We start from the raw sequence: 66,704 nt of genomic DNA, 5'->3' as shown, positions 1-66,704 counted from the left end.
CAAGTGGCCGTACTGATAAGAATTATTTGTGGCTTTACGAAACGGTGGTTATTTTCAGCTAGCAGCCAAGATGGTGATTCTTTGTTTCTGTAAATCCCCTTATTCTTCCTGTTCAAACTGAAAAGTCGTATTTTCTAAATGGAATATGTAGTTACAGTCTGAAAAAAGCATCTGAAAAATCCAGTCACAATCTTCAAAAAATACCTGTATTTTTTCATAGCAGGACAGCTAACAAGTATAATTTAGGTCAGGATAACAGCACAGAGTTTAAAAACAAAGCCTTTTCCAGTGTCACCTCTCTCACCTAATTAAAACCAGCGAGCTTTGAAGCAAAATAGCTATAAATCAATTGCTTGCTTCCTTTTGGCTTTTTTCTTGTAAGCCATCCCAATAACTTTATGTTACAGGGTTGCAAACAAATGTCACATGTAAATGAACATCTGCTTATGGCTACCTGATGAGCCCAAATTATAAGAATAGTATAGACAGAGATAGTTATTTGGAAGCTACAATGTTTGAGATCATAAGGGCTGTGCAGCATTATAGTTTGTCACACACTTCAGTGTGTTTTGCAATGCTTGCAGCGGGAAACATGGTCAGGAAGCGAGAACCTCACATTTTGGAAGTTGTTGCAACAGCATTTCAGTCGATTCCTTGGTCATATGCTACCCTGCATATGGGATTTTAAGAAGAGAAACCAAAAGGTCTGTTGCAACATGTTGCCGAGCTGTACTGTGCAATTCTAACCATGCCTGCTCAGAAGTAAGTCTGGGTGAATTCAGTGGTAGGGTGTATTCCCCAGAAAGGCGGGTTAGGATTTCAGCTGTACAGTGGCATAGCTTGGGGGGTGCAGGGGGGGCCGGCCGCACCGGGTGCAACATCTGGGGGTTAGGGTTAGGGGGCGCAAATCCACGGGTTAGGGGGCGCAAATTACTTGCCTTGCCCCGGGTACTGACAACCCACGCTACGCCACTGCAGCTGTAGTCTTTCAAAGCATAACTGAGTTCCCATTTTCACAATCAGTTCCCAGTGTAGTAGACTAGCTAGCTGTTGGTTGGTTGGTTGGTTGGTTGGCTGGCTGGCTGGCTGGCTGGCTGGCTGGCTGGCTGGCTTGCTTGTTTTGTGGGGCAGACATGTAAAAGCAAGTGTGATCAAACCACAAAAGTTAGCAGGGCGAGAACTGCAGTTCTTATGGCTGCCCTCCAGAAGACTTTCCCATTAAGCTTTTCTACACAAATTTAAATCATTTGTGTCATTCAGTTTTCAGCATGATACACAGTGAAAGTGAAAATAAGCAAATACTTTATCAAAATCAAACAACAAATTTTGGGAAGGTCAGGGGAACACAAAAACCTTTCGGGATCACAGAATCACAAGTAGGGGCCTGTAGAAGTGATCAGCAATTAAAAATAATATTACAAAAAGAAAAACGGAGACAGTCGTGAAAATGGGCTTGATGTTAGAAAATAGGTCGCAAGTTAGAAACGATTTACTTTCCCATCAAGCTACTATATTTTCTTTTGTCCTGAGAAGTATTACAAGGTTCAACTGCCTTGCATTAGAAGTACGCCAGCAGTTTATGCAGTATACTTTCAACAGACTCTTCAATTCTTTCAAGCATAAATATAGACAGCAAATACAGCAAATAAATATGAAGGACTTTTATGGCTTTGGTAGCAGGTTTTATATATATATATATATAATGAAGGTTGCCCTTCAGTAACCTGGAAGTAAGCTCAGTGAATATGGATTACCCATTCAAAATGCAACTTGCATTTATTCTTATATGCTCTGTTGGTTGCCTGCTGACCAGCTGAGATGAGAGTTGATGGAATTTGATGGAGGGCTGCCTATTCGTGCCTCGCATGGGGAGCAAATACTGTCCTTCTGGCCTATTTGCAAATCAGATTAATTAACAATTCCTCCTGTTTCTCCCATTAGATGACAGGGCAAGCATAAGCAATAAAGTGGGGCTGAAAAATAGCTGGCCAGACCAGGGTTCTCTAATTCTCATCAAAACGCTTCAGTGGTTATTGTGCCACCTAAGTGTTTTTCTTGTAACAACACTCACTGCGAAGAAAACATGCTATCACTCAAGTCTGATGGTGTTGGCAGTGCCTCTTAAGTTCATATTTCTTGTGATTCCTCACTCACAAAAGCACAAAATACACAAACAGAACAAGAAAACCAACACATGTGAACACAGCTACCACTATAGAAGTATAGAGAGGGGAAGGCTGTGATGTAAATTTAATATACATTGGTACCACCGGTTGTGGATGGGATCTGTTTTGGAGGTCCGGTCAGATCCCGAGGTTTCTTCAACCTGAGGACATGCAGAAGCAATCTACCGCTTCTGCGCACACGGCGAAACCTGGTAAAATACCTCTAGGTTTGCCACATACGCATCCCAAAGTTTACGTAACCAGAGGGTTTTTTTCCATGATTTTATTGTTTTTATATTTTTGATGGGTTCCCCCCTCCCCCCAAAAAAGTGGTGTATAAATTTTATGAAATAGGTGTTATAAAATAATATTTCACAGGTGCAGTCATGCAGACACAGTGTTTGTAACAGTGTGGCGCTGAATTCCATCCTACATTTCATCAGTCCAATTGCATGTGCTGTTTATTCCTTGGTACATATCCAGATGTAGAATAATAGTGACCTTTGTGGGGAAAGGAAATGGTCCCCCTCAAATATTAATTAAATGCAGCACATACTCCTTATGTTTAGATAATTTATAGTATCCCCTCAAGAGACTATACTCTTCTATGAGATGTGGATTTCTCTGCAGTGAAAACATTTGCCACCTGAATGAGAAGGCACATTTGCAACTAGAGCATACAACATAGTGTTTTTTTTTTGTATTAAAAACCTTTTAACCCAAATACATACCTTTCCCTAGACTGATAAACATGGCTGTAGGTTAAAAGGAGGGCTCTTCATGAGCTTCCCAAAGGATAGCAAGTACTGCATATGGATTGAAAAGTAGAGTATGAGCAAAGAAATTCATAAAGACTTGCAGAAAATATGTTTCTTTCCTTGCAGACTTGCAGAAAATATGTTTCTTTTTCAAGTACTGCATATGGATTGAAAAGTAGAGTATGAGCAAAGAAATTCATAAAGACTTGCAGAAAATATGTTTCTTTCCTCTTTGCAATAGACCGTCTGTCTACATTGCAGGAAAAAAGATTTGCAGCTTATATATTGTATGTCTTGTTACAAACTTCACTGCGGTAGCATATCCCCAAAGTGCGGATGACAATAATTTGTATAATATTCTTTAACTTCTATAAATTATGTGTTTATGCACACTCATAGGTTATGATGGTGCTAGAGAAGTATGCTGTTATTTGCTGAATGCTTGCTTTGTGTTTTATTAGCTAAAACGAAGGCTTCAACGTCTATGTTCATGCAGTGTAATAGTGAGAATGAGTGGGCCTCTTAAGTATGGCCTATGTGCTGTTTTTCATCAAAGCCTTTTCTTTACTTAAGAATATTTCTGAGGTCTGCCTCATGGCAGAATCCACCACCTGGTTTCTGCAACTTGGACAAAGCCCCTTAAAGGTGGTTATATGTTTGGAAACACCCACTAAAAATAGTTGTGATTCAAGGACCCGCCACCCGCTTGAGGATAAGAAAGACACATGCACACAGTATATTAGGTTAATGGGCTAATAAAGGTCACAACTTTATTGATTACAGCATGTGAGAGGTATTGGCTTAGGCATTGGATAAAACAACAGAGCGTGACTCCACCCCCTCAGAGAGGGGTGAGTCTATCAAGGGTTAACCACCAGTGGGAGGAGCCTGTTGATGCAAATACAACTGAAAGCTCCCCCTGATGTCACCGGGGGTCGTGCCATGGCCCTAGCCACCAGCAAGGGTGTTGGACAGGATCCACGACCACCGGATTTCTTTACCGGAATACCCATAAAGTGGAGGGGTAGGTGATGGCCACACCCTGCCCTCCAATACAAAAACATATCCCAATGCCTAACCACCAATACCAAAAGTTGTGATGATTTGCTATGAGGTAGGCAAAAAACCAAGTGGCCGGTGCCAATTTGCCAGTTGGGTAAAAATTCCTACCAGACCCCTTGGCCAACCAAGGTGACCAACCGCAGGTCCATAGTCATGTCAAGAACCAAGCACTGAACTAAAGGGAGGGTGGGTGGGTGTTCTGACAAAAGCCAGCAGTGCAATGGATGGGGAGCGCTGCTGTGGCTGTGCTTGAGTGGCGAAACCCCGCCCCCAAGCCTCCACCTGATTGGTTGGCCACCCGGGGGCATGGCGCGGCAGCCAGGACGGCTGGGCAGGGGCCGAAACGCCCCTGCCAACGCGGGAAACGGGTCCCCCTCACAACTCCTCCCCTCTGCAAGGAAGAGAGGCTATGTGACAACTTAAGTCAGTTTGGCTCCTGTGTCCATTAACAAGGGAGAGCTTCACCTGCATTTATCTTTTGCGCATGGCAAAAGCAGAGAGGGCAGAAATAAAGCTGGAAGAGGATTAATAGCAGTGATAGATCAGGACTTCATAGCTCATTGGCATCAGAATAAGTCACGATACATATACAAATTGGCCTGATACACTATACACATATGCACACACGTTTGTGCGCACACACACACACACACACCAGACTAGGGATTGTTTTGCTCAGAAATTTTGTTTTACTCTAGCATGCATACTGCTTAGGAATGAGGGGACCCTGCAGTTTATTATTGCCTCCTGTCATCCCACCATCATTTTTTTGTCCACTTAGGCCAGCTCAGGAATAGGAATGTGCTTTCTGGGCAACACTGATTCATCTAGGACTCCCCCATACTTGTCGGCTAGCTGTACTCGCATTCTTATCTGCAGCTGCCACTGCCTGTATATGAGCCAGCAAGTGGGTTGTTAGTGCTGCTGTGAGTGGTGGAGGCATGCAATATCACAACTTAATTTTCCTTAAGAGCACAAAAGTGGGCCCTGGAGCACACAACTGGAAACTACTGCCTTAAGAGATGTCTTCTTGTGCTGACAACAAAAGGACTTTCTCACAAGTTATGCAGTTAAAGCAGCATCTACATGACCATCGCCTAACATGCAGGTTTCTTTTCAAAACAGGATGCTGTTACTAAATCACTGCAGCTACAGCCAGGAACCCAACACAACTACATTTGCGCCATAGTGCAGTTAGTTTTTTTCACAGCCGGCCTCACTGTAACTTCCATTTTGTCAGCAGAATGCAAGAGATCAGCCGTTGGAAATGGCATGCTGTAGCAAGAATACAAGTGCCTGACATTTCTCCCCCCTCACACACCCTTGTTTTTTCCTCACCAAGCCTGCGCATTGACCCAAAGTTACCCACTGAGCTCCGTGGCTGGTAGTCCAAGCGGGAGATAACCAGAGCATGCACCACCCTGGCAAGGCAGTCTGCAGGCAGATAGGGTCTCAGCCTGCCTACCAGATGGAACTGGTAAACAGCTGCCCTGGACACAGAATTGACCTGTGCCTCCATGGACAGCTGTGAGTCCAGAATGACTCCCAGGCTGCGCACCTGGTCCTTCAGGGCCACAGTTACCCCATTCAGGACCAGGGAGTCCTCCACACCTGCCCGCCTCCTGTCCCCCAAGAACAGTACTTCTGTCTTGTCAGGATTCAACCTCAATCTGTTAGCCGCCATCCATCCTCCAACCGCCTCCAGACACTCACACAGGACTTTCACCGCCTTCACTGGTTCTGATTTGAAAGAGAGGTAGAGCTGGGTATCATCTGCATATTGATGGACACCCAGCCCATTAATACTTTCCTGGGCCACCAGCCAGGAGCTGCTGACAGCATCCTGACACCCCCTCAATCCTGTTAAGAAGATGATGCCTCTGTGGTCCCAAATACCACTTGTTGAGGGTCAGTCACAAGGACAACTCATGTGCTGCTTGTGGCATCTGGCTGGCCACTGTGAGAACACAATGCAAAGCGAGATGGGCCTTTGGTCTGATGATCTTATGAAATGTCTGGTTATCAATACACTGGCCACAGCATCTAACTTCAGATGTTCATCGCTGTAGGTAGGGTGGGAGAGTTTGAAGATAAAGCAGAAGACATGGTTTGAAAATGTTGAGAACAGAGATAATGAAGGAGGCATAGCCACTGTTTCCTACTGATGTTTTTCCCCAGTGCGCCCCAGCCTAGCAGTTGAAGGCACAGTCGAATGGAAAATTCACACGGCTGTGAATAAAGCTGAAGTGTGTGGTGGGGGAGATGTTTGCCAAAACAATGAGGACTGAGAGTGTTCAATTGACATATAATGCTGACTGTTACGGGGAGAAAAACAGAAACGTGGGTTAGAGAAGGAAAAGAGGAGGGCGGAGGAAGAAGACACACAGAAACAAAAAGTGTAGAAACTAGGGCACATCATGTTTCACACTGAGAAGCTATTTTAAAACGTACCCAGGCACAGCACAATGAGCTGCCCATATACATCAGTGGAGAAATACAATGTTTTAATGTAGCGGGGGTAGAATACAGCACTCTCCACAGCAACCCAAACTCCTGAAATGGAGAATCTTCATCCACCTCAAACAAGCCAATGATTACTGAGCATTCTCACAGGGCATAGAATAATGGCAGGGGGAAGGGGGAAGAAAGAATGAAACCCTGACAGCACTTCTCGCTGCAACATTCTGTTACAGGGCCCCATGAGCTTTAAAAGCAGAGTGGCATAGAATTGCCTTACATTCAAGAGTCTCAGAAAGAGAATCTGCAACTTCCAACTAATCCCAAGCCACTCCAGTAACCCCCTCATCTAAAAGGCCTGGTGTAGGGTACAAATGAATATATAGAGACTGTGGAGGTTACGTTCTGGGGAAAGTGCACAAAGCCAAAACACACTGGGTGCAACGGCATGTGGGATTGCCTTAGTCCCCACCCCCAAGATGCCCTCCCCCTTTATAACCCCCTCCCAAGTGTGCAAAGCTGAATGCGCCCAAGTTATGGCACATTAAGTCATGGGTCTACTACAGTATAGTGATTTCAAACTGTTGCTAGACAATAGTTAGCAAGCAGCCCTTGGTTTCCCTTGGTTCTTAAGGTGGCTTGGTTTCTCAAGGATCATTTTCAGGTGGTGATACCGAGGCGAAGCTAGTTAGACACAGGGCAATTGGCGATCTGTGTCCCTCGGGGTTTAAGGTTCTCACCTATGATGCTTTTAGGTCAACAACATGACAACAGCTCTGTTTCTTCTTTTATCCAGATATCCTGAAAGGGTGCCTCAAGGTGATAAATGGGCTGAATGAGGACTCATAAATTTATGGCAGGGCCTTTACAGATGCCTCCAGAGCTTGCCTCTCCTGCAGGGGATGACTTGCTGATGCCCGAGGTGCCTTCTTCCGGAAGGAAGCATCTTCGGTGGCGGCAATCCAGGAGCAGGGCAAAGAGAAGCAGGGATGATGCTTCCACTTCCTTGCAGGTACAGTATATCTGAAGGAGCGTCTCCACCCCCATCGTTCTATCCGGACACTGAGGTCCAGAGCTGAGGGCCTTCTGGCTGTTCCCTCACTGCGAGAAGCCAAGTTACAGGGAACCAGGCAGAGGGCCTTCTCGGTAGTCGTACCTGCCCTGTGGAACTCCTTCCCACCAGATGTCAACTACCAGACTTTTAGAAGACATCTGAAGGCAGCCCTGTTTAGGGAAGCTCTTAATGTTTGATGCATTACCGTATTTTGTTGGAAGCCGCCCAGAGTGGCTGGGGAAGCCCAGCCAGATGGGTGGGATACAAATATATTATTATTATTATTATTATTATTATTATTATTATTATTATTATTAACCAGACAAGACAGAAGTTTCCCATAATCAGGAAGATGGACTAGGGATTCAACTTGCTTTGGGTGGGGAGGCAGTGAATTCCTAGGGGGTGCCAGTGGCCAGGTGTCTTTGCATTGTTCAAGCTGGTGTGATAGTTGTGCCCGTTCCCGAGGTCTGGCTCAACTAGAACAAAACATGCTCTAGCACCATCTAGACTGGATTCGTGCAATGTACTTTCCAGTGATGTTAGCAGCCGATTACCCCATGGGCTCACAGAACACCTGCCCTGCAATGCCTGCACCAATTACCAGTTTCTTCCCGGGAATAATTTGAAGTGTTTTTGTACATTGTAAAGCCCTACCTGGCTCAAGTACAGGGTGTTGCCTCCTATATCAACTTGCCCACTTATTCATATCTTGCAGGGATGCCCTTTTTGGTATCCTGCCAGCTGTGGAAAAGTACAGTTGCTTGGGACAAGAAATACAGCCTTCCTGGTGGTTTTACCAGTATTATAATCAGGCCATACCTCAGGAGGCAAAGATGGCTCCATCTTTTGAGTGTTTGACAAAAGGTTGCCAGAACAAAGTTTATACAAGGCAGAGTTATTGACAGTGGAAAACTATTTGTGATGTGTTGTGCTTCTTCCCGCTGAGTTTGGTGATATTTTTATTTGCAGTTTTACATGTGAGCTAACATGTAATTCATGCATCTTAGAAAGGTGGGAGTATGTAGTTTTTTTAAATAAAAAAATCTATTAAATAAATGTTTAGATTAAATAAGAGGCACAAATAAGGTAGTGCAATTTCTTAAGCATCTCAACAAGGCTCAACTTTAAAGCATGGGTAGGCAAACTAAGGCCCAGGGGCCGAATCCGGCCCAATCGCCTTCTAAATTTGGACAATCCAGGAATCAGTGTGTTTTTATATGAATAGAATGTGTCCTTTTATTTAAAATGCATCTCTGGGTTTTTTGTGGGGCATAGGAATTCGTTCATTATTTTTTTTTCAAAATATAGTCTGCCCCCCCCCCCAAGGTCTGAGGGACAGTGGACCAACCCCCTGCTGAAAAATTTTGCTGACCCTTGCTTTAAAGAGTCATGGCGAGTGGCTCAGCATAAAATGTTGAAAAATTGACTTCTGTAAAATATTGAAGCTGCTCAGCTGTTCGTATTGGGTTATAGCCAATAAAGTAACCACAAATGACTTCAGCTCCTGAAGTAGAATTTCCCCTTCCCATGTGTCCTGCATGCACACACACACAAATATGCTCCACGGGTTCCCCTTAAACTTCCAGAACAGATGGGGGGTATATGAGGGGGAAGGGGAGGAAGTGATTGCCCAAGTGGAAGTTATTCTGCTTACGCAATGCCTTTGTTGGATAGCACTGTTGAAAGACTTGTTTTGCCCGTGCATGAGAAACAAGAGTCAGCCTCTTCTTGTTTCTTTGAAATTATGTGATGTTACTTAAAACATAAGGATGCTCTGTGGAAATGTAGCTTGTCACAGACTTTAAACACAATCTGGAGACAGCAAGTGCAGATGGCCAATAGAAGAAAGGAACACAAAAGAGAGACAGACATTAGCTTTACAATTAGAGTAGAGGGGGGAACCCAAAGTAATAGACAAGAACGCAGAAAAATTTGAGAGTACAGATGTCATGACATTTATTAAGAGGCATGCTACAACTAGAGTTGTTAGAAAAAGAGTTAAGTATAGATACTCAAGTAATAATCAAATACACAAAACTTAAAAAGGAATGGAGCATCCGGCAGTGTACAGAAGTTCAAATTAACCATGCACTACGCAGTTAGAAAATAGGTTTCTTTAATATTTCAACTTCTTTGCATTTATAACATCAAGTCATCTCAACAACATGAAATCCTTTCCCCCCTCCAATTGCCACAAGCTGCTTAACAAATGAAAGCTGGTACTGTTGCTTATCAAAATATACAAGATAAATGATGTTGTTTTTTTTAAATATAAAAACCATTTTATACTTGTTCCCAAAAACCTTTTTTTTTTTTGACAGGTAAAAAATGTTGTTATAAATATTTACAGCATTTTCTTGTGTTAGATGAATATTTTTTACAAACTTAAAAAGGGATTTGTGAAGACATGAAAAGGGAATGTTTTGACTCTTGTAACTGCGCACCGTTCTTTCTCTTAACACAGCACTCTCTTTCCATCAGCCTCTTGCCTTATGCCATTACATTTGGTTCGCTTTTCTATTTCTTTTCTTTTTTCTTTTTTTAAAAAATCTAATTTCCCATTAAGTAGTCCATTCACCAATAACATTCATATAAAAGGCCACTTTACACCGAGTCTTTCAGGAAAAAAAAATCGCTTGAGAAAGAGAGAGAACTGGCAAGATGTCTCAGTAAAACCAGAGCAGACAATCTTTGGTCATTGCAATGAGGTGACAAATCTGATACAACAATTTGCTTGGTCAGCAACTGTATTTTGAGACTGGGATGAGTTGTTTTCAGGAACAGGAGAATGAATTTGGAAAACAGCAAAAAAACATCGTCAAAGAGAGATGAATCTAAGTACATCGCTGGTTAGACTTTTCACTATCATTCCTAATACTGCACATAGATCCAAGAATTGAAAATTCTACCAAAGCATGCACTCTTCATTTATAACTGAGGATTTCTGGATACAAGGATCCTCAATATTTAATAATGTCCCAGTTGCAAGATACTGTGACAACGACGAGCCACATGCCTAGAGTTGAACATGAATTCCTGTGTGGTGCAGCCTGATTCATGTTATAATGGTATAAAGCAAAGGGATACTAAACCCAAATGAAACAGTTAGCAATTGACTGCACATATGGATAGTTCATGGGTCATTTGGTGTTTTTTTTTTACTATATAAATACACATTTTCTTGAAAACAATAGTATTTATTCTAAAGACTGAAAGAGATAGCAAAAAAATTACACAAGACTACTGAAGGCACATAAACTTTGGTCCCATATTGTTTTCTTCTTCGTAAAAACCCTGAAATTAAATCTTCGACGTTTTAAATTTCTTCAAATAATTCCTAATTGTTAAGATTTGATTTAAAAATTAAGAACAGTCTCATATACCACAGACAGATAATTGCAAAGACAATTAGGAGTTAGTTTGCTTCAAGAAAATCTCTGTGCGACCTGAACAGTTTTCAGCACAACTGTTTTAAATCTGACAGTTTTGTTCAGAGTTACCAGTCCACAAAAAAAAGTCAAGGCAAATAAAAATGGCTTTAATACAGTAAACTACTCAGCCCCTCTCCTTTGAAAATAGCAGTACATACTATATATAACAGGATGAAGACTGAAAGAGCACATCTCAGGTTTGTCATTCCCAGAAAAAAAGCCCATATCCGGCTGTCTCTCTCTTGGTCATAGTAAAAAGTGTAGCAGTTAGATAGGCTCGTTCACTGTAAAATTCACACGCTCTGCTTTATTTTATAGCAACAAGCTTCCACTGCACAATCTCTCCGTCTGGGAAAAAGAGGTGTCACGCGGACAACTCAAGGCTACATTTGGAGATAGATATAGGCACGACGAGCCCTCAATAAATTCTCCAAGCACAGTAACCGTGCAACTGGTGGGAGACACGAAAGGCAACCAAGTTTGGGGGCAAGGCTTAAAATGAACGTGTCTTTGAAGTTCTGTAACTTGCAAAAAGTGTCTGGATGGGCTTAGTTGATTCAACGGTGCAATCAAAAATTTCATTAGAGTATTAAAAGCCCCTCTCCCCAGATTATCGTGGGGCTAAAAAGCAAAGACTGCAAACATGAAGCCTTGTAACTATGCACTCTGGCCTTCCTGAGCCAGTTTTTCCTTCCAGTTTGTATCCAAAAGCTAGCAGCAGTTTGTCTTTCGGTTGTGAAAGCTATAATGGCTTAGCCTCTAGAAGAATCATAGGCAACTGTAGGTGACTAATCAGTTAAGTAACTTAAAATACCATTTTTAAATCTGGCCTCTCAACACCAAGGAGATTTAGGGCTTGTTTATTTTATAAACCACATTGGCTCCTGTGGTGTTACATATCCCTTAATTTGATTTGTTAGCATTTCTTTTTTACAATGAACGAAACTGCAAATCTTCCAATTGAGAAAAATATTTCCTTTGCCCAAAATGCTAAAAGGGAACCTTTGCTGAGGTTGCATATTGAGCAAAAATATTTAAATGTTATTAAAAGCCAGCATTCTTCAAAGACTTCATTGGCCAAAGCCCTACCCTAAACACATATCCCATACTCTACAGGTGACAGAAATGTCTGGCACGCAGGTGACACAAACAGAATTCACTTTGAAAGCAAGGGCCACTCGCAGCTTAAAATCACAACCGCTTTAGGGCGAGAGAAAATTCAGTTGATAATAGGAATGCTAGCAAAGGTCCAAGTAAGTCTGGAAAAGTAAGTTCCTCTGCACGAAACTTCTTGTGAAATATTTTTTCACAAAGGGATGCTAACAACATCCTCTTGAACACCTTAATCTTGCAGGACATTCACTGTAGATCTGCTAAATGGTGACAGAACAGATGCTAGCGTTCTGCAGCAAAAGAATAAAGGGGTCAGAAAGTGAGAAAGTGTCGCCTTTGTGGGACTAAGTTTCTTTTGCTTTGATGGGGAGGGGGGAAATCAAGCTTAGCTATTGCTGCAAATGGAATTACTGTTTTAAATGCAAACAAAGTGTGTACTGTACTGCCATTTCTCGTATTTGCACCTCATGGAGAAACAATTTCAAAAAGGAAATCAACCACCCAATCATTGAACACACATGCACTACAACCAAGATGATCAATACAGAATATAACATAATTATGACAAGACCACACAGAATATGTTGAGTATATCCAAAATAAAATAAAATAAAATAAAGGTTTGCCAGCATATAAACCGTACACCCTACAACTCAAAGTAGTCGAGAAATGACTACTTACAACGACACGTTGGCTAGAAAGGGCATTTTCTAGGGACTAAGTGAAGCTGTCTTTCGTGTTAGGATTAACCATTTACTTCTCTGTTAAGCATTATGAAGGTACGTTTTGTTTTTAGATTAGTTAAGTCAATAAATTAAATGCTTGCAATGTGTATTAGCATACATATAGGAAACTTCACACAGCACACATGTGTGCACACACACACACACACAAACACACACACACACTCCCCACCCTTGATATTATACATGCTAATGCTCATTCTCAGAACTTGTTTTTCCCCTACTTCAGGTACATTCATCAACTGCAATAACGTCCCCTTTGTAGCAGCATTAAACACATGGTGACCAAGATTAAAAGGTAACTTAGCAAATTATTCTAAAGAGGAGCCATATTGATTGGGGATATAAATCCAAAAAGCTATTTAATTTACACACCTAAATGGGCTGTCATCTTGAACATGCTTACTTGAAGTCATGGTTCCATGGAATGAAGGAGACCCATTTAGGCTGGAATTTGGGACCAATTAAACTGCATTGCTAAAACAAAAGAGGATATTGGTATTCTAGGTGTTTTAAAATGCTATTTTCAAACAGCTGCAAAGCAGTGGTGGACTTTGAATATGGGATCAGTTATTACTGGACGTTAGTCTAGCGTTACACACACTCTTATCGGGTGACAAAATGAACACATTCATTTAATGTCCAAAGGTGATTTATCAGCCAGCTGACACAAATATAGCTATATAAGGTTGCAAAAATGTCTCACTGACTATCCTTTCATCCTACAGTGATGTTATCAAGAAGCTGACATCTCAAAGATAAGTTACCAAGTTACCATTTTAAAAGAAGCTTTCAAACTAGATCTAAAGCTATGGAATTCTTTTTGCTGACCAAGAGCCAGTCTTCACAGAGCAATTTGACTTGCTAAAAAAATCCAAAAGCAGAATGAGAGCTACAAATCATTACACTCCATTTCACTTAAGTCTCTGTGTCCATTTTCAACACAATTTAAGGATTAATAACCCTTATACTTGAGAGGAATACCTTACAAAACAATGAAAAATTTCAGTAGACGTAACATCTTGAGACACCTCTAAAAACATTGTATTACAATCATAGAAATAATTTGTGTATGCCTAGATTTCACAAAAAATAGTTAAGATTGCATCTCATCTTGCTCTCCAAAGAGGAGTGAACATTCAGTATTGAAGTTGTGATATTTATGGAGGAAAGCCAGTCCACATTTAGTACAGCAAGCAAGTACTGTTGGGTGAAAAGGAATCCTGAGGCAAAATATTCTCAAAGAGCCAATGGCTCTACAGGTTACATATCATGCAGAAACTGGAGAACATTCTTTAAAACCCAACAGTGGTGTCACTCAACTGCAACCTCCAAAATATTGTGAGGCCTATAAGGATGTGCATTGAGTTATCTTTAGTCCCCCACCACCACCCCTGTACCAAAGCACCAAAAATCTGATTTGACTATTACTTATTAAAACATTTTTTTTTTAAATCACCAAGCGTTTAAAAACTAGGACAAAGGAAAAAAATCTCACCAAGCCACAATACAGTTTAAAGATACTTCAGATAAAACTCTAACTATTGTATCATTATAAGCACATAATAAGGCACGTAAGAAATTAAGTAAATACACAGTAATTCTGATTTAAGTATTAGAGATTATAGTGGTACAAAAAACCCTTGAGGTTTAATTTTATATTTTTAAACAAGACCTTACCAAAAATAACCTTTCTAAAAATTTGTCAAACCATATGACAGACCTGAATTTTTTTCCTTATGAGTGTAAACATTTTTTTTTTCTGAAAGAAATGTACAAAACTTGAAATCAGGACATATTTCTTCTTTCATTTTCTCCAAAATCTTATTACACAGCATTTCATAGTAATAAAAATTAGTGGTCTCTTACACCATGATTCAATACCTAGTTTAAAAATTCACTATGATCGCATAAAATAATTTACCTGTGTCACTTACACAATTTATTTGAAAAAAATTACTTTGCTCCATGGAAAAGAAGGCACTGCCTTTCCTCCAATATGTTCAACAGGTACTGATTAAAATTATTAGCTAAGGGGGGTCAAATAAATCCCCCACAAAACACTCTATGTGCTTAAAATAATCCACTAGATCTATTTGAAAACATTATTTTGTTAAGATAGTTTAACGGGACGCAGAAATGTTGTGTAACATTGTTTTGGAATAAAAACCAAAAAAATATGCCTCTGAAATCATTAAAAACAAAAGAGGGGCTTCTACTGAAAATGTTGCGCTATTAAATACTACAGAAGAAAATTTCGTGGAGGACTGTTAGCCATTTAAACAGAAGAAGATATGAAAAATCATCCCTTGATTCATTTACTGTGTAAAGTAATACACATGAGCCACACAAGTTTAATGGTTTAAGGACGCAGCGTTGGTTTTGGCTACTCCAGTCTCTTGTCTGAATTTTACTGGTAATTGTGGGTAGTCTTAAAAAGCAAAAGATCACAGAAGTGTCAGATTGTAGATTTGGAGAAGGAAACTCTGAGGTGATGGTTCTCTCCAAGGTCATGATTATGAAGCTCAATAAGAGCCTGGATTGCTTCTTCCACAGAGCCCAACTGGATGAGAGCCATTTTGCGGTCTTTTCTAAAAGTGAAAAGGAAAGTGTCAATCCCAACCACATCTTAAAGACTTCTTCACTTCCCAAAATCTAAGTGTCAGGATAATGTCAGGCTCCGGGGACCCAGCTTCCTCCTCCCCTTTGGCCGTAGATAAGCAGGACAAAGCGAAGAGTCCCTTACCATTTAAAGATCACAGCAAAAGAACAAAGCATTGATTCTCGGAATAAAGGTGTTCCCAATTAAGGATTCCACCCACTTCCCTCCTAGTTACTTCCACCTTGCAAACGGATCTCGCAGCCACCATGCTTTTTGTATAGCCACCTTATCAGGCACGTCCAACTCCCAAGAGAATGCGATCTACAGTGGCACCTCTGGTTGCGAACGGGATCCATTCCAGAGGCCCATTTGCAACCTGAAAGGAACGCCACCCGCGTCTGTGCATGCTGCAATTCGCCGCTTCTGCGCATGTGCGTGACGCCCGCCATTTTGCGCATCTGCACATGCGCGAGCGGCAAAACCCGGAAGTAACCCTTTCCGGTACTTCCGGGTCGCTGTGGGACACAACCTGAAAACACTCAACCTGAAGCAAACGTAACATGAGGTATGACTGTATTCACAGTATAAAAATACTGGCTGTGATCTACCCATGGTCATTGCCAGGCAAAGTTGTTGTGCTTTTTTTTGGGGGGGGGGGAGCCAAAGTTTTTGAGCTGCTTCTTTTTTTTAGGGCAGGCAAACCTGTTAAGCTTCTTTTTTTGTGGGCGGGGCGATCGCTAATGATCATGCGATCGACCATGGACATCTCGCGATCGACCGGTAGATCGCAATTGACCTGTTGGACATGCCTGCCCCATGCCTGACCTTGGACTGATATGCTGGATACTATCCAGCAAGAGAGAGTCTGTTAGCTCTCTCTCTTCCAGTTCTTCTTCACTTTGCTGTTCACACCCCAGTTCATTCCAACTTTTGTCTTCAGAACTATGCCCCTCTGCAAACCACTGTTCCAAATCTATACTGCTCCTGGGCAGCTTCAGGATCCTGGTCAGGAGCAGGGGGAGGGGGATGTTCCCACCATTCCTCATCAGAGCAGCACTCCTCAGCTTGATCTCTGACAGATAATCAGTGAAACAGAACCACAAGACAATTCCAAACACACAGTATGATATGGTACAATCTGTAGGCATTTAATGCATGGTCTTTTATTTGGCCTTCATCTCAAGAGATGAACACCAAGAAGCTCAGCCGCTAGCTGGTTAAGTCTCCCTTCCTTCCACACATCCGTTTTCCAAAGCCTTGCTTAGTGCAAGATTATGCTGAACCAAAGACTTCCAGCTATAGCTTCTGCAGCTTTCTTTACAGGAAATTATGTGTAAGAGAAAGGACCTATTTAAGTGGTGCAAGTTCATATAATTACATCCTCACCCCACCCCAGATTAAGTCCCAGTATTGAATTCCATGTTCCATCTGTATTTTCCATCTGTATGAATGCAATGGATGAATTCCTTGCTTTAAAAAAACTTAATTTACAGTGGATACTTACGGGAAGAATTTGAAGGCTTTCACAATACATCCAGTACCAGCAAAAAGATTCTTCAGGTCATCTACTGTGACAGAAGGTCTGTAATAGATTAAATCCCTCGTGTTAGCTAAATATCCAGGTCTCGACGACAACAACAACAAAAACCACCACATTTTTTTATTTATGTCAAAATAAACTGGTTAGCTTTTAAGGTGTGTTGCTGTAACTTACTACCATGGCTACCTGTCCAGAAACAGAGCTCAACAACACCCCCCTTTTGGCTTTTTCCCAATTCACAGACAATCTGGGTTTCTTATATTTTAGTGGCATCACAAATAAAGGGTAAGCAACCAACCTTTCTGGGCTCTTATCCCCTCTTACGTGCAAATTTATCTGGCAGAATTTGTAATATTTTGTTTAACTTCAATGCCTCTGAATGATGTAACCTTCTTAGCTCTGACAGGTTGTAGGGCTGTCTTTTTATTATGTACTATTGTGGAAGAATGTGGGCTTGCTGTTTTTACTTTTTTCAGTGTTGAATATTTTCTTTAACCTTGCTTATGCCATTAATATCCCACCCACTCCAGGGTGATTCGTAACTAAATAATACTCAGAGCAGAGTCACTGAAATAAATAGACAGACATAACTTAATTCCATTGTTTACAATGGAACTAACTCTGACTATGACTAATGTAGGGTATCACCCAGTATTAGGAATCTAAAATTCCCTTGAGCAATTGATCAGACATAATCCAGCACCAGTTTAGATCAGAGATTGAAAACCAATCAGAGATTGAAAACCAATGCTATATAGAGAATTATGTAATAATAATAATAATAATAATAATAATAATAATAATAATAATAGTGATTTATTTATACCCCGCCCAGCTGGCTGGGTTCCCCCAGCCACTCTGGGCGGCTCCCAACCAAATATTAAAAACACAATACAACATGTTTTAGACTACTTCAGAATTCTGCTGTTCTTGATGGCTGTACATAAATGTTAGAGATGCTCTTAAAATCCATGGAATTATTGCACAAGAAACTCCACCCAGGATGCAGACATTCTGAAGCAACTCTTCAGCATCTGCTGATGCAAGCTGCTGCTGCTGGAACAAAAGAATTTATTTCGAGCCCATGAGCAAATGGCTTCTCTGTATATAGGCCATGGCCTACAAGTTGGCTTGTTTTATTTGTCATGTAAACAAAACCCGTAAGTCATGCAGCAGACTGTTGCAGAACACAAGTGGTTTAGAGGAGCTGTCATACAACTCAGATGTGTCATGCTCTTTCTTGCCTCTCAAATCCAGTTGTTCATGTCCAGGGCCAGCCCTGCCATTGGGCAAGGGATTTCAGGTGTCATGGAAGGGCAGCAAATTGTTCTCCGCTTAAATTAATTATTGTTATATGATTGCAGAGGAGAAAAAGTCACTTGGGCTAGCCCTGTTCACATTTAGATACTTACGGAATGTTGGATAGGTGCAGAGTGGCAGATGGTGGAAAGATATTTTGGAAGTTCTTTGAGCCGGGTTTCTTGAAGCGATGCAAAGGGCTATTACTATAGTCCTTAGTCAAACCCTGATCCTCTTGTCCCTCACGAGGAAGCTGTACTGTCTGGTGCTTTGAGAGTGTGACACGCAGCACCTTCCCGTATAGTTTTTGTCCATTTAAGTGATTCATGGCTAGAAAAAGAAAGAGAACAGATGGAAAGCTACTCCACTGAATGTGTGCTTCCAAAATGCTTGCCCCAGTTATCAAATAAGTGAGGAGTAGACACACTTCAACTCAGCTTTATTCTCAGTCACAGTTGCACATTTCAAGAGTTCTGATTTGCAGAGAGCTGCTGAAAGCACAGAATATTGCTACTCCAGCACATCTTTTATTTTCAGTCAAGCGTGTTTCCTACTACAACTGAATACCTCTTTCAAATTAATCGTGGACACTTAAAATAATGGATCTAATCCCTTTGGTCCCTTCCGCTTGCAAAAGGGCTTTTGATTCACAGCAGACCCCCTTAACGGAAGGTGGAGGAGAGACTCATTTCGCCCTGAAAACCTGCTCAACAAGTTTGGGGGAACCCCCAGAATACAGGAGAAGGTGACACAGAGGAACCAGCAAAAATCCCCTCCCCCTCCCATTAATGAAGACTCCAAAAGCAGTAGGCGCTCTTCAATCGGACCTGTGCAAACTGTAACATGACACTGTTATTACCTAGTTGGGCTTGGGTTGCATCTGCCATCTGAACTAAGGCATTTTCCTTCTTATTAAACATGATTTTTACACGGTGGACATCACCATAAACACCTGCAAAAGCAAAACAAGTATTTTTCAACATACCTTATGCACCAATCTCATTCAAGTTATTGGCTACTATTTAACCAAGTAGATCCAATGGAACGAATGACCAAGACTAAGTTAGTTCTATTAATTTCAGTATCTGTATTCCTAGTAAAACTTAATTGAATGCAACCCTTTATATGCAACACTGGAGTATCACATCCACGTCATGCTAAGGATCATTTCAAAGAGAGCATTTAAAACAACAACCAGGAAGCTGGTGAAGCTTGTTAGAAATAAAGCCAGACATTGCGCAAATATGATGAGTGTACTAAATACATACATCTTCCACATGAATGCATAGATCCAGAGTTTGTTTTATTCTAAGCTCAATTATTCCATCCTGAAGTAATCATTTACTTGGCCCAGTACATATATGTTTAAGAAGCACATAATGTGCATCTGATTATCAGTATTTGCAATGAATACAGCTGAGACTGCAGCAAAAACTAGCAAACAGTTAAATAATCGCCACATGTAGACAACTCCGCAGAATTTAAAACTAACACAGTTTGAAAAATCAGTCCCTCAGCTAATATCTTTCTTATTTTAATCTAGTGTTGTACACAAACCAACTTACCAAACAGAATAAAGAGTCCATCTGGTGTGATTGCCTGCAAAAAAATCACAAGGCAATATTTTTTAACCAAGCATAATGTATTAAAAAGAAAAGGTGTGTCAATTATTTTAGGATTGCCAGAGAACCTTAACAGGTAGCAAGTGCATGAATAGATACGTGAAATACAGTATTAGGTAGACCAAAGTGCTATTATAAAGTAAAATTACTTCAAACATCCCCTGCCCCAGAATGTTCTAAATACACACACACACACATCATGAAAAGTTATTTCAGTTATATTTTTCATTGATAATACTGGTTATTATCCAATCTCTAGTTTAGATTTTGGGTTAAGTGCCATAAGCTTAACTGCAAACTATGTTTATGTTATATATTTTAACAGTATATATGAGGCTTACATCAGGATTGAGATTGCTAACAAGCAAAACGAAATTTCCGGGCATTCCAGTCATTCCTGGGATAGCCATTCGCCCAGTCATAGCAGAGGTGGTGATTGCAAGAGGACCAAGTGCACTGGGAACAGCTGAGACGGAGAGACCTGGAAAAGTCAAAACAGATCTATAGAAATATTTCAGAAGATGCACATGGCAGTTCAGTTTTTATCTCTCATTTTAAAGCACAAACTCAGAGCGAAACATTCTATAATAAATGCTTTATAAACAAGCAAAGGCCTGCCATTTATTCCTCCTCACCTGGTTAAAATGCCACAAATAAATCTTTGCAGCCTATCTTGATAAGACAAACCAAAACTGTACCATCCCATTCTTACGGATTTTCCATTTCTTGATGAGTTAAGATTTATTTCAGTACATTGGGAGTTTTGAGTTCTCATACTTTCAGCTAGTTGTTAAATACAGGTACAAAAAGAACAGCCCCACTACAATGATTCACTTTAACATGGCAAAAAAACATTTTCCTGTCCAAAGATGGATGAATTCCCAAATGCCCCAAGCTCTCTAACTAAAATTAAGCGCAGAAAAGTATAAAAGACACTGCTTTCTGACAGTACCATGGCCTACATACACAAAGGCGTGCTAGGTCCTTTGTCTACTCCAGTGCCCATTTGAATTAATTTGTTTAAAGAAAAACAAACAGACAGACCAATAACAGACAGGGTTTACGCATACAGAAAAGGACTTGCCTGCCTGAGGAAACCCAATGGCAGGAGCAAAACCAGCAGCCCCCGCATATGGTGAGGAGATGATACCTGGAGTGCCTAAAAAAGAGAAATTAAATTAGGGTGCAAGTGATTAACTGCTAGAGAAAACGGAAAGCAATTTCAATTCCTCTAAAGCTTGCTAAATTAACCTGGCACTTATTTCAGTGGTTGGATACACACATTCAGTGCTTTTAGTCACTTTAGAGCAGGCATCCCCAAACTCGGCCCTCCAGCTGTTTTGGGACTACAATTCCCATCATCCCTTACTGGTCGTGTTAGCTAGGGATGATGGGAGTTGTAGTCCCAAAACATCTGGAGGGCCGAATTGGGGGGGTGCCTGCTTGAGAGCCTACATGTCTCTGTGCTGGTTGCTCCTACTTCAAGACGATACAGCAATCATGGGATCAACAGCAGCTGTGAAATTTACACAACTCAGCTCACAAAGTGTGGCTGCAATCCTACACTCACTTACCTATGAGCAAGTGTATTTTATTATTAATCTATATACCACCTTTCATCTGAAGATCACAAGAGTGGTTTACTCTTGTTGGAGTGTTTACTCCTGAGTAGATGTGTATAAGGTTGCGCCGCAAAGATCCAAAATCTAGCGCAAGAATCAGCTTTGCCCTTTGTCTTATTATTTTTTTAAGTTTCATGACTTTATTTATTGCATATTCATATACTGTCTGACTGTAAGAAACAAACCAAAACCCAAAGCTGTTTACAAAAAGAACAATGAAATTATCCGTAAAAACAGTTAGGAACAAAATATAATTAAAATCAACAATGCACTAAAAATAAGCTTAACAGGTGGTAGTGTTCCTTTTTGTCATATAGCAGTCCAAATTATGCTGTTCCTCTTCTGTGGCAGATTTGAAATTGTGATGAGGGAAGGAAAGAAAAATCTGACTAGTATATATTTTCAGCCAAATCATAATAGTTTCCCCAGCTCTCACTACTTAGGGCAAAATCCAACAGCTAAATAACTTCGAATGTTTAGGTCGAACTATTGCTCTAAATTGAGGCATAATATAAAAAAGCTAGACAATAAATATTTGGAATTTATAATATGCAGAGATAGTCCTGATCAGAGAAACTCAAGCTACATTTCCTGAAGTATACTCACACACTTGAACTGTGCTACGTAACCTAATTAGATGCAAATTGCTACATAAACAGCTGTAAATTGTCCTTCCAATCTAAACAGACTCAGCAGCTTCCTTCACCCCTTATCTTTAGTGACAATAGGGCAGTTACACAAATACAGCAAAAACACCATATATTAAACACCTATAATACATGGATTGGTACCATTCCTACTATTGGCAATATAGGTATTAATCATTTATTCACAATTCCGATTCCCATTGTAATTCATTATACATGCAACCAGCAACAATGCACTTATTCAGTCAGACACAACCTGCGTGAATACTGATACCAAACACAGAAATACAATACCCACCATTTTTACCTAGATTAGCAAGAATTCTAGTATGCAAATACTGGTGGGCTGCCTTTCAATTTGTGGTGAAAAGCTGTCTATAAATATTGGAAATCTTGGATTAAATCTGTTGATGTTGCCAATGATGTTGTCCACCCGCCCCCCTGGAACTGCTTATATTATTAGCTATTAGTTTTAAGGATTGTATTTTATTGCTATACATTCTCTGTTGTACTATATGATGCTGGTAACCGCTCTAAGTTCCTTTGTTTAATGAAGGACAGTCTAGAAAATTGGTACATAAAATAAACACACACAGAGAAATGAAGCGTTCTTACCAAAGGCAGCAGCCATAGTGGGATCAAGGGAAGGCTGTCCATCACCTGAAGGAAGGTCTAAACGAGTAAAGTCTCTGCTTTTATCATTGTTGTATTTTACATTAAGGCTTGTTAGCTTGGAGAAATCAATACGAAGAGTGCAGCAAGCATTGTAGATATTCTGACCGTCTAGAGCCTGTAAAGATGATAGAAGAGCTGACTTGAGTTTATGAAGTCCTAATCTTTTACAATACTGATATATGCCAGATAATCCTTTTAGCAATCTTGAACATGCTTTGCGTCGAGCAGAAGGGGCAAGCAGCTAGTGAACATTTCTTGTGTCATTCCTCCATGTTTTTCCAAGTCCATTCTCTAATATTCACTACGGTCTTAAAGAACGGCATCGTTCATACAGTTCCTTACAATATTACCGCCGCATGCCATCAAGGTAAGCAGCAGACACATCCAAATGCCGTAAGCATTTTGTTTTATTATCTGCATTGGTCAAGCTTATGGTGTATCATTAATGCTTTTCCAATTAGAGTACCTGTAAGTTATGGTTGTCAGTCATACTTTATGACAGTTGCAAAGGATGACTGTTCTGTAATTTCTTAACATACAAAGAAGAGATTTTTACAACTATGCCCATCCAACCCCAACATTAACTATCTGGGCCCTTTATGCAACATCTTTTGGGTGGACAAGGTAATATTCATTCATTCAGCCTTCATTGGCATAGTTTACACAGTAAAATCATTTTTTTAAAAACAAAAAGCACTCATTATCTATAAAACATTAGTAATCCAGACATAAAGGTAAAGGTAAAGGTACCCCTGCCCGTACGGGCCAGTCTTGACAGACTCTGGGGTTGTGCGCCCATCTCACTTAAGAGGCCAGGGGCCAGCGCTGTCCGGAGATACTTCCGGGTCACGTGGCCAGCGTGACATCGCTGCTCTGGCGAGCCAGAGCCGCACACGGAAACGCCGTTTACCTTCCCGCTGGTAAGCGGTCCCTATTTATCTACTTGCACCCGGAGGTGCTTTCGAACTGCTAGGTTGGCAGGCGCTGGGACCGAGCAGCGGGAGCGCACCCCACCGCAGGGATTCGAACCGCCGACCTTTCGATCGGCAAGTCCTAGGCGCTGAGGCTTTAACCCACAGCGCCACCTGCGTCCCGAATCCAGACATACTGAACACATAAAACATATAAAAGATTCAGTATCCACCATTAAATAAAGTAGTTTTAAATTTGACTTTATATATCTTGACTAAATATCTAGAAACAAAGCCTGCTGTGACAGGTTTGTGTAGATAATCACTGCACCGGTATGTGCCACAAATGTATATCGGTATGGACCTCCTGTAGCAACTCCAAATGGGATACTAGTGACACAAAACACTGGAAAATTAAGATGCATGTTAAAATCAAAGTCATACGCAGCAAATTGTTAACATGGTCAAAATCCAAAACTTATCAGGTGCATAGTTTTGCACTTACCATTTTGGCATAATGTGCATTCATTGGATCAGCATATTGAAGCAAGGCCTGGAACTGATTGTTTTTTGTGAAAGTGATAATCTTCAAGACTGTCCCAAACTTGGAGAAGATCTGAGTAAAAATGCAGGCAGCCAATTCACACCTCGATACTTTCCAGAAAAGTTTTGAGAAGCAAACTTCATGTGTACCCAACCCCCAGCAAAATAATCAACGTTACTTTTTAACCACGCGGACAGAGATGTTTTTCTGTCATGAGAACCACATGTAAATATAACAAAATCATTAAGTGAAATCTAGTGAAATAACTAGATAGCTGTGCCTTATACTAGGTGAAATTGTTCGGTTATATTACTACTCTTGCTGCAGAGTGAAGCAAACTCCACTCAATCATTTAATTGTTCTATAGGGAATGATTGCTTACATACATACAGCTAGAGCACAACAGAATTGTTATGAATATTTAAATGAATACATAAGTAAGCCCTATTAAAAAAGATAAAGGTAAAGGACCCCTGACAGTTAAGTCCAGTAGCGAATAACTCTGGGGTTGTGGCGCTCACCTTGTTTTACTGGCCAAGGGAGCCGGCGTTTGTCCGCAGACAGTTTTTCGGGGTCATGTGGCCAGCATGACTAAGCCGCTTCTGGTGAACCAGAGCAGCGCATAGAAACGCCGTTTACCTTCCCGCCAGAGCGGTACCTATTTATCTACTTGCACTTGACATGCTTTCGAACTGCTAGGTTGGCAGGAGAAGGGACCGAGCAACAGGAGCTCACCCCATTGCAGGGATTCGAACCGCAGACCTTCCGATCGGCAAGCCTTAGTCTCAGTGGTTTAGAGCACAGCGCCAATTGCGTCCCTATTAATCTTGAGTTAAATATATAATTCCAGGTTCAGAACTTCCCTTTTAGCCAGACCTATCGTCACAGTCTAGCAAAAACACTTGACATGAAGAAACAGGTTTCTCCAGGGCAATTGAGGGGAACAATCTGTACCCATACGCATCTGTGGCTATTTTGGAGGGAGTGTATGAGAGAGAAACAGGCTGCACTCTGAATCATAGCTGCAAACTTTCCCCTTTTTTAAAGGGAAATTCCTTTATTCCGAGTAGGATTCCTCGCAAGAAAAGGGAAAAGTTGACAGCTATGCTCTGACTGCTTGCACGTGACCAGATAACTGGTGCTATTAGCTCCAATCGCTATAGGCATATACTCTCTTTAGCAAATAACCATCACCAGATGCCCTCCCCTTGTCAGAAAATAGATGACCAGCCCAACACTATGAAAGATCAGCCCTGGAGAGGAAGTAGTGAAGGAATAAGCATCTGACAATTTGTTTTTCATTACCAAATACAACAATGTAAAAAAAAAGTACTGACTTTTCCATGTATAAGACTAGGTTTTTTTCTTTTAAAATTATGCCCAAAAGAGGGAGTCGTCTTATACATGGATAGTGCATAGTGCAAATTTCTTAAATTTGAGTCCCCCAAAAGAGGGTCTTATACACAGGAAAATACGGTAATTGGTATTTTTAAAAAAAGTCTTTTACCTGATACAGCACTTCTAGAGTTACAGGGTAGAAGAGATTCTCAACTATAATTCGAAGAACAGAACTCTGACCAGGAGGTAGTCCGCCTTCAGTCGCGAGAGCACCTGTAAGGGCCAAGCCTCCGGACTGCACCGCATTCACTGCTTGCAATGCAGCTTGCGCTCTCTAAGGAGGGGGTGGAAAGAAAGGATGGAAATGTTTTGTGTTAAGTTGTGGGTGAACATATCAGATGACACAGCGATTCTTCAAACAGCTCTTATTTATTCAGAGGCCAGAACAGAACTGAACTGAAGGGTTCAGCCAGCCTGCTTATATAAAGCTCCAGTACAACGTAACTGTAACAACTTTCTGTAACTATCCAATCACTGAACGTCACTTTCGATCCCTTATTTGCATATGTGGACCTGAACTATCTACAGTATCCCCTTGCTGGCCCAGGGTGAGAACTTCAGTACATAACATTTTGTGTATTGTACATGCCATTGTTAGCTTGCACACACGTTATTTAAAGAGTTACAAGCTATAAGGATCTATGTGCCCCCAAAGCGTAACCTTACACTTTCTCTCCACTGCACCCAGTGTGCAAATTGTTCATCGATGGCAGGGGTTGGCAAGGTTTACCTCACCTGGGCCTGTTCACTCCAGCGGAGAGCCCTCCATGGACTGGATTGCATGTGCACATGAGCGCACGCACCCGCAATTTACGGTGCCTGCACAGACGTGATTTACGGCGCCTGCGCAATTTTCGGCACCATGAAAGCGAGTCCCCACACCACACCGGTTTAGCACAGCATGTGGGGACTTGCCAAGTGGGCGGCTCAATTGAGGGGCAGCTCATGGGATGGTTAAACGACCCCCATGGGCTGCTTGTGGCCCATAGGCCTTAGGTTGCCTACCCCTGATGTACAGCACATACTAGTGAAGGTTAGAAGTTTCCCATTCTGTATTCAGTGCTTCTGAAACACCAAGCTGTAGGGCTTGCAAAGCCAGCTCGTTTTCAGGAATTTAGAGTGTGTCAGGTGTCTGGCACCTGTCAAAAGTCCTTTGCACAGCACTCGAAGTGCCAAAAAACCAGGTGCAGTCAAGAGAAAATCAGAGCGGGGGGGGGGGGGCAGAAAAGCTTCCCCGCCCCTGCTGTTGACTGTCTTGTGTAAAAATCTTTACTACGTAATTGTTCTTATATATGCAATTGTTTTTAATGTTTTTACTGTTTTTATAGCATATTGTAAATTGCTTCGGAGTGCGTCACGGGGAACGATTTAATAAACGGAATAAATATTATGAGTGAGCAAAACCTTGCCTTTGCAACATTTCACTCCTTCAAAAGATGTTTCATTTCCAGGTGTTTCCCCATCCCAGTGTACACACCCCCTTGCGGATTTTTCCAATGGAAAAGTTGAGAAGTCCTCATGGGGTGGAGAAAACCTCTCCTACCACAGTTCCCGCAACCCTCTGACCTTCACATATGTAGTCAGCACACCATCAGACTTTATCTATTAGCTGTACTGTCCAGCCTAGTAACAAAACACGAAAGTTTTTAAACAGCTAACTAAAAGTAGCTGAAGTTCAACTTCCTTTGTTCCAAATCAAAGCACTGGCCTGCTTTCAGGAAAGTGAACTGAAGGCTTATAAAAACAGGATATTTCAGTGGCTTGAAAATCATTTACATACTAATAGTTCTAATGAATACTATGGATTCCACCCCGCCCCCCCAAAAAGTACCATACTCACAGCCTGATGGGGTAGATTGTCAGTCTTAAGTTCTCGGTGATTGGAATACTGAATATAAACAGGCTGGCTGCGGAGGTGAGGAGTAACAGGAGTGTAGTAGTTCACCATAGTAACGGCAGCTTCTTCTGAAGCCATTTCTAGGAAAGCCTGCAATTAACACAAACAGAGGAACGTTATGATTGTAAATCCACTTTCACTTGAAAACAAACAAACAAACAAAAAACGGTGCACAGACTGCTGCTTTTATATTTGCTATGTACTTTAAAAATACATCTATTTACAAAAGAAAACATTGCATTTTTTATTTATTTTTACTTCAAGTAGTTCCTTATTTTTATTACGTAAAGGTGCCTTATTTCACAAATTGGAGATAGACAGGCATTTATCAATGTGTGACCCAATATAAGTTTTTTCAGAGTGCATTCCCCAAACACCCAATACCATCATAACTGCTAAAGACATTGCAAGAAACAAATAAAAATATTTTTGTTTAAATAACACAAGTTTTCTATATTTCTAGTGATTTCCCCCCAAAAGCTTTTTTTTTTAACTTCACAATTATACAGTGACCAGCTTCAGATGTGATGAAAAACCATCTTTTTCTGCAACCAGGCCTTTGGCTGAATAGCATCCTATGTTCTTTCAAATGTGTTTGTGGGAGGGGGTGGGGTGGGTTATTGGTTTGTTTTGTTCTTGCTTTTATTATGCATTTTGTGCTTTTATCTTGTATTTTTTATGCTGTGAACTGCCCTAAGATCTACAGTTGAAGGGCAGTACAGTATACAAATTTAATAATAAGAATAAGAATATTCCTCTACAAGAGCGCGCCTCAGAATTGCACGTTCCCTTCTTCTACCTCTTTTTTTACACCGAGAAGAAGGGATTGAAAGCTTCCACTTCTGATATTAAAGCCAGGTCCAAATTTTGAGACATGTGTTTTGTTTAGAACTATGGTCTGAGAGCAAAGCTACGATACAAAATTACACTTTCGTGGTTCATGCAGATGAAGATTGAGGACACCTGCTAGTGACCTGTGCTCTTGGACTGCAAATGGCAGGCAGCTCCCTGAAGGGCTGGAGAGATACTGCAGAGAACTTCTTTGTAGCCCAGGAATCATGGTCAATAGCCTTTTGGGGGCTGGGTGTGGGCTAGGCGATAATCTGAGTAACTTCCTGGTTTCAGGCACATGCTTGGTTTATTTTAGAGGCAAAACTATTGTGAGACAATTGGGAGATTTGAATTGCTCAACTCTTAACTATTCCACTGGATACTAGCCAAATAGCATACGCTACATGAACTACTTTTTCTTCTATTTTGGGTATTTACTGCAAAGTATATACATACCTGGCTCTTGCCCTTCAACATCAAGAGATTGGTTACTTTGCCAAAAGGTAGACCTAGAGAAATTATTTCCGCTTCAGTGACGTCATTTGGAATTTTACGAAGATGAAGGACTCGAGAAGGGGAGCAGGGAGATCTGTCTCCTTTAAATTTTTTGTTGTCATTCCCATTAGCTAAGATATAAAGAAACACTTCAGATTAAAATGTATACTTTAGCATTGCTAAAAATTTTGCTTGCTGTGCAGGTCACAACATCAAACCACCTGTGCTAAGCAATAACAAGCTTTTTGTTTCCTTATGACATCTGTGTTTGTTCACTAATCTCTAGCTCTAATCACAGGAAGTTCTAATTCTGTTTTAGATAAAGTCTGTACGGGTTTATTCCAGTCACAGAACTTGGGAATTTTTCTTTTGGCTCACTAGTCACTCTAGGAAATCATGATAACTAATTCTACAGCAACCAAAAGGGCTTCAGCAGCTGGGCCTGTTATTGAGCATCTTTCACAGAGAGGTTTATAAGCATATTACCCAGCTACTGGCTGCTTTGGAACTTTATAAGAGTAATAAAGCCCCCTAACATCATACAAAAGCATCAAGAAAGGTATTGCAGGAGAGATCAACGCTCCAGGGGAGATTGTGAGAAAATCAGAGCATGAGAGTCAACAATGCTACAGCCTGTTTTGACGATGGACCTTTTGCTAATCTATACACTAATAGCATCTTGGTTGATTCTGCAGACAACCAATTTACAGTACTGCACAGAGGATCTTAAGTGTCAATAAAATATATTTTAGCTTTGCCAAAAATGGAAGAGGAGGATCACTGATGCCCACCCTAGATTCCTGAACTAGCACATGCACAGTAGCCATGGACTGATTTGGCAGGCAATGTCTGACTATGTTAGGGAGGGAAAGAGTGGGTGAGTCCACTATCTGCTCACACAGACATCCTGAACGAAGTGAGGAAGCCTCCATTGCTGCTGCCAGCTCACCAGGCATGGGAAATGGGCCAGTAAACCAGATCAGCAGTAAATTATTGCAGAAGCCTATTGCGTAAAGGCGGTTTGTACATGTGCTCATAAGCGTAAGTTTGATCTGCCTGGGGTGAATATATCAGGCTGTTTTGGAAGTAGCGGATCTCTATGTAAGTCACTTCTTCAGAGGTGGATTTTAGGGGTACACCTGAAGGAAGCATGCAGGACAGGACTGAAGACTCTCCATTCCTCTGCTTCAACTCTTCCGTTTTTGCAGATTCTCTCTGCAACTCCTCCAGATATGCTATGTCACTTTTTCCCAATATGGAAACCAGAATGACAATATTCAAGTACTGAGAAAAACGAACAATTGCAAAGTATTATGTTAACGTTCCTTTGCTATTTACAGCTCTGCCTGTTGAGGTTTGCTTAACTGGAAAGATTGTTCTCAAATGCATTACTGTTTTCTCAAGTTTTGAGAAAACTTTTTTGAAATTACTAGGGCAAGGGGCTGACTGAAGAAAACCTTTGACTGACCGTTGAGATAATTCAAAAATTAACTGCAAATAGTTTATTATTTTATTTCATGAAATTTATACACCGCTTGATTGCAGAAAACCATCAAAGCAGTTCTTAGTGCACTTTTTTTAATTAAGAGCAATAAATGATATTTTCATGCCTGCTTTACAGGTAATTCAAGATCTTTCATAGCCTCTTTTAGACCTAACTAGCTAAAATAATTTGACAGCATCTATAAATTCACCATTTCATACCTTTAGCTGATAATGGAAGGCTATCTACATAAATAAGGCTGTTCACTGGAACACTGTTCGCTGTTCAATGGGGAATCCAGTGGTTCCCAAATGTTTTTCCCCATGGACCACTTGAAAACTGCTGAGTGTCTTGTTGTAGGAATAGGAATGCACTGCTAGATGCTGTACGGTTTATCTGTATTTTTACAGACAAGCCGTGTACCACCTGAATAAACCTTATAGACCACTGGTGGTCCACAGAGCAGAGTCTGAGAACTTTCCCAAACTTCCTCTTCCTTCTCATTTTGAAGCTGATTACAAATTATTCCATGCCAATTATGCGCAGGGGAAACTCTTATGCAGATGTTACATTAACCATAAAAGGTAAAGGTAAAGGTACCCCTGCCCGTACGGGCCAGTCTTGACAGACTCTGGGGTTGTGCGCCCATCTCACTTAAGAGGCTGGGGGCCAGCGCTGTCCGGAGACACTTCCGGGTCACGTGGCCAGTGTGACAAAGCTGCATCTGGCGAGCCAGCACCAGCGCCGCACACGGAAACGCCGTTTACCTTCCCGCTATAAAGCGGTACCTATTTATCCACTTGCACTTAAGGATGCTTTCGAACTGCTAGGTGGGCAGGAGCTGGGACCGAAAGCCGGGAGCTCACCCCGCCGCGGGGATTCGAACCGCCGACCTTTCGATCGGCAAGCCCTAGGCACTGAGGCTTTTACCCACAGCGCCACCCGCGTCCCAACATTAACCATAGTTATCTCTTAAAGGGAGTAAGAGAGAATGCTCACACAAGAGGGGAGGAGCGTGTGAGTCTGGGGAGACTCCCAGTTTTAACCATGGTTAGATTAGGCGGCATTAAACTAAAGAGCGTGTTATGAGTGAGTTACAATATAAGGCAATGGGAATTCAATAGCTATCTTGATCATTGGAGGCGTGTTCATCTACTTCCCATGGGTCCTTTCTTAAATAAGCCATGTGATAGACCCTCCACTGTTGCTACAAGCACAAGTCCCATGGAAAGTTGTCACACTGATCAAACTGGGGTGGTGGCAGCAATCCTTGGGGGTCTGCCTCTGCTTACGTTAACACACTGCAGAATAGCTTTGCAAATAAGTCCTCAGACGTGACCAGTTCATAAAAATTGAACTTTACACAGGAAACAAGGCGAGGGGCTATTTGCAAACCTGCTGCAAGGTGTGTTCTTTAATCATACAATCATACCTGTAGCAGGAGTAGAATTGCTCATGGTAAAAGGCCCGTAAGCGAAACTAGGTGGAAGAAGCTCATCAGATCCACGCTGGAAAAAATACCATAAAAGTAAAATGTAAAAATACTTGCGCCTCAAGTTTTATTTTAACACATGTATTTCAGCAACTTTTGATAACAGGAAGGTTTTTGTTGAAGGAATAACAAAGTTTTACTTTAAAAAAAACAGTTTTATTGTGGATTGAAAACCACTATTTTATCCTATCATTTTATGCACAATGAAAATGTTTCAACATATTGCACAAATAAAAGAATCCACCCTACCAACCATCTGAAAACAAATACTAGACCAACATTTAGACGGGTTCAACACTCACAGGCTTCCTCCACTTATCTAACTAGTCTGTTTTACCCTCTCACTCAAGCTGGCATTCCCATATATACATCTAATATAAGGTTCCCTTTTTATTTCTCACATTTCTCACAAAACTATCATTCATATCTCTACACATTCTTGTTGAGGTCTCATATACTTGTTCAACAGAAAGGAAAAAAACAGAAAGTCGCAGTTAACCACAGCTTCCCATTTTGGGAACCAGGAAGGTTTCTTTAAAAAATGGCAGGATTTGGAACCAAACACATGGGAGATTTTTCAAGCTCCACAGGCTGTGCAGCATAAACAGCCCTATCCACTTGGCATGCCAAAAATGAAATAATTATGAGGTATAATGAGATATTTCAATGCAAGAGTGGCTTGCTATGAACCACAGCTGCATTTTCACAACTAATGTATTTTTTCCTCTTCAACAATGGTTTCATAATGCTTAAATTTCTTTCTCTTGGCTCTAAAAAGCGACAATGGTAGATAGCTTTAAAAAATAAAATAAACACCCAATAATAATAAAATATGAGAACCTTAAAATATGCCCCGCTGCCTAAAATAAAACAACCCTCAAACTTGTGTTCTACACGAAACCTTGATTGACCTGGTATGCTAGGCCAAACCATGGATTAGCACAAATGTGCACGCATGTGGGCTCCCAGAAAGGACATTACAACTGTTTTGGGCCTCCCCAGTTTTGTTGCTGCATTGTGCCATGCTAATCCATAGCAGGGGTTCTCCCCCCCCACCAAGGCCCACTTAAGAAGTATGAAAATTACTGAGGCCCACCATCCACAAAAAGGCAATGCAGAGGTGGAAAATACTTTTTATTTTTGCATTTCCCAAACATGCCACTTAAAATATTTTTACACATCTCCTGTCGTTTATTCTCCCCTTCCCCTTTCACACTTATCTTGTATTCTATTTCCCCATAAACTACTTCTTTCCTTCTTCCTCATTGCAGCTTTTACATTTTTTGTCTTCTCTTGGCTTGTTCCTTTCTATTCCCAATTATTAATTAATACACATTAACTGTTTATCTAATATCTTTGATACCTGCTCTGCCCCTTTCCCCTTAAGAGGAATACCTCACTTTCCTCCCACACTGAACTGTTGTCTTCTAGTCAGTGGCGTAGCGTGGGGGGTGCAGGGGGGCCCAGCCGCACCGGGCGCAACATCTGGGGGGGGGGCGCTCGCACTCGCAGCTCTCTGCCCCCTGCTAAAATCCACGGGTTATGGGGCGCAAATTACTTGCCTTGCCCTGGGTGCTGACAACCCACGCTACGTCACTGCTTCTAGTCACCAGTTTGTGGGGAGATGTTGAGCTGGTATTGTTCCAACAAGAAGGCTATGGCACAGCAAAGGGGGTGGGGTGTTAGGCAAGTGAGGAAGCACTGGGCAGCTGTGGCCCGGAGGCTCACCTGAAAGGAGGCAGGAGCCCACCATTTGTGAAACACTGGCTTAGCGTGTCATCTGCCTGAACTCATGGTTTAACTTTCTCCAGACTAACCATGAGCAGGAACCAAGGTTTGCCTGTTAATAGCTTATGGTTAGTCCTGGAGATTTAAGCCAAGAGTTCAGAAGACACACCAACCAAAACTATGAGTTAGTTCATTGGAGCACAACAACAAATGGTCAGGGAGAAGCAATACAGCTGTGGTAACTTCTCCCAGCTCATATGTTTGTACCAAGGGATCATGCGGCATAACGTGATATGCAAATCAGGCTATTATGTGGAAGCAAAAATATGTCCTTTGCTGAAACACCATATATTGTTGCAAATCATTTAAACATTTATGTGTGAAGATACTTCTGCTGATGGGGGCTCAATTTTTCTCCTTTCCTTGAAGGACACTCCCCCACAAACATTCCAACTCTAGAAGATAAGGATTTTCCAGCCTTGAAGGGGCTGCAGACATAGGGAAAATCAGTGAACACTACTGCCATGTGCATGCAGAAATTCATTCTATTCATGCAATGGGATCTTGCAATTCCAGTCATGATCTTACTTACCATTTGCCGTAACAAACCCCATTTGTGACTAAGCAAAAATGTGGATCGACTTGAAATACTAGTTGAGTAACAGTCAAGTAATTTTAGCTGTATTACACTTAGATCTACAGATCTTTTAACAATGGGGGGTTGCAGTTTAACTAACTAACAGAGCCTGACAAGCATGCAGGTTAGCACGAAGCAGTTTCACTATAACCCTCAATGCCTCTTCTCTTTGAAGAGAAAAAAGTATTGTTCAAGGCTAGTGAAAGCTTCATAGTGCATTGGCTATAGAGGTAATCAGAACTGTTACAACTGCATTCTCCAACGTAGTTCCTTCCACATATTGTTGGGAGTCAAAACTCCCATCATCCCTGACCATTGGCAACACAGGATGAGGCTGAAGGACTTTAGCCCAAAACATCTGGAGGTTGGTTGTTCTGCAGTTATTTTAGTTCAACAGCAAGTGGGAAAGTCTTCTCTAAATCAAGTTCAGAAAAATGTGTAGGGAACAGAAGCTCTGTTTAAACTCTCTGCTACGTTGCATTCACACACCTCTTCTTTGTAAGCAGGACCGAAAACCGACACAGTGGAGTTTGACAGGTCTGGAAGCACATACTTAAGTTCACATGCCAGAAGGAATTAAAATCAGAAGGAATTCGCTTTCTTGGGTCTAAAAATTCCTGGGCTGCAGCTGCTCATCACGGCGATACTTGCAGGTTCCATATCTGTATTGCCGAGATCAGCAGCAGTTAGATGGAACAGCAGAGAATTAAAAGGCAGGTGGTTCACATATTGCATGACACTCTCTGCTTCTGCTTTGTCATTTTTAAATTCACATACAGAAGTGCCAACTTGAATAAACTACCGTATTTTTCCCTCTATAAGACGCACCAGACCACAAGACGCACCTAGCTTTTGGAGGAGGAAAACAAGAAAAAAAGTATTCTGAATCTCAGAAGCCAGAACAGCAAGAGGGATCGCTGCGCAGTGAAAGCAGCAATCCCTGTTGCTGTTCTGGCTTCTGTGATAGCTGCACAGCCTGCATTCGCTCCATAAAACGCACACACATTTCCCCTTACTTTCTAGGAGGGAAAAAGTGAGTTTTATAGAGCAAAAAATACGGTATTTGGTGGTGGCAGGTGGCAGGCAAGCTCCGCCCCACAGAATCAATCACTATGAGGTGCACACACACCATTTGAATGGCAATGCTCATTAACTTTGGAGGGGGCAACCCCCTGAAATATTTTATGGGGGGGCCAAGGCCCCTTGGGCCCCAAGGAGTTGGCTCCTATGGATACACAAAGGTGCCATGTCTGAGAAAATTATACTTTCCTTACTCACAAAGTACCGCAACTCAAAGCAATTAATTTGAATACTTACCCCCTACCCACATTTAATACCCCAGATTTAAACAGTCAATGATTTGGGCAGAGTATGAGGTTACATCTGTGTTAAATGGGAGGATTCTTGGTCCAGTGGGCCATACTACAAATAAGCAATAGTAAATGGATCACTATTTCAGAGAATAGCATAGTGAATCTAAGATCATATCAAGTTGTGCTCCTGGAGCAAAGGCTGGCAAACTGGTGCCCATATGCACTGTGGAGCTTGCAAAGGCCTTCATTGGTACCCCGGGCATTCCCTGCAATGCCACTTGGTTGAATTTTATAGAATGTGCATGCACACTTCCTCTTAATTGGGACCTCTCTAATCTGTCTCCAATCTAGCATGTTCTGATGTCCTAGGCAAGTAGTAGATTCTGCCTGTAGTAGTATCATGCTACTTGGGCAGACTGCTTAGGTCTTCCGCTAAAAAATAAGAGCAGACTTTACACAATGTTCCCCTTTTAACTACCACTAAGACAGGAACCCTTTGCTTAACCTGCCTGGCACTTGCCAATTTTTATACTTCAAAATGTTTGAGCATTTCATATCATTTGCCCGGAAAACATCAAAGTTACAGGCAATAGAAGAGAGTGGGTTTTCCAATAGAAACTAAACTCATTGTGGACTACAAATATTTAATCAATCCTATTTATTTTTGCAGGCTATAAAATAAAGCCTCCTTGGAAGACCTGTTTGGGCTGGCCTTACGGGCCCACGGGTTAAGTCAGCGAAGGGTGTCCTGACTGTAATAAAACCTCATCCCATCTCCCAAAAAGAATACAATGAAATTATCAGTAAAAACAGTAAAACGTGTATTTTGAAAATTCAAAAAATAATATCAACAATAAATGTGTGGGGACTGCTTTCAAGTATGCGTCACACAATTCATATGACTAACTCTTAAAAATAAATGGATTGGGTTTCTCATATGCACACACTCTTGATTAACTGACTGCTGTCACAAAGCAAATCCTTCTAGTTTGAGGCACAGGAGTCGAATTTCCAATTTCACCATAATCTAGTAAAGTCTATATTATGCCTTAATCACTCCCTAAATAGCTATGCACCAGAGTTCGAAGTACTTTTTACTTTAAATAATCTAAATCAAACATATTTCAAACCAGACGGCAGCACATCCTTAATAGATGTATGTTTTACGTTTAGTTCAAAATGAGGCAAAATGTTTGTCAATTTTTATTTCTTAAAAGTGCCATAGATGTGTAGTTCACTGTTACGGCTCATCCCTCCTCCTCCATTCTCTGTTTCAGTGGCACATTAACAGCCACCTGGCATTATCACAAATAGTCACTGATGCTGCAATACATCTGGAATGATAAGAGTGGTAGCTTCAAATATCTCAGATGTGTCAACATTTAGATTTCACTATGTGATTCCAAAGAAGATCTTCGTATTGTTGGCATATTTTATGTGAATAGCTGACATTCAAGTTCAACCAGACTAGAATATCCTGGTTCATACAAGTACAGCTATTTAGACAAGAGTGAGCAAAAAATTAGTAACCTGAGCTTCTGCACTAACATGTTCTATTACAAAATGAACACAAACCATTAAGACTCTTATACTCGGTGTATAGGAAATCAGAAACAAGGGTCTTGTACTATTATATTACAAACATATATTTCAAAATTAATATTGATATGCAAATCTCACATTGCTTTCAAACATTGATCTAGTCACCTATCTTGCAGGGGCGGAATAAAATTCTACTCTACAAGCAAACATATAGGTAAGCTACATATATAAAACTGTTTTAATCATGTTTAATGTTTCGGTCATATTGTAAATTGCTTTGAGGTGCCTCATGAGATGCAATTCATAAACGGAGAAGTAACAACAACAACAATAATAACAATAGGTGCTGAGAGAGAAGCACCCTTGGTAATCTTCCCCAGTCCTGCTAGAACGTGTTCCACTTGCCTGCTACTTTACAGAACTTCAATTTCAGCCTTTTGATATTAGTACAAGCTTGATGAAAATTTGTACAAAATGCCATTAGGCAACCCCCTTCCAAAAGTGCCAAATGATGGGTGGGCTCGCTTGGTAATCTTTCACCTCAAGTGAAAAGGGCAAAAACAGCAGGAAACAATACTGAAATTTGGGGTGAATTAAAAATAACTATCATCACATTTTTTGGGTACTATTTTAGTTCCAGCTGGGAACTCTTTAGAATGAAGTAACCTAACACATGCAAAAGAGCTTCTGGTGTCACTTACATAGATCCCAAGATTTCCATTTTCCAGTATAAACAAAGTCCGTGTGGCGCAGTAGCCAGAGGGTTGGGTTTCAGTTCAAAAGTCCCGTTCAGCTATGAAGCCTTGAGCAAGTCAGCCTCAGCCTAAGCCACTCTCACAGGGTAGCTGTGTGAAGCTACACTGCTGCTCTGAGCTCCTTGCAGGAATGCAGATGCGAATGTTGATTCGTGAAGAAGAGCCATTTAGGCTTTGACAAGGAAAGCTGGCCTCAGATGGTAAAAAAATCTGACAGAGAAAATCTAGAAGCAAAATATCATGGTTGTGTTGGCCCTACATACATACCATTTCATGATGCCAAATTACCTAAATGAGATAGCAACAAGCTTCACTGACAACAAAGACGTCCCATTCCAATACTAGTCCAACAAGTTGATCAGCAATCTCCCTAGAAACAGGGCTGTTAAATTAACAGAGGGAGCAGCTGTTTCAGCCTTGCCTTCTCACTGGCACAGTTAGTTAGCATGCAGCTAGTTCCATTGTCTCATGTATCAATTATTGAGGCTGCCTGCTAGATCAGTAACAAGATACTGTGGGCCTAACAAAAGGCACACAAGACTGTAATTAAAGAGCCGGTGGAAAGGATGCCTATAATTGAAGGAATGGCTTCAGCAACTATGTAAGGACTACAAGGAATAATAAAATCAAGATACCTAAAGCTCAAGAGACTCTTCATTCACAAAGGCCTTAGAATATTTCTAGAATTCTCTTTTCACCAAGTTAAAGTATGAGACTATCCTTTGAGAAATTGGTGGTAATTTTTGACTGAGAAAGGTTTCATGTTAAAAAAAAAAACCACTTCCAAGTACAGGTTCAAGTTCAGGGGGTGGCCTCAATGATCCTACAGCTTTTGGTTCCCCAACCAGGAAAATGTGAACAGTGTGCTAAGTCCAGCTCCTGCCCTGGACAAACTGTGCTCATGAATTGTATCCATGTGTTTGCCCCTTATCTATTCTGCAAAGACGTAAAATGCAGCAGAAATTTGCAAGGAACAGAGAAGTGGGCACCAGTAATGTTTGGGTCTGGAAATTTACCTCAATAGCAATACAGTCGTACTTTGGAAGTTGAATGGAATCCGTTCGGAAGTCCATTCAATTTCCAAAACATTTGGAAACCAAAGCGCAGCTTCTGACTGCCTGGGTTCCAAACAATGTTCGCAAACCAAAACACTTACTTCCGGGTTTGGGAGCCAAAACGTCTGAGTACCAAGGCATTCAGGATCCAAGCTATGGCCAACTGTACACAGTATCTGATAGCAAGCTAAATTGGGGTGGGGGTGGGGTACATTTCTTTATATTTATGTATTTATAACCTGCACTTTCATTAACAATATATCGTGGTATACAACATGTAAGAATAAAATCAGTGAAAAATATCAAACAAAACATAAATACTAATCGGTTAAAGGAGAAATTTCATATTGCACAGGCCTCTGCTAAACCTCTGCTAGAATAGAGTTTCAAAGCGCAGGGCATGCCATGCTAAAGGCTTGATCCCTAGTGAAGGCGAGCCAAACATGAGGGTCGTGGGGAACCCGGATCTCAGTGATCAAGGAGGGATGTAACAATACTTAAGGTACTTTGAGCCAAAGTTGTTCAGAACATTGTGAATTAACACAAGTACCTTGAACCTGGCCTTTTAGTAAATCAGCAACAAGCGCAACTCTAACAGCAGCAGGGTACCACATTGCCAGTTATCTGTTCCTGTGAGCCACCTGGTTGCTGCATCTGTGCTAGATGAAGCTTCTGGACCAGATACAGGGCCAGCCCCATATAAAAGCGTATTACAATAATCAAGCCTTGAGGTTACGAATGCATAGACCACTGTGGTCAGGCTACTGTGTTGTCCAGGAATGGTTACAGCTGATGTAGGAGTCACAGAGCTTCAAGTGACAGAGATGGATCGAAGAGCATCCCCAGACTGTGCACCTCCTCCTTCAGGGGGAATGTAACAGATCTATCTCCCAGACACGGCAATCACCCACCCACATGGCCTGCATCTTTTCCAGATTCAACCTCACTTTATTGATAAACATCCAGTCCACCACTGCATCTATAATGTACAGTTGTGACCAATGTTTCTTCCTATCTTGTACCTACATATTTCCATTAGAAATATGTGGTTTTTTGCCATCCCAGTTGAAGTCTCCTGGGCAACATATACAATGTGAAAGTCAGTCTCAAAGTGTTCAGCTAACAAAGTGAAAAATAAGCAATTGAGAAACTGCAAATGCAGAAAATCTTGGACTTTTCACACATAGCTGTGGAGTTAGTGGCTACATAAAACCACAATATGTATGAGTCACTTGTATTTTTTTCATAGTCAAATGATACTTAAAGAAAGCACCCTTAAACTACAATTCAACCAATTAAATAACTGGCTTCTGTATTACCAAAAATATAAGCAAGTTTGAGATGCTTAAGGAAATGCCCAATTGTAGTTTTTGTTAGAAGCAAACAACATATTTAGGACAACCAAACATGAACAGTGCATTTAACCAACCGCTCCAACCATGAATATAGGCATTCTTGAAGTAGTTGACTAAAATTGTAATTTAATAACTCAATAATTAAATCAATACTTAGTTATTTAAAGCAATAAAGCTTATTAACCCTAAACTTAAATAAAGTTAATAAGTGCCAACCTAACCCAACAGTATTTAAACTCTAAATATCATGGAAACCAAATTGACAATATGGCCTATACTGAATAATAAGAAGTACTATGGGAGCAACTGCTTCTTTCCTATGTAAACTGCTTATTGCATACTGCTTATTATATACTACTTGGAACTGTTCATATATAATTATAAAAAGGATGAAGTTAAGAACATTCAGGACTATTATCTCCCAGGAAGTCTTATTAGCTAAGTCAGTCCTGTTAGAAAACTCGTGTGATCCCCCACAGACACTGAAATTACAACACTAATTTTAAATGACAAATGACTACTCAGTGTCACAAAGCAGAAAATGTATGGCAATTAAGGAAACAATGTTAAAATAAATGAGCAAAAAAGGAACTAGGAGGCACATTTCCTCCATCTTAAAGTGAATTCTGCAAGAGTAAATTATCAGATCCTGCCAGAGGAGCAAGCATTATTACATTCAAGAAAGAAAAATCCTAGGTGACAATTGGCTGAAAGTGATATTGTGATATACAACTCTATTGTTTTTCTCTTAGCAACCTTAAGAAAACTTTCAGGGATGGAAGGGGGTATCATGGTTGTTTTGAAGAAATTTAGGTTGACATTGCATCTGGTTAATAACATACTTGTATGCCACTCAGGAATACACAAGTCGAAACCTTGACTGTGAAAGTGAGGTAACTAGAAAACATATTGGTTGTATCCTGGAATGAAGATGTCCTACTAATTATGGATCTGACTTACTTGAAATAACAGCAAGAAGTTCTTAAGGCAACAAAACAATTGCTCTGGATTCTATGGTTAGAAATGAATTGCTCTGGATAAGAACTTTTCAAACCATATTAGAATGTCTTAGGGCTCCTTGGAAGCATATTACAGATTCCTTAGAAATCCAACAATAAAACTGTTAAGACTAGATTTATGAAAAAAATAAGTTGTATTCCATATACCCTGTCAATGTGCATCCACAAGACTGTTTTTGCACTGTTGGGTGTTTGCAGTCCAAGGCTGCAATCATAACACCATTTACCGGGGTGGGGGAGACCCATTGGATTCAACAGGACTTACTTCTGAGTAGACATGGTCCAGAATGCACTATTATTTCTTGACTGCATGCACAAAGGATCATCTACAATATGCAGGGATCCCTTCTCAGAAAAGTATAGAAATTATTCCAAAAAGATGGCAAGTTTGAAATAACACTGATCTAGCTAAATAATCTGTCTGGTATGAAAATGAACTCTGCCTGGGAGGTGACCACAATAAATTTGAGCAAAAGATTGGTATTAGGCCTCTATAACTGGTTAGTAAACTGTTAGCAACTGAAAAGAGGCAACTGTTAGAAGGCTTAGTGTTCCAACAGCTGTCAATCTTACCTCTTTTCTCAATCAACCTCTTTTCTACAAGCAACCTCAAAAAATTAAATTGACCACAGATGGTCTGAACAGAGAAAGTAAAATCCAGAATTAAAATGTGCAATTCATCTGTAAGAAACCCAACAATTTCAAATGCTGTCGGACTTCAACAGGTGAGTGCTACTTCTTAACTTTCAAACTAATGAAAAATGTATTTATTATGCTTCTGGTGCTGAACCTAAAACTGTATAGATTCTGATTAGTAAGGAGTCCTAAAAGATAACTTTTCAAAAAGATAACATATATGCAATTTGTGTAACTCTTTCTTATCACTGTACAATTCTATTCAGGTGTTCTACTATGTTTAATCAACATACAAGGGGGAAGCAAAGACAAGCACGCTACTATTGCCTGTCAGTTGTCCTTCACAAGCTGAAGTGATAACTTCTGCCGTGGGGAGCCTTCACAACGTGTGTAGGCTTCCCATTTGATTTAGGACTCTGAAAAACTGGGATGTAATCATGGGGAGTCTACGCAAGCGGAGGGTGACATGGACAGCAAGAAGGGGCAGTGCTAGAGGGCTTCCCCTTCCCTTTCACCCCCATGGCGCTGTGGTCTAAACCACAGAGCCTAGGACTTGCCAATCAGAAGGTCGGCGGTTCGAATCCCCGCGATGGAGTGAGCTCCCGTTGTTCAGCCCCTGCTCCTGCCAACCTAGCAGTTGGAGAGCATGTCAAAGTGCAAGTAGATAAATAGGCACCACTGCAGTGGGAAGGTAAACAGCATTTCCGTGCGCTGCTCTGGTTGGCCAGAAGTGGCTTAGTCATGCTGGCCACATGACCCAGAAGCTGTCTGCAGACAAACGCTGGCTCCCTAAGCCTACAGAGCGAGATAAGCACCGCAACCGCAGAGTAGTACCTTTACCTTTAAGCTGCAAAATGGACAGCCCCTCATAACTTACAAAATTACAAGGTGAGCGGGGGGGGGGGGGACAAGTTGGAGCCAGATAACATGCTTTATCTGAACCAATTCTTTGCTCTCTCTTAATTCATGAGACGTTTAGACTCCCAACAGCTTTGTTAATTATTGAATTAAACAGACTTGCCTCCCGAATCTCAAAAGGCTACAACAACACTAGATTATATTAACCAACCTCCTGCAGTTACTAGATACCTATATTATAATACAGTATGCAATTTGGTGGTGCTGATTAAGTAGAGTCTATGAAACTTACTGGCTAAGCTGCTCTGGAGTCATGGAATTTTCACACATTCAAACAGCTCAAGGAGAGTGTCAGCAAAACAAAAAGTCATTATTTCTTCCCTTCCATAGACTTTACAAAATCCTACATATGCATTGTACCCAAATCATAATGCAGCATACAGTATAGTAGGAAGAAAAGACCAAATACATTTCTTGAAACACTGAGGTGTTAAGAATTACTCGAGAACAAACTAGAGGGCAAGGCCCCTTAACCAAAAAATCACAGTATTTGTTCTCTGGCAAATCTAGCTCTCTCTTCAGGTACCATTTGAAGAGGACTAAAATGCACTACTTCTTATTGTACTCTTAGAAGCTCACACAGGACTGCCCCTGACATTCTAGTTATATGCTGGTATCAAGCCTCGTAGATATCTGGCTACATGGAGAGTTGTGTGACTGAAGTACTTCCAACAGTGTTCGAAATTAGCCAGGTGCCAGGCACATTTTGGGCCTGGCTAATGGCCACTTGCAACCGAGTAAAGAAAATGTAGAGATAGCCAGTAGCAGTACAACAGCTAGAAAACAACAAACAGACAAAAAAGCAATGGAGAGATTCTGGAAATGCCACTATAGTACAGTATCTATGAACTGTACACAGAACAAGCAGGGAGCATAGTTATAACATAAAGCTGGATATTTTCTTGCTGCATCAGATGGACAATTCAGACTAATGGGGGGGGGATACTTCAAAGTGTACTGACAGTGTGCACTCAGATGCCAGAATTTGGGTACCCTGGCACAAAATTTAATTTGTACTTTAGCATATACAGCCCCAGTGATAGATACCATCTGTATAGCATGAGCATGCACTAAACTTATTTAAAACTTAAGTATCCTTAAGACTGATTATGTTTTCCAGTTATGTGTACCTGCATCCCATTTTTCTGTAAAAATGGGTTACTATGCAGATAATTGAAAATATATTGTACAAATATTCAAGATATTTATCAGAAGTCCTATTACAGAATTGGTTCTGCCTAACTGAAAACAAACAAACCCCGAGACCAATAATCTCTTATAAATATTTCCTAACATGCAGCTTGGCTTCCTTTTGAACTCAAACTATAATATTTTGCCAGGTTCACTTCCGTTTTGTCTTTAAATCTTCTGGTATGTTAAGTAAAAGCAATGACTCAACCGATAACGAAATTTGATCCAAATCAGGTCTTTTAAACCCTGAAGTCTAAAACCAGTCTTTTATTCCTAAAGAGTGATCTCCATGTCTTAATAAAGTTTACCTCTTCAGAAAACGGCATACAATATAGTTCAATGTATAAAATATTGTATGTTATTCCCCCCCCAAAAAAAAATTAGACATGACTTATTTATTCTTTTGTTAGCTTGTTTATTTTCAGAGGCTTACATAAAAAGTTTTCATATTTTGTCTACTTGTTTATCTGAACAAAGCAATTACGTTTTCTATGGCTCGAGTCCTGTATTCTTACTTGGGAGCAAGTCCCTTTTAGGTAAAGAGACTGACTTCTGAGTAGATACAGTGGATCTCTGGATACACACCTCTCTGGTTGCGTATCTTTCGGGTTACACACGCGGGAAACCCGGAAGTATTTTCCCAGGTTTCACCGCGCATGCATGCACAGAAGCGCTCTACCGCGCTGTGCACATGAGCAGAACAGGCACGTCCGGTTGTGAATTCCTCAGGATCCGATCAGAGCTCCGAAATGGATCCCATGCGCAACCGGAGGTACGTACTGAGCTGTAAGGAACATAATATTAGAGCACTATCTTTCACTGGCATGCGTGGACTACAATTTTCTTTTGAAGCCATTTCCAATGCAGCAGCTACAATGGCACAATGGAGCAGTTTCCTGCGAACCCTCAAAATCAACGGGGGGGGGGGGGGTTGGGGAATCCTCCAGAGCAGATTTTGAGGGCATGTAGGGGCATGAGAGGAGGCAGAAGTTCCTTTCCAACAGTGGAACTATGCAAGTGGAGCACTGGAAACAACCCAATATATTCCAAGACTACAAATTACATGGTAGCCTTAATTTTATGAAACAAAGAAATAAAAATGCTGTTCTTACAAACATCTAAAGAGCACAGAGCAGCTAGGGGGTTAGCTAGAAGTCTTTAGCAGAACTGAAGTTCAGAGACTGCTATAACGTATTAGTCACTTGACCTTTAAAATTCAGTTTCTGACAATCTGATTTTATTAATATGGCCTGCACAGGTCTAGAGTACAATGCTTTAGATAGTTATTATTAAGAACTAATTCTTAAACCCAGCATTTTGGTCATTAGGATCTGAAAACAACCAAAGTATGGAGACTCAAAACCATTGGTATTAAGTATCTGCTTTTCTCATTTGACAACTTGCAAGCAAACAAAAACACTTTAATCTCTGGGCTACAAATGACAGCAAGCTGAACTGGAAGAAACATAATTGTAAAGGTGTAAAAAAAAACTGTAGAGACTTCTTTGGGAGGGGAGGGGAATCAGACTGAAACAGAGCAATGCCACAAAAGCAAAAGATGTATATGAATACCAAATCTGAAAATAAAAATGGAGTAACAAGTGCATATGAAAGGACAGAAAAAGATGCCTACCTTTAAACCGACTGCTATAAGATCTGTAACAACACTGTGTGAAAAAAAATGGGAGAAAATGGAAAAGTTAGAAAAATAGTTATTGCACAGGCAGTGGTAAATAAAGCTTAAGGAAGAAAAAATATCAGAAGAATGAAATGAGTTGTGGAGCGTTTTGCAAAAGAAATGGGACAGTTTAGTAACACACAGTGTGAGAAAAAGAAAGTTTAGTTAGAACATGTAGTAAAAACAAAAAACAAAACCCCTTTACACAACTCATTAAAGGAGTTTTTAGACACATCTATTACACAGGAAGTAGTGGAGACGTTTCCTTTACAAGCCAGACACATTTAGATTAAATTTCTACTGCTTTTTAGGGTGGGAAACCGTATGAAACCAGGAAAAGTGAAATACTCCTATAGCAGTTATTGCTTCTGTACTGTACAATAAAATGCAAGAACAAGACCACACATCCTACATTGTTTCCTTAAGGGTAATGAAGTTTAGTAAAGTTATGAAAAGTAGTTCCACTTCTCTCATATTCCTTTCCATGCCCAGTCCATTTGTGGGATTTCATTGCCATTCATCCTAAAGATGATACAGCAGACAGAAGCCACTGGGAAACAGATGGATAGGATCTTTCAAGGAGATTGTTCTGCAGTAGGGCGATAGCTTCTCCAAACAACAAAATATAACCCTGGGCATCCAAGCCCAAGCCCTGAAACATATTTCAACAAGAACCAAATGAAGGCAAAATTTAAGTGAAATTTAAACTACCTTGAGATTAATCTAACAACTAATCGTTTACTTCTGTTCTTCCTACACTCTACTGTATCAAACAATTTCCCAGAGTTTCCCCAGCCACTCTGGGCGGCTCTCAATCGAGTGTTAAAAACAATACAGCATTAAATATTAATAACTTCCCTAAATATTACAGATAGGTAGCCGTGTTGGTCTGCCATAGTCAAAACAAAAAAAATTCCTTCCAGTAGCACCTTAAAGACCAACTAAGTTAGTTCTTGGTATGAGCTTTCGTGTGCATGCACACTCATCTTTAAGCTCAATATATTCTAAAGAATACAATCCCACCATGTCACTTCCTAACTATCATTGAGTAGAAGTTAAAGCCACAGCATCTGGCCAGTAATTCACCGCAGCAATCAGCACCTGCTCCCCTACAAGTAAGAATTTGGGAAATGGAAACTGGGTGTGTATCTCCTCTTCATCTCATCTATGTCTCAACTTCACATTCATTAATACTACTGCTTGTGAGCAACTACTTGTTATTTCTCACCTTCTCCAAACTGCAGCCCAAATGAGAGCTCTAGAAAGAGATGTGTGCTACTGGGCACTCTGGCAAGCAGAATTATTATTGTATTCTATAAGCAACAGACAACACTTTTCTTCTAAAGATCCTGCCAAATATCAAGAAAGAGGAGCAAAATCCAGGCTGTTCCTATATGCTCTGTAATCCTATGTAATGCAGACCAATGTTGTAAGCGCTAGAGGGATAACACATGCTAGGCAGAATGTGTGCTCTTGCTTGGTAGAAAATACTTTTGTTCTTGCTGAAAGATGCAAGATAATCTGTGGTGTATGGAACTGTAACTGCTAGCTAAAACTGAGCAAGACTATTATTTGATTTGCGAAAATGTGATGCAACATTAATCAAATTACCGCTTCCTTAAGTTTATTAAATTCATAGATGCATGGTAGATAGTGAAATGATACAATGAATAGAGATCTTCACCTTTGCCAAACACACCCACACCCAAATCTCTAAGGTTACAAACCACTTCTGATAGGACCTGCTTCATCTATCAGTACCACACGTAGCATTAACTTCTTATGCTAGCAATGTGTAAATATAACAAAAATAAATGAAAAAACACATAACCAGAATACAAATATTTATGTATAACACACAATCCATTGTAAAGATTATTAAACTATACAGAACAGTTGGGTAAGTATAGATACAGAATTAGTTTCATATGTGATAGTTTCAAGTATGCTCACTGTACAGAGATGAATGTCCCTAGTAAAAATACTAAAATTCAATACAAATGAAATGATTGATGAACTTTGGGTTTTTCCTTTAATTTTGAAATTGATTTTAAAAGAAAGAAAGAACAGAGATAAAGGAAACAGGACAAAGACAAAATAAAGTTATTATTGCAAACTTGAGTCCGATTTGGAATACAACCAAATAACTTATGCCTCTCTGAGAAACTATGTCTCTGAGCAGCATTTTAAAATATGTTGCATTTGTTTTCTTTGTTCTTTCTAGTACTATTAATACTGTATTATTTTTCTATTAATTGACATGAAGACTGACATAAACAAGGAAGCAGGCACATTGTGCAAGGTTAATATTTAGATTTTTGTTGGATGATTTCTGGATGCAAATTGTGCACAACACATGCAAGCTATTGCAAAGATTTGAGCAGCTGTAGAACTGCTATGTCAAAGCAACACTTCAAGTTTACACCGAACAAGACCCTTGCATTGCACCAGCACTACACATTTTCAGCCGCAACTTTCACTGATGAAGAATGTTTGCTCTCAAGCCAACAAGAGAATGGTTGGATCCAGAAAAATGCTGGCAGAGTGGCATGCTCATCCCCAGCAGTTCACCAAAAAGTCTCCCCCAAAAGGTTGGGGGATTCTGCAGAATGGAGTGGGATGTAGTGGCCATGGGAGGATGTCTGGCAAACAAACCAGAATACATGTTATAATAACCACAGTTGGCTCCAGCACCAAAGGGAAGGCTGCTTTCGGTCTGCTCAAGCCACTATAGCAAGATGGGACACCCAAATTATACACCTGGTAAGTTCAACTTAATAAATAAGGTCATTTGTCCTATTAAGCACTTGCAGGTTCAGTTGACACTATTCAACAGAAACTTTTTTAATGTCAGGAATTACCAGAAAACGCGGGTCATCAGCTTGAGTACAGGCCAAAGAGTCAAAATGTGCAGTAGTTTTAAATTGCTTTCACAGATCACTCAACTAAAGTAGATTCTCTTGAGACAACAATAGGACAACAAATCCTTTTGTATACTAACAAGATTCCTCTCATCTCTGCAACCTAGTTCTTTTACTTGAACAACAGTAGGGGAATATGGGAGGAAGAAGAAGAAGAACGGTCAAATCAGGTCACAATAATATTTATTTTTTTTGTTCAATGACTAGACTATGGCTGGGTGATGCATCAACACACCGTCCAAAATCAATTTGAAGTCTACATTATAGTAACAGTTTCATAATATTCGGCATGGTGATATATTGTGAATCACAATGTGTGTGAGCACGCTATGTAAAAAATTGTGATGTGGTAACAACTGTGAAGCCAGTCATCGTTTCTTTCGTGATTTCTGCCACAGTGTCTCTCTGTACCAGGGCTCAGCGACTTTTTCCAGCCGTGGGCTGGTCCACCTTCCCTCAGACCATGTGGTGGGGCGGACTATATGGGGGAGGGGAAAATGAACGAATTCCTATGCCCCACAAATAACCCAGAGATGCATTTTAAATAAAAGGACACCTACTACTCATGTAAAAACACACTGATTCCTTGTAAAAACACAAACTGAGAAGGCAACTGGGCCGAATCCAGTCCACAGGCCTTAGGTTTCCGACTGCTGCTCTGTACTATAAAATAACAATTGTAACAATACATTAAAGGTAAGTAATGGTGTATCAGTTTTAGGCCCCTAAAATAGTAGCAGTTGCCAGGACTTCACCTTATTTGCCTCTACATACAGTGGTACCTCGGGTTACATATGCTTCAGGTTACAGACTCTGCTAACCCAGAAATAGTACGTCAGGTTAATAACTTTGCTTCCGGCGGTGCGGCGGCAGCAGGAGGCCCCATTACCTAATGTGGTGCTTCAGGTTAAGAACAGTTTCAGGTTAAGAACAGACCTCCAGAACGAATTAAGTACTTAACCCGAGGTACCACTGTACTTACATCAGACATTGTGATATATAGGCAGCCCCCCGTTTATGCGCATTCAATGTGTGAAACCGTATATATGTGCATTGCACTGAATTCGGAAGAGACCCGGAAACGTCATAAAGACGTTACTGAAACGTCACTAAAAAGGTGGGTTGGGGGCGGAATGGGAGGTTTCTGGGCTTTTTCAATGGGTTTCGATTATACGCAATTTTACTGATGTGTGTGATGCATCAGAACGTATTCCACACATAAATGGAGGGCTGCCTGTACTGGTATATTGCAATCTTTATCTGGTCATGATGTTGAAAACCAGCCACTGCTCAGCCCTAGACTAGATTGAGCTCAAATTAGGAAGTTTTTGCAAATTCTTTGTCATCCAGTGTACAATCCCTCTGTAGGTTTGTTTACTATTTTACGTAGTAAAGTGGTTCACATGAGAATGCCCCCTCCCCCCCAAAAAAGGTCATGAAATGCCCCACGAGAACCACATCAATGTCACCTGAATACATGCACACTGTACCTGATATTCAGCTAACAGCACTCCTCTCCCCAGCAGCTTCATTGACAATAAAAATACTCAACCTATTCCTAATAATGCTGCCACACAAAGCCACACCGTGGCTCTCCAGACTATGTGTCCATATCCCAATAAAATGTACTATCTTGGATTCTCCATATCCACATAGCCAAACAGTCATTCCTCTAATTCAAATATTGCAATGACCACGGATGAAAACCCACTTGTTTCTTCCCCAAAAGAGGTTTGATTTGGGAGGAAGGTGTTAAACACAAATATCCTATGCAGAAGCATCTTAATCTGAAGTCATTTTACTTACAAATCTAATTGGTTTTGTGAGAAATACAACAAATTCCTAAATAAACATATTGACATTTGTTGCTATCCAATTATTTTATTATAGACATGAACATTAAATCAATATGGTGTATGGTGCCCAACGCATATTTGCAAGCATTTAAAAGAATGCTGTTAGTATGGCTGTAAATATTAATTAGCCGATTAATCAACTAAAGCATTAATCAATCAATAGTGTGGGCAATCTTAAACTTTAAGGCTGTAAGATACTTTTGAAGTCATTTTATTTCCAGCATATTAGCACCACTGGGAATGAACAAAACACATTCAAGTCCACCTTTCTTCTAAAAATGAATGATAGCTTTTAGTAAATGTTTTGCTAAGTATCTGTGTTGATGTTTTGGTGATACGTAGATATATCAGTTGCCTGAAAGGCAGAACAAAAAACCATTCAGCTCTATTATTTAGGTATCAAAGTAAATTATTTACATCCCTTTATAAATATAGATTTGTTTGTTCTATATCACAAAATACTTAACATTCATTTTTTTACGATTAAAGGGTTATTTATTTGCCTCTTAGCAGTTGTTTGCCTTATCCATCAATATGAAAGATACCGTATATAATTTTCATTAACTTTAATTGGGGAATACAAGTATAAGTAAAGCCACATACCAACAGACATCTTGCCTCATTGTAATTAGCTGAATTAAGCACACAGACACCCATTTACAGCATGACTTGAGCATCATTTCTGTGTTAAAAACTTGCACCTTTGAACCAATTTCCTATACTCTTAGGACACCACTATTGCACAGACAGACTTCCCCTTCACATCTGCTCTGCTGAGCCTCCCAGACCTCCAGAGCAGATTTGGGGTCAGTGTCGGGGACTGGATGGGAAATCCATTGTATCAATGAAGCCTGTTCCACAGGCAGAGGAGACACATTAGATTTCATTCTTAATACTTACTTTGCCTCCAGGACAAACTGCAAGCCCACTATAAGTGAAGTGATTGTGGTGGGGAGTGAGATCACAAGATAGCTGTAATGACTGGCATGTAATACGTTTATGTATGTCTACTTAGAAGCAAGCTCCTGTGAACTCAGCGGAATCAACATATATAGAGTTAAACTGCCAGCCTGCTAAGAGTGTTGCAATATGACCATAGTTCCAATATGTTTCTGAGAAGCTGCCCTGTAACCAAGTTGCTTCCGATTCTTTTCCTGGTGACTGTGTCTGAGGAGGCAGCAAAACTGACTCCATCAGGTTAGCTGGCTCCAACTGCCATTTTGCTTCCTTGTTTTTCAGAACTGCCTCCTCAGCAGCCATTTCAACTGGTCACTACAAGTTGAACTACACTAACTTTAAGAGAATTGATGTGTTGAATGTGCTTTATTGCTTTCATTCCTCTTTCCTTTAATACGATACGTCTAATAAACATTATGCCTGTGGGCATAGCCTGCCTCGTTTCTTTAATCAAAGTACAGAGCTTAGAACAGTCTAAGCACTGCAGAAATTATGGTGGATGGTTTTTGAACTTGATTGGGAACTTGGCACAAGATGGGTGGTTTGTGTTTGTTAAAGGAAAATTATTCTCCTTAGTCTACCTATAAAAATCTCATGTCCAAGCCAGAAGTATGCTTTAAGGGTTTAAATATGGTGTGGGTGAGGTTGCAGTGACAACTTCTGAGAAGTATTGTGGACCTTCTGCATTACAGCCTTTGTATTAAGTACACATCAGGCTGATAATCCTTAGCTTAAAACTGCCTAAAAAATCATGGCTAAGTACGACTTTAAACCCAAATTCAATGCTGGTATTCTAGCGAACAGACCAAAATTTCAAAGCTTTGTTTTACACTTAGGTAAAGGTAAAGGGACCCCTGACCATTAAGTCCAGTCGTGGCTGACTCTGGGTTGCGGCACTCATCTCACTCTATCAGCCGAGGGAGCCGGCGTTTATCCGCAGACAGCTTCCGGATCATGTGGCCAGCATGACTAAGCTGCTTTTGGCAAACCAGAGCAGCACACAGAAATGCCGTTTACCTTCCCGCTGGAGTGGTACCTATTTATTTACTTGCACTTTGACGTGCTTTTGAACTGCTGGGTGGGCAGGAGCTGGGACCGAGCAACAGGAGCTCCCCCCGTCGCGGGGATTCGAACCACCGACCTTCTGATCAGCAAGTCCTAGGCTCTGTGGTTTAACCCACAGTGCCACCCGCGTCCCTGTTTTACACTTAGGAAGTGGTTAAACCTATACCTACTTTATATAGTGAAGTAAATATAAAGTACTTTGCACATTTCGTGTAATCTTCTAAAGCAAACTCAGAAACCATAGTTTGGTCATTTCAATTTTATAGGTGGGCACCTAAGCAAAGCTGGTAGAACCAAATTCACACCTAAAAGGGGATTTTGAAGTTTGTCTTCTGGCCAACCTCTTCATACAGCGTAGAACTATAAACTATGGTGTATAATTTATATCAAGCAGGAAATACATCTTTTAACAAATAGGACACATGCAACTAAGAGACCACCAGACACTTATTGAAATCCTGAGAATATCGGTTTCTTTTGTTTGAAATGTGCTACAACCCATGTATTTGCAAAAGAGTACCTGAAAGGGTTAAAAATGTAGGCTAATTATATTTGTTTTTTCATTTCACAGTTTTGAAGATGGAAAAACACATTTGGAACACTTGTGCTTAGCAGTATCAATTATTCAGCTTACAAGGAGAGGTGCTGCTTTTATTCAAGATACTGGGTTTTTTATTGAAAACGATACACAAATGTGCACTCTAAACATGGTATAAATTGCGCATCTACACTGCATGCTACTGATTCACTTTAAATTTCTGAGAAGGCTTGTGTTGTTATACCAACTACGTATGGTATAACAGTATGAAAGTCAGCTTTCCACAATAGGACTTATTAGTGGGGATAAATCATGTTGTATAAAGGTTAGATTAACCCCAACGAAGTCATGTCTAGATGAAATCTACTAAAGTATATTTTTAAGAGTTATTAAGTAACAGAATCCTGAAATGCGTTCGCCATAGAGTAACATTGATATTCAAGTTAGAGGTGAAGATTGCAATCCTGTACCTAAATTCCTGGGAATAAACCACACTGACCTCAATGGGAATTACCGTACTTCTCAGTAGATATGCTTCACTCAGTAGTGAATCAGATTGCACACTCAATTGTACTATTCATAATCCCGTATCATTTATTACCTATTTATTTATTAAACTGCACACCGCTTGATTGCTGAAAGCCCTCAAAGAGGTTTACAAAAAGATAAATCAAAAGTATACTTCCAAAAAAAGTAATGGAAATCTGGGCTTAGCAACTAATTTTATGAAGCAACCCACTCATAGTTATGCATAAGGGCACTGAGCCATCTCAAAGTACATATGCTTAACTTAAATGCCAGTCTGAGTCTTGTTTACATTAACAGAAAGCAGAAACTTTCAGTGCAGGAAAACATATTGCCAAATATGAACAGTTTTATCTGATCTTCATCACTAAATACCACCCAACTTTCCATGCATGCTCCACCAGGCTGATACTCTTGATCTGCACACAATGGTCCAAAGAATGAGCACCAACACTGATAGCCAACAATCAAATGATCAATGTGCACAGACACAGTACCAACCAATATATTCTCCATAATATAGTATGCACATGTGTGTGTGTGTAAATATTCTCCACAATAAGAGTCTCCATAATATTCCTGTATTTGAGGATAAAATAGCATGTGGTGGGGTGGGGGTGTTAATCAGAACCTGAAATGCACCAAGCTATCAAAACCCATGGAACTTAAAACACACATTCGAATTTTGCATTACAGTCGGGACAGAAAAAGCTGCAATTAAGAAAAACACCATCGCAAGGCAACATCCAGAGAGAGAGAAGGTACAGGTAAGACTTTTCCAGAGGCTGATTTAAACACCTGAAGAGCAAACACGACGGGGTCTGTTTTCATTACTGCGTGAGACTAGAGTTCCAATTAATTAGTTAATGGCCTTCACCAGTCCCAAGTAGAGATTAAAGCGATAAGCTTCTCCAGTTGTTGCTGATGACTGCGCTTTACAAGGCGGCGGGCTACTACAGTATCTGCTTAAGACGAGGGGGAAAGAAATCTGAAGGGAGGGGGGGCAGAAACACCGCGAGTCACGATGCAATGTTAGAAGCGGGCGCGTCTGCAACCTTTAACTTAAGGCGGCGCTCTCTATTTCCTGGTTTTGCTCTTGCGCAGCGGCGGAAAAGCCACGATGCGCTCCGGCAACCACCCCCTCTGGTGGGAGTCTCCCCGGGCTCAACGAGGAAGCGCTCCTCCCGCGGCCTGCTCTCGCTCACCCCCCCCCTTTCCCCAAGACCAGCAAGCTCCGTCTCCCCCGCGCAAGATGCGCGACGCGCCTTCCTCCCTCCCCAAGAACATCGCCACGCTTTCCTTCCTCCGCGCGAGCGACTCGTCGCGCAAAGGGAAAACTCCTGTTGCCCACCACACTTGACACGCAGCAGCAGCAGCAGCAGCAGCAGCTGCAAAAGGAGAGAAACAATCAAAACAAAACGCCGTCCTTGCAAGCCTTGCAACTTAGGCTCGTCTCCTTTACTGCTGTCGCAACGAGAAAGAGGAAGAGAGAGCGGGGTGGGGACGGAGAGAAATCTGTTGCTCTTGTGGGAGGCTTCCTTTTTGGAAGGAGGAGGAGGGAAAAAGAAAGATCCAACAATGGCCAGCGAGGAAGGGACGGAGAGAGACTTAAAAAGTCGCCCCGGCCAGCTGCACGGCTCCCGAGCGCAACAAGACGTAAGAAGTTTTCGAGGCGGGCTGGTCACGCCGTACCTGGGGGGAAAGTTGCGCGCTCGCTCTTTCTCCTCCTTCTCCCCCACCCCGGCAGGTTCGGGGGAAGAGGAGGCCGGGCCAGCTTGTTTTTCCTTCGCCTTCACATGCCCGAGAAGCAGCTCCCGCTGCAAACCCATGACCCCTCTTCTCCTCCTCCACCCCCCACCAAAAGACGCGAGGAGAAGGAATGCGAAGAACCGGATTTTGGAGGGGCGGGCGCGCAGATCCGAAAGGAGGCGGCTCGAAGCAACATCCCCCAACACATGCGCCAGATGCCGCCCTTCCCTCCTGTCCCACCTACGTATTATGCGCCCCACCCCACCTACCTACTTACCTGCCCGGGTGACCGCACCTTTTATCGCCGCCGCCGATCCCCACCCCCCACCCCGCGCTTCCTCTTTCGCTCCCACCAGCCCCGCCGCTGCCCTCGGCGCCCCTTCACCAACCCGGGATATTTGGCAAAAAACCCACAGAGGTAGAGAGGTAACAGTGTGCACAAAGCGAAGCAGCCACTGGCCCCGGTGAGGTGGGGACGGGGGAGGGATTGGGAGGGGGGGTTTGGAAGGGGAAAGACCCCCCCCCCGCTTTTCGCCTCCACAGGCGGGTGCAATCCGCCCGTCCGCGACCGCCGGGGCGAGGCAGGTACTTACCCATCCATGGCACAGACAGGAGGAAGGAAGCGGCGAGGGACGGGACAGGGCGAGGGGGAGGGAAGGGAAAGGGAGCGGAGCGGCCGCCTCACAGAAGGAAAAACGAGAAAGGATGGGCGAAGCGGGGGGGCGGCGCGCAGGCGCGACAGCTGGGCCCGGCCCGGCCCTGCCCGCCCCCTCCCTCCTCCTCCTGTTGCCGCCGCCCAGCTCGTCGAGGCTCCGGGACACACCCAAGCGTCAGCTGGAGAGGGGCGGGGGAGGCGCGCACGCGGGCTCGGCAAGGTGCGCGTGCGTGTCCCCCCCCCCCCCGACTTCGAAGGCTTCTTGCCTTGCCTGGGAGAGGCGAGCGAGAGCGCGCGCCCGCATGCAAATGAACACGCGCGGCTCCCCGGGAGACCTCGGGGCGCGAGCCTTCGGCGGCAATAACAACAGACAGCAGCTGTTGCTGCGCGCGCGCGCTGCCCTTCCCCTCAGACTCGGCAAGTCCATTTCTCCAGGAATGTTTTTCGAGGGGGGGGGGGGAGACGCGGGATGGCACAATAAGACGAGAGAATATAATCTGCTGCATTCGCAACGGTTCCGGACCTGTTCTCAAAGTTTCCCGGTTCTTCTTGCCTCGTTTAGCCAGATTTAAAATGGACGCATATATAATAATTGGGGGGTGGGGAGTGAGAAAGAAAAAGCTTTCTCCGAGTGAACACTGTGAGAAGCGCCTTTCTGCCCTCCTAATGGCTTACGTAGAAGGCAAGAAAGCAGGGTGGGCTGTAGTTGGATTGTTTGCTACCAAAGCCATTTTGGGAACGTCCAGCAGCTACTGGAGTGCAAGGGTTATTTTCCATTAAACATGTAGCAGTAGAAATATCTATGTGTGGGCTACAAACCAGCCGAGTTAGGCAGTGTGTTTAACAACACTATCCTAAGCTTATAGGCTCTGAAGTTGAGTTCAATAGGCTACACTCCTATAACTTGGAAGAAAACCTCATTGGAGGCAATGAAACTTCTGGGCATTATATAGGATTGCATTGTAAAATGTTCCTAACACTGAATTGGACAGTGGCCAAAAAGCCCATTTTACAGGGGCAGGATGACCTGTGCAATGGCTTTCACACCCCAGGACTGGAGACACTGATAACTTGAGGTTCCCCAAATTGCGACAAGTACATATTTAAAATGTTAACTCGCCTCAATCCATGGGAAAGCTGCTCTTGCATGCAATGAGAGATATTAGAGAACAACCATCTGTGGGCAGGGCCATACCAGTCTGAAGAAATAAATGCTTCTGTGCTGCTAGGAATAAACATAATTAAAGGCTCTTGGGAGTATCTGCCTCTTCTAAGGACAGGTAATTCTGCAGTTGTCTCTGCATCCGGGAGAAAGACTGAATTATCCATTCACACCCAATTCAAAGATGTGTCAGAATTACCTGGCGTGCCATGTGAATCTCTATTTTGAGCCAGTGTGGTGGTGTGGTTAAGAGCGGTGGACTCGTAATCTGGTGAACTGGGTTCACGTCTCCGCTCCTCCACATGCAGCTGCTGGGTGACCTTGGGCTAGTCATACTTCTCTGTAGTCTCTCAGCCCCACTCACCTCACAGAGTGTTTGTTGTGGGGGAGGAAGGTAAAGGAGAATGTTAGCCGCTTTGAGACTCCCTAGGGTAGTGATAAAGCGGGATATCAAATCCAAACTCTCTTCTTCTTCTTCATGAACTATGCCCAGCACAATCATTCATAGAAAGACATAGCAGGTAAACTCCTAGTCTTTGCCAGGCTAAATGAGAACAGATTGCATTAAAATACTGCACACTGTATGTCCATTTTATATTTCAGCTTCAGCAAACCATATTTGGGTGTGGCTCCTATTCAGATTTTTTTCTTGGTTGGAAGTGAGGAGTTTGTTGCTAGTCCTCAAGTTACTGACGTGAAAGGAAACTGAAAGTTCATCTTCCATTATTTTACCTTGGACTTTCAGTTGCATTTTCGTTCTGTAACCTGAGAAGCAAGGTAATCCACTCTACAGATGACCAAGAGGGAATCTAATTAGCAGCCATACCAGTCTCATTTGTCCAAGATCAAGACTGCCATGGTACAACAAAAGGAAACTTTCCAAAAGGAGTAAAATGCAAAAAAAACAAAAACAAAACCCTAACCCTCCTCCACCAGAAAGAGCACACAGTTTGTATAACTCACCCTACTTAGTGGCCTTCTAAACACATGCAGTGCAATCCTATACAAATACTCAGAATTAAGCTCCACTAAAATAAAACTTAGTAAAGGTAAAGGGACCCCTGACCATTAGGTCCAGTCGTGACTGACTCTGGGGTTGCGGCGCTCATCTCGCTTTATTGGCCGAGGGAGCCAGTGTACAGCTTCTGGATCATGTGGCTAGCATGACCAAGCTGCTTCTGGCGAACCAGAGCAGCGCACGGAAATGCCGTTTAACTTCCCGCCGGAGTGATACCTATTTATCTACTTGCACTTTGATGTGCTTTTGAACTGCTAGGTTGGCAGGAGCAGGGACCGAGCAACGGGAGCTCACCCCGTCATGGGGTTTCGAACCGCCAACCTTCTGATCGGCAAGTCCTAGGCTCTGTGGTTTAACCCACAGCACCACACACGTCCCTAAAATAAAACTTACCTACCCCCTAAATAAGAGATTGCAACTTTGAAGAGCAGCAGGAATGGTGGCTTAGGGATCACACTGTATCCACAGCTCAATCTGGGGTTACTTAAACAATTCTTGACCCTGGATGGAGTCTGTACACCCAACAGTTGCTGCTGGGTGTTGTCATTGGCCATGCAATCCAAAGCAGACTATTGATTTTAGTGGAGAGAGCTGATCCATATTGAAATTAATTTTAGATAAACTCTGCTGAGAGCTTATGTACTTCCTTGGGAAATGAGACCAAAGGTCCCATTTAGTCCAGAATTCTATCACCTGCATCCAGCTAGATGTCTCTGGAAGGCTCACAAATGCAGCATGATGGCACCCCCTGTTGTTTGAACCCAGGATATGGTAATCAGAGGCAAGTGAAGAGCTCCGCATGCACAGGAGAATCCCGTAGACAGCAGAACCCAGATAATTACCTTGTGCCAATGAATAAATCTAAGGGAGTTGTTCAAGTCTTTGAAACTCAAACCCCGTTTTACAGTGTCAGTTGTCAAAGCTGCCAGTTTTGTTTGTTTTGATAACAGATGCCTAAGCTTTTATGTAAGGGCTGGGAGAATCGGGCCTTGAATTTCCCCCACACTGTGCATTTTAGTATAGAGTATTTTCCCACCAGAATGTTTAGAGCTCAGTAATGCCCAGCCACAAGCATTATAAAAATGTGAGTCAAGCCTTTCCTTTTTTTACATCTTATAAGGCTCTCATACTCAAAAGCACCATGATAGCATAAAGTCTCATTCACTTAGTTTTACTCAGTTTAGACCCATCGAAATTAACTATAGTCATGTTTATTAATTTCAGTGGGTCTACTCTGAGTAACAGTTGGATACCACCCCATGTTATTATTTTTAACTCTTTAATCATATTTCTGTTTCAGATTCTTTACACAGGCCACATTCTACATCTTTTCAAAAAAGAGCGCGATATATTTGGGGCACACAAAGCCCATAACTACTTTGACTTAAGTGGTACCATCTGAATGGCAGTGCCAGAGTCAGACTGGACCTGTAGGAGACCATACTTGGATTGGATGTAGGCGCTACAGCCTGAGATCAGTTGCTGCCATGCAAAAAGCTGGAGCACAAAGTGCCAAACTGTAATATGAAGCACGGCTTTATTGGGGAGCCATGGAACAGGCTACTAGCATTTATTTCATGCCTGGACAATCCAAATTTCAGCAGCTTTGTTCCATGATTTGCTAACATGGTGCCTATGAGCAGTGGCATAGTGTGGGTTGCTGGAGCCTGGGGCAGGCACAGGAATGCCAGGTGGTGGGGCACAGAGGGTGAATGAAGCCCACCATGCTAGCCCAGTCTTCACTGCTGCTGCTGCTGCTGGAGTGACCACCCCCACCAGAGCCAAGCAGGGCCACACTGCGGCACCTACCCTCTGATGGGGGGGGGGAGCAAAGCTGGCAAACATGGCCCTTGGTGGGCAAATCCCCCCAACACCTGAGGAGAGAAGCACCATACTGGGGTAGCACCATACTGGGGTAACCAGCCTGCACCTGGTTTGCACCACCTCAAAATTGTGTGCCTGGGTCCATGACCCTGCTGGCACCCCCATGCTATGTCCTTGCCTATGAGCACACATAGACTCTCAGAGACCTTCCTGGCACCCTTCCTCTGTTGAAATTGGGCATGAAATAAACATTCTATCAAAGCCAGCGGAAAAGGTTGTGGTGTATGCTTGGCTAAAGTGTGTGTGTGTGATGTCCACAACAGTTTCTCTGGTGTGCAGATGTGCTCACGGGCCACAAAAGGTTGGCAAACCCTGCTTTATACTTTTCCTTTATACATTGTGGTGCCCACCATCTGGAATGCTCTCCCTACTGAGATGAAATGCAGTACAGTGGTACCTCGGGTTACAGACGTTTCAGGTTACAGACTCCGTTAACCCAGAAATAGCACCTCGGGTTAAGAACTCTGCTTCAGGGTGAGAACAGAAATCGTGCTCCAGGGGCGCAGCGGCAGTGGGAGGCCCCTTTAGCTAAAGTGGTACCTCAGGTTGAGAACAGTTTCAGGTTAAGAACGGACATCCAGAACAAATTAAGTCCTTAACCCGAGGTAGCACTGTATAAAAATATTTTAAATGTATAAATGAAACAAAATGCTACCTAACAATTGCAGAGACCTATATTGCATGCTCCTATTTTGTGCCTAAATAAGGCCATGAGATATGAGTACACGCAGTCCCCAGGGTTGCCAACTCCTAAAAGACAACTCTGAAACCTGAGTGTGGCCCTGGCAGTGGGACCTCAGAGAGTCAGGACTCAACAGGGTGAAGGACGGGTTCTTAGTGTGAAGGGCAGGTGATAAATTGTAATCACAAAAACAGTGATAGGAGTTAAATGGCAAGGCCTTGTATCCTAGGATGCGGCCTTGCATCAAAGGTGTGGAGTCCTTTGCCTGGATTAGAGTGCAGCTGCTCATCTAAGGTATACTGCTACACCAAGGATTTGTTTACAAGTCCCCTGCCTCCAAGCAGTACATCTAAACATGGTACAAGGCTAAACTCTTAAATGTGTCACAAGCACAAAGCAAGAGCAAAAAGATCACAGCCAGAGTCATAGATTATTAAGACATACTGTATATGCAGTATATTATTAATGAATTAGAAGATGTTCTAAAAAAACAACAAAAAGCACCCCCAAACAATTTACCCACTTTGCATATGGAAAACACTGGTGCTAAGTGACAGCCCAAATGACAAGCAATGAAAACATGGTGGAGAATATTAAGCAGATCAACCAAGAAAGTGAGTCAACCTAATGATGGTACAAGTTGTCACAACAGGAATCATGTCAAAGAATTAAGCTTGTTGAAAACATTTACCCCTTGTTTGCATGCATACCTTGTTTTGCCTCTCATAACACACGGAGAAGCAAAGACATTCACAACCCCCTTCCATTACCAACAAGAATATCTCCTGCATTCATACACAGACCCTTCTGTCATCCTGTATTCCACTTCTGCCCCATCTCACCTTCTGTTTGGGGCTGGAAAACATGATGCTGGGGCAGGGTTGGGGCCAGGTTGCTCAATGTGGGCAGCAGGCGTGCTGGCAGTGACTTGCTCAGGAAAGCCAGGAGTGGAACAAAGCAGCCAGAGCGTCTCCAAACCATCTTCATTTACTGCTAGTTCTTAGCCTCGTCTTCACCCAAAGCATATAGGGAACAACAGAGGCTGAGGACCCTAGGCCATAGGAAGGAATTGGGACTCAGGAGCCGCAGCCCAAGGGGCACTGTTGTTGAGCTTTTTTGCAAGATTGCCCAAAGCTATTAAGCTTTTTGGGGGGAGCGATAGCTCTGCCCAAGCCAGGCATCCGGGAGGGACAGTGGCTCCAGCACCCAGTACACCCAGCCCCTGCTTTCCTACACTACTGGCACTGTGGTGGACCACTTTGATTTCTTTCACTGCTGGCACCAGCTGCTTGCACACAAGATACGTCACTATCAGTTATCTCTTCAGCTACAACATGCATGCTGCCATTCTGCATATGCAAGTTGCAATCACACAATATTTTTTTAAAAGAGTGCTGGAAAATGATCCAAAGGCAGGAAAGCTTCCCTCTCCCTTGAACAGGTGGGGAGGAGTTCTGGTCGAGTAAGCTGGTCAAGTTCTGCTTGGTTGACTACCTTCATCCAGCATCATCGGTCCACAAGGTTCCTTGTACCAACTGTAGAAGGCAAATAATGTGTGGAACTGCATTTGTATCTATTAACCTAAAAGCCTTGCGGTTACTGATGAACACACCATTAAATACCACTTTTTGAAGAGGTATCAATTTCGTTTCAGGGGTTTTATTTTGTTCCTGCCCCTCCAGAGCGCCCCTTCTCTCAAAAACTGGGCTTTTGATATCAGCAAAAGGGAGAAAGAAAAGTGATTTCCTTTTGTGTCCTTAAAAATATCTCCCTGAGAGGTTTTGAAAAGACCCCACATTTTTATGGATGGGCACAGATGTTTCTTATTATAAGCTAAATTTAAAGTCTGACTTACAGGATATTTCTATATTTGGTATATAAAAAGTAGGCCAGTGGCCTTGTAGTCCATGCTGTCTTGCTAGAAAACCAGATTGACTTCTGGTTGTAGGTACTATTACATTGTTTAATGGCTACAATAAAATACAAGAAGACACTTTGGAGATTTGGCATAATAGGGCTAAAGAGCCTGTTGTATGCTGACATGGACAGGAAATAGTCAAAGGAAAGAAAGGCTAGAGAAAAATCACTTGGCAATAAAGGATTGGCAGAAATCCTTTATCTGCTTGAACACACACAGTTTCAAACACTAAAGTACTATCAAACACCTCAAAAAGGATACTAAAGTGTTTAATAAATTGGACATTTTTGTTTGGCAACCTAAAAAATAGTAAGTGTTGGCAGAAAACGCAATGAACATTTATGTATGTAGCATCCCTTTCACAAACCAATAAAAGTTCATCCTGCCTTGAGTGTTGGCTGCCATCTCATGCCTAAGCCTACTATACCAGCTAGAAGGAGGTTTTGAAACCACTTGGAGTGAATTGCGGGTGGCAGAAAATTAAAAAAGCACAGATCTATAAACACACTGGAAGCTGAGCTAGTGAATGAACCCTTTGGATGTTGTGGCTGATATTATTAGGCCTTAGAATAGTGTTTTCCCATGCCACAAGATTCTGTTGTTTTGCTGCAACATACTAACATAGTTCTGGAAACTGATATATTCTTAGGCACAAAAAAAAAAATGGCTGCTGTCATTTGGGTGCAAAAAGGTGAAAATATATAATGACCAGGCGCCCCTTATTTCTACAAATTTCTTCCTGGTAATGTGGATGCAAGCAGTCTGAGAACAAATCAAAGATGAAGTTGAGACAACTGGCCAAAAATAAAAATGAACATTTCCTGTTAAACTCTTGCCTACATTTGCTATCCTGCATCAACAACAAATTCTTATTAGTAGCCCCATAGGAATGTGGGGCATGCAGTAGAAAGAATTAACACTTCCTTCCCCTGTGCTGGCTGCTGTAAGGCAACAAATCTCTGCCTATGGCACTGCTGTGCTGAACATGTACAGTGGTACCTCGGGTTAAGTACTTAATTTGTTCCGGAGGTCCGTACTTAATGTGAAAATGTTCTTAACCTGAAGCACCACTTTAGCTAATGGGGCCTCCTGCTGCCGCCGTCCCACTGGAGCACGATTTCTGTTCTCATCCTGAAGCAAAGTTCTTAACCTGAAGCACTATTTCTGGGTTAGCGGTGTCTGTAACCTGAAGCGTATGTAACCCGAGGTCCCACTTTACTACTGTTTTAACCTGATTCTTTCTACACCTTCCCTGTGACCCCTGTTTAACGTTTGGCTGTTTCTCCCTATTTGAACTGCTTTGGGACTTTTTCTTAATTTAATTATACTCCAGACTACTTGCAAAAGCCTGAGTTTGTGCTACACTGTTGTTTTGTGAAGAGGAAAAAGGGGGGAAATGAGCCTTAATTTTGTGACGTTATCTAGCTTTCCATCATCCCTTAAATTTCTTTGGTGGATTCTAAGCGCCTGCTCCTCAGTAGATAGACCACAATCCAGCTCCCACTTGCCATTTCTCTCTCCCTTCCTTGTCTTATTTCAGTTGCTCTTGCATTTATTTGCTTCCTCGTGAAATAATAGCACATGCATGCTCATATACAGCATTAATAAAGGATATCATGTATAAAATAAATGGTGTATTAATAAAAATATTTAGCATGTATATAGTGGTTCATATGTATTCTCTTATGCAATCACAAAGCCAGGTAAGGAGGTTCAGTCCTTCTCAGCTTTTAAAATGGGAACACCAAGCTCAGTCCTGCTTTCTATGTGAGTGCAATAGATCAGGTTTAAACACATGGATCTGCAGCTATCACCCATAGAGTAAAGCTCAACTTCCATGCTACACTAGCATCAGTGGCGTAGCGTGGGTTGTCAGCACCCGGGGCAAGGCAAGTAATTTGCGCCCCCTAACCTGTGGAGCCAGGTAGGGGCAGAGAGCTGTGAGTGCGAGCGTGCCCCCCCAGATGTTGCGGCCGGCCCCCCTGCGCCCCCCACACTACACCACTGACTAGCATACAAGTGTTTTAGCTATTAAATATATATAAACATGTAACACTCATGATATTTTTAAAAACAGTGCATGAATATAATATAATATAATATAATATAATATAATATAATATAATATAATATAATATAATATAATATAATATAATATAATATAATAATATGGGGGGAGCTTTCAGTTTAGCATAAGGGCTTTCTTTGTTCATTCAAGCTACAAAATACTAGGAAATTGCAGGTGATAACACATATATAACTTAGGCGCTATATAAGCACTATGCATATGGTATGGTATCCTATATTGTGGTTAGCTCAAGCTGCACCACTAAAAAAGAGTAGAGAGTAAAGGACCTCTGGATGGTTAAGTCTAGTCAAAGGCAACTATGGGGTTGCGGCGCTCATCTCACTTTTGGGCCAAGGGAGCTGGCATTTGTCCACAGACAGCTTTCTGGGTCACCTGGCCAGCATGACTAAACTGCTTCTGGTGCAACAGGACACAGCGGCGACTGCCAGAGAGAACAGAAACACTGTTTACTTTCCCACCACAGCGGTACCTATTTATCTACTTGCACTGGTGTGCTTTCGAACTGCTAGGTTGGCAGGAGCTGGGACAGAGCAATGAGAGCTCACTCTGTCACAGGGATTCGAACTGCCAGCCTTCTGATCAGCAAGCCCGCATAACTTCTAACTCTAAAACAAATTGCTCATAACTTTCTACTCTGAACTCTGGCTTTAATTTGTTTAGAGAGCCATAGCTGTCAACTTTTCCCTTTTTCAAAGGGAAATTCCCTTATTCCGAATAGGATTCCTCACAAGAAAAGGAAAAAGTTGACAGCTATGAGCCCTGCCCATTTGCCATCTGACACTGAGTGCTTTGATCCTCTGATCTCTTAATGGCCTTTCACCCCAGGCAATTACTTCATCAGGAAACTTGCCAGGCTTAATTAGCTTTTAACACTTGCTGATTCCAGGGGATTAGTACTGTCTAGCACACAACTTAATATACACAGGCCTGGCACCCAGTTGTAACACCCAAATCCTTAATTAAATTCTAATACTAGCTCAGTGCAGAGATTATACAGATCTAGCACCCGTAAACTCATAATAACAATAATATATGTATCATAATAAATTTACCAAAATGTTTTACCTATGTAGAACTAATTGCATTTTGTTTAATTAATGTAACGGTTATTGAACTTTCTACCTTCTTTGGAGGTCTTTAAGCAGAGGCTTGACAACCATATGTCAGGAGTGCTCTGATGGTGTTTCCTGCTTGGCAGGGGGTTGGACTCGATGGCCCTTGTGGTCTCTCCCAACTCTATGATTCTATGATTCTACCTTCAGGGGACACTTTCACATTGAAGTCTTGTCTGGGAAGCCCTGCGTGTCTTCTTCGGAACCTTGTGTGTCATATAAGATTCTGACACACAGTAAGTTCATGCTGAATATCTCCCAGGCCTGCTGGACTCTTATCAGCATATGAACTGCATGTGAATGCACATGGTGAACAGAGGAAAAGTGGAGCAGTGACCACAGGAAGTATCCAATGCTCTCATTCTATTAGTGCAAGGAATTACACCTGTGCATTGGAAAAATTCCCTTCTCTCCTCCCTCCATGTGTGCCTTTCCCAAATTTGCTCCAGAGGGTTAGGGAAAACCTCAGATCCTAGATGTGTGCAGGGGGAGAAGGGAGGAAAGTTCTGTCGCACAAGCAGAAATTCTTGCACTGATGGTATGACGCAGTACCACTTTGGATACAAGCCAATATTTCTTTATGGAAAGTTTGTCTGCCATTGCTGATCTTCTCAATGAAGAATGCCTGATGGGATTTCAAGAAACTCCCTGAGTTGTTGTTTTTTAAAGCACAGTTTGAAAATCATTTGTTTAATGTCAGTGACATGAACACCGTACATTACAATTCTCAACATAGAAACATTCGACATTTATTTTTATAGATATTTTTTTTTTGGCTCTGGACATAACCTGAGATGCATTTCGTTATATCCAAGGTCAGTTTGTGGGTGCCACTACTATTGCTTGGGACTGTAGAAATACTTCCAGGATATGCTAACATTTAACATAATATCTGTGAGCAA

General features: G+C 41.7%; 1 protein-coding gene across 6 annotated transcripts; it reads right to left on the bottom strand.

The window, feature by feature from the left end:
- Positions 1 to 9,598: 9,598 nt before the first annotated feature.
- PTBP3 (polypyrimidine tract binding protein 3) lies at positions 9,599 to 56,265 on the bottom strand. Of its 6 annotated transcripts, none has more exons than XM_083719112.1 (15): positions 55,876 to 56,265; positions 45,627 to 45,660; positions 31,785 to 31,860; positions 28,831 to 29,000; positions 27,487 to 27,633; positions 25,756 to 25,920; positions 24,210 to 24,320; positions 22,734 to 22,908; positions 20,934 to 21,008; positions 20,191 to 20,330; positions 19,793 to 19,826; positions 19,087 to 19,179; positions 18,341 to 18,557; positions 16,893 to 16,970; positions 9,599 to 15,377 (listed from the first exon to the last, which is right to left on the bottom strand). In XM_083719112.1, exons 1-15 carry the CDS (start codon positions 55,881 to 55,883, stop codon positions 15,245 to 15,247), a joined length of 1,656 nt encoding a protein of 551 aa, XP_083575238.1. In that variant the 5' UTR covers positions 55,884 to 56,265; the 3' UTR covers positions 9,599 to 15,244. The 6 variants fall into 6 exon arrangements, with proteins under 6 accessions (XP_083575238.1, XP_083575237.1, XP_083575239.1 ...); XM_083719111.1 differs by lacking the exon at positions 55,876 to 56,265 and adding an exon at positions 55,226 to 55,337; XM_083719113.1 differs by lacking the exon at positions 45,627 to 45,660 and having other exon boundaries at positions 55,876 to 56,234.
- Positions 56,266 to 66,704: the final 10,439 nt, after the last annotated feature.

This window comes from Podarcis gaigeae (genome assembly GCF_964106915.1).
Source record: "Podarcis gaigeae genome assembly, chromosome: 17".
NCBI lineage: Eukaryota > Metazoa > Chordata > Lepidosauria > Squamata > Lacertidae > Podarcis > Podarcis gaigeae.
Note: the sequence above shows the minus strand (reverse complement) of the source record. Positions and strands in the feature narration are given on the sequence as shown.

Coding starts and splice junctions, on each gene's coding strand:
- PTBP3 (XM_083719112.1), bottom strand. Junction 29,001..31,784: donor CAATTCTACTCCTGCTACAG/GTATGATTGTAT, acceptor TTTATATCTTAG/CTAATGGGAATGACAACAAA. Junction 21,009..22,733: donor CACTATGGCTGCTGCCTTTG/GTAAGAACGCTT, acceptor TCTCTTTTTTAG/GCACTCCAGGTATCATCTCC.